This window comes from Bidens hawaiensis, unplaced genomic scaffold (assembly GCF_021521415.1).
Source record: "Bidens hawaiensis isolate Kalapana, Puna unplaced genomic scaffold, B.hawaiensis_p1.1 tig00006083_1, whole genome shotgun sequence".
Taxonomy (NCBI): Eukaryota; Viridiplantae; Streptophyta; class Magnoliopsida; order Asterales; family Asteraceae; genus Bidens; species Bidens hawaiensis.
In genome coordinates, this window is record NW_027491403.1 from 1,262,339 (window position 1) to 1,334,427 (window position 72,089).

The window sequence follows — 72,089 nt, forward strand, 5'->3', positions numbered from 1 at the left end:
GGAATCTGGTCGGCCAACAATTCCAAAACCCGAAACCTAACCCAAATCAACAAATACGACTTATCTACAATGTTTATTACACGATTCCTAACCCGATTACGTAAAACCTGAAACCTAAACAAATGAAAAAACCAAGTTATATAAAGTAGTGAAATGCACCTCGATGTGTTAATGTCGCGGGTGCCGGGTCGGATCTCGAGTGTTCGTTGAGTTTGGATCGGATATCCATTTAGATCTCAGGGTTTGTGTTTGGTTGTATTTTTAAATGTCCCCCATTTAGATCTGAACGGAGATTTTATGCAGGTATATACGTCATGTATAGGCCTACACGTGACGTATAGGTCTAAAATATCTCTATATGCCACGTTAGGTCAAAATTTGGCGTATATAACCCATATAAGCTGCCTATATCCGACGTATTTGGGCATCTATATGTCATGTTAAGGTCTAAATGTGGCGTATAGATCCTTTTTTTAATTTTTTTTTTATTTTGGTTAGAATATATAACAAAAATATAATATATACAATAAAAAAATTGATTTATATATATTTCTTATAACTTTTAATACAAACATAGTGTAACAATCCAAAATATATGATTGAGAATGTTAATTATGGGAAAGTATTATCCCAAATTGGTGAAATGGAATGATAAACTTGCGAACTCCTTATAAGGAGAAGGGCTCACAAGATGATATTCTTGAATAACAAGACACACTTGGTGTAACACCCCGGCTAAAGCGGAAACGCCTGAGGGTGACGTACAGATTGCTCAAAACACATGTGACACTATTAACTGACAATAATATCATTAATTGATTTAACAACAAGTACACAAGTTTGAAAGTAAGAGAAATACCAAGGAAAAATACAATAACAATTAACAAATTGTCCATTTATTAATATAACCTAAGTTTCTAGTGTCTTCTCCATTTCATCCTCTAATAATTGTACCTGTAACATATATATAAAATAAAGTCAATTAAATGAATAGTTGGTGAGTTCACACGAGTTTTTATATACGTACATAAAAATCATACAATTCCATGTACAAGTGTAAATGAGCAAGTAATGTCCTTTTCAACTGGGATTGTGCACCAGCTTACTCAGATAAGCGCAAGTAAGGTCTTTTCCAGTTGGGATTGTGCACCAACGTACTCGGATAATGAGGCCCTTTTCCACTCATAACAACAAATGTATTGAGCGCAAAGGGGGCGTATGATCATACTATATTGAAGTAATCCATGTAGAAGTAATTTTGAGCAAGTAACAAGTAGACACACAAGTCCATGTAGCGAATTGTAGTTTGTGAATAATGAATAAACGAAATTGAATTGTTGATAGGATATATATGCTACCCCAAAAATAGTTAAAAATGGTAAAAAGGGGGGTGTGAGAAACTCACCTTGAAGTTAGAGACAAACTTGCAATAAACCGAAAGTGCGTAAATGAAACCGAAGCAATTGAACTTCACAAACTAGAATTAAAAGTACAAAATCAATATTAACTAATGACTTATAAAAAGTAGATAAATCGGGCTTTCGGGTTTTAGAAGTGTTGAATATACATTTTATTATGGAGTTGGATATTATTATTTTATACATTAACGAATGTTAAAGTTTAACGAATGGAAGTATGTATACACATATATAAGTTAAGCTAGTTTTAAACGAACCTGACGGGTTTGAGATTTATAATGTTTATGAATTATGGATCTTAACGGAATTTTAGTTTTGAAAATAATTATGCTAACGTATTATAAAGTTTAACGAAATATTAGTTATTAATATAATATTACTTACGAGATTAATATTAACTTTGAATATATTAATGTTTACGGCCTTTACCGGTATATTTTAGTTTAGTATAAACGTTGTCGTTTGGAATTTGTAAAGTTTACGACGATATTGTATGTATATTTATATATTTATATCACAAGTTTTAACAAACGTTTCGGGTTGAAAAAAGCTTGGTTTCCGGATGAAAAGGTTATAAAATAAACTAACACAATTTTTATTTAAGTATAAATGATTTTATTTGATTTATAATAAATTTTATTTGGTTAATAAATATTAAAAGAAAGGTTCTAAAAAAATAAAAGAAAAGAAAACAAACAAACAATAAAAACTGCTATGACCCGGGTTCGAATCCGGGTCCCCAGGTTGACAGGTTCAAGGACTAACTGGTGGACCAGATTGTTTGTTTGTTAAACTATCAGAAACAAATGTATATAAAACATGTTCCTGGTTCATCTTCATTATAACCCTAGAAATTCAAATCTGTTAATCTGTTCCATGTTTCCTTAATTAAGTTTAGGGGTTTTGTTAATTGGCTAAAAACGAATCAAAACCGTATAATCATTACCTCTAATAGTGACGGAAAGGCTGTGAACGGTGAAGTGGCCGAAGACGAATTTTGACGAGAGATTATGAGATTTAGAGTGCGTGTTAAGTTAAAATGATGATTTTCGCAGCTTTAGGTGTTAGGTTAGGTTCTAGCTATAGTTCTAATTGGATTGATTAGTGTTTAAATTGAATTAATATGATTTTTATTAAATCCGACGGTTCGATGATTAATACGAGTTATTGGGTTATTAAATGATGATATAAATCGCACTATAAAGTTTATTATTAGCGGAGGAGTCGATTAAGGTTGTTAACGGATCAAAACGAGTTATATATTGACGTTTCAAGGGTCGCCGGCGCCGGAATCCGGTCGCCAAACCTTCTAGCTGAAAAAACGAACAGGACAAGAGGCTGGGCTGCATTCTTTTCATTATTATTATTATTATATTATATGATATTTTTTATAATATACATATTTAACCCCTAGACTTTTATATTGTATTTAAAACATAATAAAACCTTAATTACCATTTGAACCTTATACTTTTAGATATCATATAAATGTAATAAAATGTTTTGGATTATTTTTTTTATATTATCCCGGTTAGTTTGTGACTCGTTTAAATATTGACGTTAAATATCAGAGATTCGTTATTTGAACAAAAAGACTAGTAATGAACGGATAATAACTTAAACCATCGGAAATGTTATATTTATGGTAAGCAATGACAATAATACGTTGAAGCCATAAACATGTCGATTTAACGAATACAAATGTATGAAAAAAAACGACGAATGTCAAATAAGATAAATGAAATGAAAATTAATATATATATATATATATGAACGAAAGGCAAAAATTTAAAATGGATCGGATTTTCGGGTTTGAAAGGTAACGAATGTTACACTTGGTGGAATTAGCAAGGGTGCAAAGCACCTGACGATCATACGCACGGGCTCGGGCTCGGGCGAAGTGTGATGGGCACAATGTGGTACTTTGATGGCGCACTTTGCACTTCGCATAAACGTGAGCCGCCTTAGTATATTTATGGAGTTGAATAGGTCTTGAAAAGTGTCAAGCTGAGTGGTGCATCATTTATGTCGAACTACGCTATGGATAATTACAAACGCCGCAATACACATCCGGATATTTGGCGGTCTTCGCGCTCCGCGAAGGGTACTCATTTGACCTATCGCGCTACACAATGTGCTGAAAAAGTAATCGTGACATGTTGTATGCTACGTGGCATAGCTAGGGTAAACAAGGCAAGCTTATAAGGCCATTGCCTTACGCGATGATCTTCCTTTAAAGTCGTCGCGATATGCGACCGGCCCCAACTTAACTATAAAAGTGAGGTGACCCGGACATTGTTTCTTTGCTCATTCCTCTCACTCCTTCTCGTTTTCTTATTCAATATTGTTGGTATAATACCACTAGTAGCTGCAACAATACCCTATCAGATTGGTCGAGATTTTTATACACGAATTAACATCTCTCCCTGAACAAGGTGAGACTTTGTGCCATCGTGTAAATTTCTTAATCTCGTGAATGTCGTTAAAGCTTTTCGGTTATACTAATGAGTACTACATTGTATTAAATTAGGTTCTTAACACCAGGAAACTCGTAATTTATAAACTTCCAAGGTGAGACTTTGAGTTTTTGTACAACTAACATTTTTGTAAGACAACTAGTTTTCCAACACCGCCATTAAGATTTTTAAACATGTATAACTCATGACAGAGTATAACAGTCAAAATGTTTTCCAATGGTTCTAATTACATTATAGTGATTAAGTCTTTGTAGACTTATAGGATGGTTAACACTGGTATTACTATCGAGTGACAAATAGATTTCGGTAATTTGTAAGCAGGAAAATATAAAAACATCTTAATGTTGTACTAAAAATATTAGTCTTTTTCAAATAAATGTACTCACCAGTATTTCCTGTTGATCAAATGTTTTTAAAAATGACTTGTGAAGAAATGGAAACATTGCTAAAAGGCACTCCATCTTAAATTAGTGGCTTGTCACTGGAATAAAGAAATATATATATATATATATATATATATATATATATATATATATATATATATATATATATTGAAAATTAGGGTTTATCCCTATAAAACTATGGTTTGTATAAATATAGGTTTTTACCCTATTTATGAAATAAGGATCACGGTGTTTTGAATTTTGATAAATTTTCCTAATTACTGTCATGATGAAAATTTCCTGCTGCAACATATTTTAACAAACATTGATATCACTGCCCGTTCGCGGCCACCTCCCAAGGTAAGGGTTCGGGGGCTGTGAAACCTAGTTTATACGATCATCCAGTCAAATCAATATGAGGAGCGGGGACCTCTAACCTTACCTAATTCTCATATACTCGCTTATATGATCTTCGTACACTATCCTCCATTCTTGTTCCACTTGATTTCCGTATCTTGCCCAATTAAATGTTGGCACCAACACTGGGTAATTCCCTTCCAATTTTATACTGATCCAATGAATCTCATTAACATTAGCAATAGCTATAATTTCATACTTAAACAGTGGTTCTGAACTCTCTCTCATCAGGAAGAAAGTCTAGATGTTACTTGGCTATATAAGTATTAGAACACATTGAAATGTCTGAGTAACCACGAGTCCAAGGTCAGGTAAATAAAACCACCTACTTCTCGGTGCCGCTTGAACCGTATAAACCAAACCTAAATGGTTACGAACCGCATCAAAAATTTATGGCATCTCTGTATTTAATCTTGACTTCCACCAACCTCGGTTTGTGTCCATCGCATTTATCATTCCTCGCCTAACATCCTTCCAATTTTTTTAAATCATGCCTAAACCCATAACAATTTCTCATCGCAGTTACCATTTGGCTTTATATCTGTGATTCTTGAGATGTATAGGTAAGACCATGTGGGAATGACCTCCTTATACCTTTGTATTGTCCAAACATTATTTGGATCACAAATTAAAGGAAAAGCGGTGACATATCCCATCTCTTGTTTCTTAGATGATTGTTTTAATGGTTTCAGAGGGGGCATCTTAAACTGCGACTGGGACAGGGAAAGCGACAAGAATGAGGGGGTTTTATTTCTGTTCAGTGCGAGGAAGAGGTATACGAGGAAGGGATATACGAGTTGTGTCTCGCGGGCTCCTTTTTTTGCTTGTTGGCGTTGACTTGGATGCCCCCGACGGTCTTCTCATTTCTCGAGCTTTTTCTTCTTTGATTTACTTGGAATAACATACCTCATATTCGATGAAAAAAACTTCCTTTTTGTTTCCAATAGAGTTATCATAAAACCTCTTTATTTAATATCTTATAGTTCTACTCCAAAATTTGGTGCTTCATCTTGAGTTAAGCTTCCTCCAGATGGGGTCTAGCGTTTCTAACATAATATGTGTCACTCTAAATATGTGTTGCTCCAGTTAACAAGCACACGGAAACCCCATAAATATAACCAATTGGTTTTCGCACGAAGCTCCGGTCTCAAGCATATTTTCATGTTTAGTCATCTAATTTTCAAGTAACTTAAGAGCATCAAGCGACACCTTATATTGAAACACGTTACGAGCCAATATCTAGCCACTGACATGATACATCAATACAAGACAAATACGTTTAATATTGTTCATTACGTTAATGGTTAAATAAATTATGATGAATAACTTAAGCTAGAGAGAATCTGGCATGGTAACGACACATGATAAATTAAGCACGGATCTCTACTATACAATGAACAGGAGCAGCTTATATATAGGCCATCAGCATCCATTCGTTAAGTTAACCTTATTCGATATACTATAGTAATGAATGAGGCACCATTCATTATGCTTCCATAACGAATGGTAATACCTTAACGGATAAGTCATCATTCGTTATATTGCATAACGAATGGGCTTAAAATTTAACGAATAGCCTATTCTATTACGAATGGACCCATTCGCTATACAATCCATAGAGAATGACCATATTACATTAAAGAAAAATACTACTTTATCAATAACTTATTCGATCAGCTACGGACACCAAATCATGCACTAACAGACTCCCCCTTTTCCGTAGCGGTCGAATGCTTTAACCTTGAACACGTTATCTGCAAATCATCAGTCAAAACTCCCCCGTGGCCGATGATTCTCGGGCTTGTGCAAACAAACAAATCATTGAACCTTTTTAGCAAACCAATAACTTGTAGCCTCTCATATCATATCCCCCCCCCCCTTCAAAGTGAGCAACTCTTTGAGATCATCCCGATCATCCACTGGTATAGATATGGTTCAATCTTCAACAATCAGTAGCAAGTCATTAGCTATCTATCATCACCGGTAAAACAAACATATCTTTACGTTTAACCTCTTCACACATCTTCATGAACAACCCGATCATTCAACATCTTTCACTTTGGTTTTCCCTTCTTGATAACGTGTATCCCTAATTAACTCTTTGAAGCTCTTTTACATCTCATTCACTAAGATGCACTAATGTTTTGGAAATATGATTCAGAATTCCAACCTCCATTAATAAACCCTGAATGATCAAATTCTTCAATATAATGACAAGACTCGCATGTCCTCAGTAAGATCAACTCGTTCGAGAATTGTCACCCTCAACAGAAATAACCTGCCGGATACTCGTAGCCAACATAGTCAGGATAAAAGTCCCTCAAGAAGAAGTAAATGGACAGAAACTCGTATCCCACATACTCAGGTTTCAATCCCGAACAAATCAATCATCAATAGAAGAACAATTGCAGTATTAAACTCAGTCAAACGTAGCTTTGCAATCATGAATTACCACCCGAATTTCAGTAATTTTACAGAGAAACTCTTGCAAACGTAGCAGATACAAGCCAAATAAACTCATATGAAAGTTTTATCTCCCCCTTTTCTTAACAAATACAACAAGGTCTTGAACAACCTTCTAAACCCAAAAACAAATTCCTCTTTAAATTAATCGTTGTCTCCACGTCGGCCAGTAGAAACGCGTAAGAATGTCGCCCAGAAAATATGTCATCAAAATTTGCAAGAAGAGTACCCAATACATAAGGAATATCCCAGAAAAATTTCCTTTAAGAATTTTTTTCTAAAATACCCTTGTTTTCTTTTTACCTTAACACATAACAAATGAGCTCTCATTCGTTATCTCTATGCGTTAACTTAATCACCATTCGTCAAAACAGTGTCTACATACGTTAACCTTGTCATCATCTGTTACACTTGAACGAATAGACCACATTCGTTATAAATTACCATTATCATTCGTTATAACCATCCTCATTCGTTAGAACAGTTGAACGAATGAGCACATAAATTAACCAGTTCACATTCGTTACACATTTAACGAATGTAAACCACATTCATTATAATTTAACACCTTCATTCGTTATAACGGTTGAACGAATGAGGTCACATACGTTAAAGATCACATTCGTCTGATCCAATAACGAGTAAACCCACATTCGTTATAAATAACCATTCTCATTCGTTATAACCATCCACATTTGTTAGAACACTTACAAGAATGGCCTCATACGTTAACAAACCACATTCGTTATACCCGTTAACGAATGGCCTTCAAATAATAACGAATGGTCTCATTCGTTAAGAAATCCTTAACGAATGGCTGCAATAACATAACGAATGGGTTTTTGGAGCAGAAACTGTTCACCGGAAAAACGCATTTCACCGAAAAAGTTATTTAGATCGCCGGAGACCACTGTTACATCACCAGAAACTGCAACTCAAGCTTCGACAATGGAAGATTCATAAAATCTTCATGATAATTTACCAAATTGATCCACGAAGGTTCGGATTTTCATCACGAACCTAAATCAATCATCAATTTAACTTAATAACCACTGATTCAACACCAACTGAATCAAATAGTAACTTGTTCATCAATGGTGAAACCTTCATATGACCATAATTAAACACCAAAATCAAAAGAAAGCCTCGTATTACCTCAACGAACACGAATCTACCATCAATTCAATCAATAATACCATAATTTGATCAAAATGTGACCAAATTATGACAAAACCCGATGAACACCATTTCTGACCAGATTTATACCATAAATTGATGCATCGAGAGCAGCCGTCTGCTTTGAAACCACTTATTGAAACACGTTATGTGACATACATAAAATTATACATCTTTATAGTATCAAATAATCTCTAAAAACTGCAATTTCTATAAATTAAATAGCACAGAAGGCTACTTATCATAATAAAATATAATTTCAGGTGAAACCAAGTCCCAAACGAAGAAACAAGCGAAAAAACAAAGAAAAACAGAAGAAAACACAAGAAAATCAAGAAACACGCCCCCATGCCTCAAGAAACACGCCCCCATGCTTCTGAACACTAGAAAAGACAAAAATCTACAAGAAAACACAAAATCTGGGAACAAAAGCACGAGGCAGTGCCACTTTCCCATGGGCCGTGGTCATCTACAAGAAAAGACAAAACGAATTTGGAACATGTCATAATAAAGCACGGGGGCGTGCCCACCAAGACACGGGGCCGTGCTTCTCACTCCAGATTGCCTGTAAATAGTGGCTCGTGTTGCACTCATTTGGTGTGCCTTGAAGAGAGTTCTATCCGGTTTTCACTTATAAAAACACCCACTATCACTCATATTGAAGATCTAGTGAAGAGTTTGAAGGCTTGGAGGTCATCATCATCAATCATCATCATCATCCATCATCTTCATCATCAAGAAGGAAGATTCATCCACATTTGGTTAGATTGTTCTAGTTTAATCATGTGTTTGTTATCTTCATCCATTCTAATGTTCATAACCATGCTCATTATGAGCTAAACTCCATTTACCATCTAATATTGTCACACCCTCAAAATCCACTAACGGAGTTTTACCATCAGAGGGTGTGAACTAACAGGATCGGAATCATTAGTTATAATCAAACCATAAAAACGTTTAAATGAAAATAAGTGCGGAAGCGTAAAAACCAAAAGATAAAAGTTGCGTCACGCAGGACGACTTAAAAACCCAAGTAATAATAGTTAAAAACATGTTTGCATATCAGAATGTTCAAAAACCATGCATGATCCTATACCGCGCGCCCGCCTCGGCTACCTGAGAATAACATACTAAAAGTGTCAACACAAGGTTGGTGAGTTCACAAGTTTATATAAAATAAAGCGTTTAGCGTTTTGCGTTCAGCGTTTTGCGTTCAGCGTTTTGCGTTCAGCGTTTTGCATTACCAGATAGTGTTAAATCAATTATATATCGATAGGTAGCTAGCCTATACAACAAGTATTACTAAGTGTTCGACACCGAAGCTGACTGTTTATCAAGTGCCTTGCCACCAGGTCATCCAGACCATGGTATGTGTTAGCCAAAATTACACCCGCTCGACCTCCAGTCGAGTTTAGCGTTGGGTGGGGTTTGTTAAACCCAGTAGTACTACTCAACAGTGACTCGCTATTATCCAAATATTAACCGGTTCGATGTGTAGGACTTCAATTGTTTCGTTTGCCACTTAGCCTTTACAAGTGATATATAATTTACTAACAAAATCTTAAATGCGTTTTTCGGAGTATGTTATTTCCCCCAAGTGAAAAGCGTTTAAAACAGTTTAAAGGGGTAAGTGAAACTCACTGTTTGCGAAGAATTCCCAAAATAAATCACCAAGTGATGCGCGTCACAGAAAACTCTCTCTAGCGTTCTAAAACAACAAGGAGATTTTCTAAGTATCGGAACTAATATCGAGTCTCTAGACCCAGCACATAATTCCTAAGCACAAGATACGTTTCGTGTTTGTTTGTGAATCGTGTGTGACTTAACAAGTACATTTGTGATACAATACATGTGTGAACAATTATTTACGTGTCATGTATTAATAATGTACATCACTAGCAATTATTCCCCGCAGGGGCAATTTGGTCAAATTATAACAATTAACTAGCAATTATTCCCCGCAAGGGCAATTTGGTCAAAACACGACAATCAATTAGCAATTACCATGTTTCATGCAACTTTTACAAAATTCAGCAACTAATTTTCTTATTGACAGAATTCTACTTGAAAAACTAGTCTATTCCACCGATCATAGCATTTCAATTAATTTACCAAAAATCATCACAAAAGCATGTATGTCTTAGGTTTCCAGAACATATTTTATTATATTTTTATTCCACATAGGTTTCTCACAATAATCAAATCATTACAGCAAACTCATAACAGTCAAATTCATGCGCAACAGAATGTTATTTGAAATTCCCGTTAAATGAAAAATCCAATAAATGCAAGACCACTTGGGTTAGGTTCCTAACTCAACAAGTCGACTCCCAGAAGTGGAACCAACCCAATTGGTCTCGTAGTTCATGAGATATAACATTTACAAAACAACCTAACAGCAGGTCTAACAACTCAGCTTTGCACAACGTTTTTGTAAAATCCTAAAGGTTAACTTTTACACGTCCAAAAATTGCAAATTTATATTCTTTAGAAACTAGACTCAACCTAGTTTACTGTAGTATCAATAATCTCAACCAATTTTCACATTTACACCCAGATACAGTCAATTGAACATCAACAACACAATCTGTCCAGAAACTGTTTGCAACAAAATTCAACATATTAATCATCTATAGACCATAATCCATTCATATGACACTCTAGACACCATAACCACTATCCATGCACATCAATTACACCATACATACATGGTTAGGGTTTTATTTGATCTCAAAATCAAAGACACAACAATTAACATGTAACAATATCAATTCTAGTTATCAAATCATCATCAATACATCATCAAATCAAACAAAAATCATATGAACACAATATATGAAATTTTCGGAATCTAGGGTTTGTAATTAACCCATTAAAAATCGAAATTAAGTATAAAGGATGCATAGGATAGTCGTTTATACCTTCCTAGCACCTTAATCTTCAATCAAACTTGAACAATCTTGATTGTATGTGTGTGTATGAGGGCCGATCGCAAGGAGGGGGGAGCAAGGGGGCTGCCGATCGGGTTTTGGGAATGGGGTAGAGGCTAGGGTTTGGTGATTATTATTAATAATAATAATATAATACACTTTGGTCCCTTAAATTTCAAATGTTACTTTTCTAGCTTAATTAACTAGTTCTAGCACATTAAGTTAATGTTTATAAGAATGTTATCACATAACACATAAGTCTAACACATAATTATCACATAATTATTGTTTTGACGTTTTTCGTTTATTCACCAATTGTTTGCGTCAACTCGTTTGCGTTTCGGTGCAATTCCCGAAAGACTACACATGTAGTAAGTGTTAAGCGTCATTTAAACCCTAGTTTAAATGTAATGAGGTGTGCGTTATAGATTCAATGATCTTAAGTTTGAATTGACGGAGTTGAGTTAACGGAGTTAACCTGAAATTGACGATTGTCACAAATATCTATGAAGAAGCTTTGTTTTACTTGATAATTATATAACACATGTGGTTTAGTCTAGTAAAGTACATGGTTATCTTGCAATTATCTTTTGATGAGAAATGTTTCACCATCTTAATTAAACAATTCAAAGTTGGTGATTGTCAATTATATTAGCGATCACGAAAATTATATTGGCAATCATTCATGATCGATTCATGTTCTTGAAAGATAGAAATACTTTGATAACTTATCGAAACATGGATCCTTATGTTGTACTTAGAAATGATGAGATATAAGTTATGATCTATTTCTCTGAGTTTTAATAATCCGAAAATGGCATCGCTAACGCAATTGCTTAGGATATCATGCTAGTTAAAGAAATCATATGTTAACGGAATGTGCAATTATAGCCAACTTAAATCAACCAAGGGGAGGTTATGTGATGAACTATAACCACCCGAAGTTGTTAGAATTGGTATTTGAGAAATCGAAGTCAATCCTAATCTTTCTACTTTACGAAACTACTTGCCAACTTAAATTGACATTCTCGAGGTAGCATGACATTAGGAAAGGGTCGAATTTAAAATGCGCATGCTACTCCTTTTTTGTCATAGATGCTCGCTTAGAAATGAGGATCTATCTATCATATATTATTACGGCAAGTTTATCACATGTTTACATGTTAATTATCAATGATAAAATGGAATGGATTCTTGATCTTAGATGGTAACCTTCATATAATTGAACTACTTGTTTAGAATCTCTCGTCTTGGTCACCTATATATTATATATAAATATTTACATTTTATAAAAAGTTCAAAAATCAATCCTAAATATGATTAAAACCTCTGATTAAAGTAAAACGACGATTCTTTATTAGAAACATTTGTGTCCATGGATCGATACTTGGTTCTTACCAATACTATTCTACATATACGATAGGTACACTTGCCTATTTTGTGTGATTTTAGTCTTTGTAGAGATCACTTTTATAAATTTAAAACACGATCTTGTGCAAAAGCTAAATATCCAATCCACTATATTTTAACCACACTCGCAGCACACTATCAAGTTTTTGGCGCCGTTGCCGGGGACACGGTACGTTTGTAAGAACGATTTAAGTTTTAAGTTAATCATTGTCTATAATTGTACAAATTTTTAAATTTCATTTTATTTTTTTATTAAACTATATAATTTTACGGCTAGCCTAATTTTAACCTTTACTTTAGCTTAATTAATTTAGATCTTAGTTTAGTTTAAATTAGCTTAGTCTAACCCGTAGTTTATCTTCAACTAACCTTTAGTTTAACTTTAACTTAAATTTTACTTTAGTTTTATTTAGTCCCATGTATGTCCTCTACTTTTGAGCCTGAGCTTGTTTCCCCAATTTCTGAATCGGAACGACTCTTTCGTCGACGAGCACGTAAACGGACTGCAGAAACCGCCGAAGCAATCAAAGACGAATCTGTAGATGCCACCACATCAGGAGAAAATCAAACAGAGGAAATGATGGCAGCCTAGAACAATGAGCCGAACATGATCTAGTATGCCAAGCCAACTCTCGAAGGCTACGGCAATGGAGTGGCTCTACCCAAAATCACCGAAAATTTTGAAATCAAATCAAGCACCATTCATATGGTGGAAAATTCCGTTCAATTCATGGTATCCTCGACGAAGATCCTCTTTCTCATATATCTCGATTCTTACGAATCTGCGGAACCTTTAAAGATCAAAAAGTTTATTTTTTGCATATGGACCCTCCACGTTTCCCAGTTCTTGCCAATTACATCCAAATCACTAATTCCGTTAAATTTAATCGTTAAGTTAGGGGTAGACATGTATTTTCACTATTTCTTTATTACAATACTTATTTTAGTGAACTGCGGTTTTCGTCCTTGTGGTTTATCCAACTCTGCGGTTTTAGTCCAATAGTTTCAAGTTTGCAATATTCGTACTTGTAGTTTCATTTCACTTTCAATAAAACCCGAATTTATTAACCTCGTTAATTTTGGTCGTTAATCTATTTGCATGCCCCTCACGTGACGACCAGATTTTTCTTTTCTCTCCCTAAATAAACTTCAGTCCTAATTCGCAAGCCTCTCACGTGAAGGGCTGGGTGTATTTGAGGAAAAGGGAAAAAAACAAGGGACAAAACTGCCCCTCACGTGAGGGGAACACATATGGGTTTAACGGCCAGACTTAACGATATTAGGGAATTCGGGTTTAATTGCAAGTGAAATGAAACCATATGGAAGAAAATTGCAAATTTGAAACTGCTGGACTAAAACTGCATATTTGGACAAACTAGAGGGACGAAAACCATAATTCACTAAAATAAGTATTATAATAAAGAAAGGGTGAAAAGATATGTCTACCCCTGACTTAACGATTAAATTTAACGGGGTTAGTAATTTGGATGTAATTGGCAAGAACTGGGAAACGTCGAGGGTCCATATGCAAAAAATAAACTTTTTAGACTAAACTCGCATTATTTGTCAAACCAAAAGGACGAAAATGGCACTTTACTCTAATAATAATAATAATAATAATAATAATAATAATAATAATAATAATAATAATAATAAGAGGAAGAAGGCTGAGATTGAAGCAGAGTATGAGGAAAGAAAATATAGATTTTTTAAGAAGAGAACGGCGTTCCGGTAGTGGAATGTTAGGGTTACGGTTGGTTTCAGACAGTGTTTAAAAACTGGTTCAAACCGGCCGGTTGAACTGGTTAAACCGAATTTCGCACAGCAGGCCGATATTTTAAGTCCGGTATTTTTGGCTGGTTTGCTAGAATATCGTACCTGCGGTTCTTGTCTAAAATACGGGTTTTTACCGGGAAACCGGTTTTATGTCCGAGAAATTTTTTTATATTTGCGGCCCATATTTTCTCAAATTACTTTTAATCCAAAAACTAACATTCAAACGTGTAAACTTTAAGACTATTGTTTATAAAGATTGAGTGCTTGTGCATTATTTTTTTAATATGGATTAACTTTTTAGATTATTTTTTGTTATGGAATCATTTACTTTTGTGTTATTTTTGAATTGAAGTTACATTTATAGGAAATTATAAGGTAAACTATTCAACCGGTTGAACCTTCCGGTATAACCCGGTTCAACCGGTTGTACCATTTTTTAGCCCAATTTAGCCCAATCCTATACAAGTAAAATACCGGTTTTTAAAATATTGGTTTCCGGTTACTCTCCACCAGATTTGGTGGATGGTGGTGTTTCCGACGACAGTTGCAGGCGAGGCGGTGGCGGTGGTTTCAGGCCGACGAATAACGGGGGTGGTGGTTGTTTCCAGATTTCGAACCACCATTGATATTGATTGAATCACCCTTGATTTTCTGGCGAGCTCCGGGCAGACTACCGAACATGGTGGTGTTCTACCAAATCCATCTCCTGCCATCAAATATGGTTGTTGTGGTTTCGGCTAGACAACGACGGGAAAGGGGGTTGGTTTGGTGGTGGTCACGGCTGAAAGAGAGAAAGGGGGTTGGTGGTGGTGGTGTAGATAGAGAAGAAGGCGAGAAAAGAAAGAAGACGAGGAGAGAGAGAGAGAATCTATTTAATATTTAATATTTATTTTTATAATAATATATTTGAACCACTCTGTAAAAAAGACCAAAAAGCCCTCACATGCTTCACGTGAGGGTATTCTACTGAATTTTTCTAACCCAGTTAGCGTATATGACATAACGTGTAGAAAAAAAAAATTAAAGGACACCGCCTGCAAAGAAACTAAATAAAGGACACGAGCCGTAAACTGGTTTGGTTTAAAGGACAAATTTGTAATTCTGTCTAAATTTTATGAATAATATATAGTATTCATGCATCATATCTAACTATCTATATAATTGTCTACCCTAAAATCCTACGTGTCGCTCTCAGGTTGTCCCCCCAATTCTCTAGAGGCATCAGATTGCTTGATTTCTAGATGGAGGTTTCTCATGAATTTGACCCGAAATCGCGGGTATGAGTCTTACCAAACCCAGATAGTCTTTAAATGGTTTATAACATCTCATTTATTTATGAAACTCTTTCATAATCAAACAATAATTTTCGCGGGTCATGGGTCTCACCAAACCCGGATAACCCTTAAACGGGTTATAACATCTCATTTATTTGTGAAATAACCCCTTAATCATCAAAAAAATAATTTTCACGGGTTATGGATCTTACCAAACCCTAATAGTTCTCAAATGGGTTATAAGATCTTATTTATTGGTAAATAGTTTTATCCTCAAACGCTAATTTAATTTATCTTCTTTACATGTTCTTCATTGTTGGTTTATCATCTCCATCGCCGGTTAACTTTTGATACTAATCACCATCGTCAACTACATCAACGTCCCCTTTTTCATTAAACAAATATTTGTGTTCATGTTTGTTCACTTAAAAAATCAACATGTTCGTGTATTTTTGTTCGTTAAAAATCTAAAAAACCTACACATCTCAATTGAAAATACCCAAACGACAAAAAATATATAATAACAAGCTAATATATATGTATTAAATTAAAACAAACTACGTTAAAAAATAAAATAAATCATCATAAAATAACAAAACGATTAAAAACAAAAACTTAAATAAACTTACGTAACACGGGAAGATCAAACTAGTACAATTATAAATTATCATATACACATTCTTATACTTTCTTTTTAATAAGTAGACAACAGCTAAAAAAAGTGACGAGAGAGAATTAAGGTATAATTCTTTTTTCAATTATTTAATGACTATTTTTCTTTGGCAATTTTAACATTTAAAGTATAAGTGTCATTTACATATAATTATACATTTCTCACAGTTATAATATTTTTAAACGAACATTCTCATGAAACATGTTTATTTCAGAACCAACATATTTTGTTAAGAACTGAAAGAACATCACAATGTATATGTACGTATTGAATAAAATAAAATAAAATAAAATATTTAAACAAAAGATTACATAATCAATCATCTTGTTCATCACATTCAAAAGACTGCACACAAATAATTAATTGGGTTCTTAACTAATAACAGATCAAAAAACACTAGGGACGTGTTCGTTTCATAGAATTCGTGGAAATTCAAATAAATTGGAATTAAAATCTCATGACATGGTGTGTTCGTTTCGTTGGAACTGGAATTTTAAATCCATTTTGGTTTGTTCGGTTCAAAGAATTAAAATTGAAAATTGAATTCAATTCCTTCAAATTCCTTAAAATATAGAAATTCCAAATCCTTCCAATATGTAAATTTAGAGCGCGTTCGTTTCACGGAATGAAATGAAATTGGAATTGGAATTTGATAAGATTTGGAATTTGAATGAATTAGATTTGGAATTTGAACATTCCAATAGGAATTGGAATTGGGGGGAATTGAAATCCAAATACATTCTTAATGTGTTCGTTTGACAAGTTACTATGAATCAAGGAGGTTTTTTTTAAACAATGATAACGGCGAAAACATTTTAGATTTTTTAGATTTTTGTTTTTTATTTATATTTTGTGTTATGATTTTTTATTATTTTTTATGGGTTTTATATTAAGATAAAAAACCCCTCAAAAATTTTTTTCGAAAATAATAAAAAAATTCCTAAATCAAAATATAAATTAAAAACAAAAAAAGTAAAAAAAAAACTAAAATGTTATATTCATTGTTCTCATTAAAAAAAATCGAGATAAGATTTCAATGAATTTTTCTTAAATTCATTCATATTTTGGAAGGATTTGAAATCCATGTATTTGAAGGAATTTGAAGGAATTAAATTCCAATTCCAATTCTAATTCTTTGAATCGAACACACCAAAATGAAAATAATATTCCAATTCCAGCGAAACGAATACGCCATGTGATGGGATTTTAATTTCAATTCCTTTGAATTCCCACGAATTCTGTGAAACGAACACGTTAAAGAAATTCTTTGGAATCTTTTCCTGAATTTTTTTTAACGAGGACAACGAATAAAACATTTTAGTTTTTTTACTACTTTTTTTAATTTATAATTTGAGTTATGCACTTTTTTTATTAATTTTGAATATTTTTTGAATGGTTTTTTATTTTAATAAAAAAACTCATAAAAAATTCAAAAAATAAGAAAAAAAACATAACAAAAAATATAAATAAATAAAAATCTTAAAAAAAACTAAATGTTTTCGCCGTTATCCTCGCTAAAAACGATTTTTATTCATTTGTGGTGATAGATTACAATTCATTTGTCAAACGAACACATTAAAAATTTAATTGGATTTCAATTCTCTCCAATTCCAATTTCTATTCAAATGCTCAGATTTCAAATTCAATTCTTTCAAAATTCCAATTCCATTTCATTATACGAAACGAACGCGCATTCCATTCCTTTATTATTGTTATTTTTTAATAGTTGAGAAAGCGCAAAGCACTACATGCCACGTAGATAATTGAGGAAACTACGGCCGGCAAATCTCTACCCTTAAAAGGCAACAGAAATAACTAATTATGTGCGGAAGCTCCATCCTTGTAGTTGTAATTGTAAAACAATTACCACACAGAGAATAACAATAACAGAAACTCCCCCTTTTGTCTCCCCCTCCATCCTCTTCCCAAACTTGTTTCCCACTAAAACAAGGAAAATGGGTTGTGGGAAATCCAAACACGCCGTTGAAACAGCCACCACCGTCATTAAATCCACAAACTCCGATGGCACCAAACACACCACCACCGCCACCAAAACCGTCGAGGAGACCACCACCGGCTCATCCTTGATACAAAAAGAGACTTTGCATGTTGAAGACATCAACACATCCGACCCAAGCGCCGTTTCCAAAACCGACAATATTGTGGCCCCCGAAACCCTTCAACCCGCACGTGTTTTGGAAGACGATGTGAAGGTTAATGATTCAAACCCAACGGATAATGTGGCGGCAGAGGTTGTGAGAGGGGATGAGAAGGTTAATGATCCCAGCCTACCTGGCTGTAGTGTTCTGGTCCCCATGTCAGGCAAGAACGACGTGGGCACCCTGGAAGTCGTTAAAGAAGATGAAGGGAAGAGAGAATCCGCGGATACCAACGTCAAAACTGACAATGTGATCCCCGCCGAACAGGACAAAACGAAGGAATCCAACCTTACAACGGATAACAAAACAAAAAATGAATTCTTGACTCCCACGCTGAGCGAAGAGGTTGTGGGGCCCTTTGATGTCGCAAAGGGCAATGAAGAGGTTAAGGATTCAAAGCCCGTGAATACCGGTGATGGTCCTAAGGACGACAATTTCAAAGTAAAGGAAAAAGCGCTTGTTGTGCAAGCCTCAGAATCAACAAAAGTGGAAGTAAAGAAAGGTATGAGATCCAGTAATAAAACATGTTAACAAACAAACGAAACACACAAACCAGACATGTTAACATGATTAAATCAATTCAGATATAGATTGTTAATAAGCAAAAATGTATAAGTTTCTTGATATTTGATATATCTTGCAGACGAAGAAGCTGTTGAGGTGACCGAAACAGACATAGTTAAGGCAAAGATCTCAGTTCCAACAGAAACAGAAAAGGCTACCACTACCAGTGAGGTACATATATATATCCTCTTATAATTTTTCACAAATCGAACCGATCATATTAACACATAAAGAAGATTTTAGCAACAAAAGTAACATAACGAACCGGCCGGGCATATTAGTTATGGGATCACAATATATATTTAAGCCAAAATGAGTTGGGTCGGATTGGGTTTAACTTGCAAACAGCGGCGGATGTCAAAAAAAATTTCATCGGGGGCGGAAACTTTTAAGGGTCATTTGTCTGTTACTATATTATCATTTTTTTCGAGCTTTTTCGGGTCAGGTCTGTAAAGTACGGTTCAGGGTAGATTGGATCGTGTTATACAAATAATGTTCTAAATCTAAAATTGATAACTAGTAATTTGTAAAGTTATAATTTCCATACCCTTGCGTATTTCCTAATTTATTAAATGAAAACAATAAAATTAAGTACCTAACGAAAGAAACCTTACCTAACGAAGGAATCTGGCCGGAATTTGGCTGATCGGCCAGCGGCCAATGAAGGGATGATCGGGGACGGCATGACAGTGGCGACTAGAATGGAAGCTGCTTCTTTTGCAGCTATGTTCTTTTTTTGTTTTGTTTTGATAAGGTTTAAACCTTAAAATCATGGGTTGGGCTAAGCTAAGCTAAGCTAAGCTTGTTTATAGTCATTCGGCCTCAGTCTCAATAATTTTAGACAATGTCGTAATGGTCACTGGGCCGTCAGAGTGTTCACATTTGGATATTAATAATGATAATATAAGTTATACTAAGAATCGGTGTTTATATTAACTTTATATTTATAAATTTCTAATTTGGTTTTCTTTAGGGGGGCAGTATAAATTTCATGTGGATTGGTTTCAAAATTTAAAAGTAGAAACTCAACACTTTGTTTTTTGTTAACTTTCAGCCAAATGTTGCAGAAACACAAGAGAAAAAACCATAGACAATATCAAGGATAATGTGAAATCCTAAGAAGACAAGGCATGAATATAACTCAGCCATTGATATGGTTGTGGTTTAATCTTTTGGTAACTTGCTATGTTTTTTGATTGTATACTTTGTGAACATACCTAGAAGATTACAATGTATGTCGTTTTGAAGTTTCCTAGAATACGGTCACTTCTTTTGTTTTTATTGCATCACTTATTTGGATAAGAAACAATGTCAGTTATTGTGAACATTCCTAGAAGATTACAATGTATGTCGTTTTTTGATTTTTATTATTATTTTTTCTTGTCTCATAAAACTTATGGATTAATCAATGGATGAGCTCGGTCCGGAATTTTCTGATCCGGACTTTTAAAAACGCTTGGTAATGGTAGCGTAGGCAAAAATTCTGTAAATACGTGTACCGGGACCAATCCAGAATTTCTGGACAAGGATTTTCTTAAACACCGGGTAACGGTACGCTAGTTTTGATATCGGTACCAAAAGTCTTTTGCTCATCCCTAAGAAACACGAAAATTAATGTTGTCATGCGGACACCATCTATGTAGCTCTGTGAATGCACTTGTGGAACTAGAAAACGAAACGAAATGGGGTGCTGAAGAAACACCAGTCGAACCCCGACAGATTACGAGTAACCTGAGGGTTAGATAGACGTTTCCCACGAGGGGTTAATTCCGGCAAGATGGTTCTTCCGATAACCTGCAAAACAGACAACGTGAGCTCGTCACTAAGAAAGGGGGGGGGGGGGGGTTCCTCCTTGTGACCACCCTCCGGCGTGAGAATCAGTCTATATTACTCTTTGAATATAAAAGTATATTAAGAATACTAGAGCAGTTATCAGGTAAATTATACAAGATATTAGATGATGAAATGATAATACCATTTGGTGTCTTTTATAGCCGAAGGTGGGTTTCCAAGGAGGTTCAGCCGGCCTATTACTCTGCCAACTGTGGCCTACACGCGTGCTCTGCTGGTAATTGGTGGATAGGTAGCGGCTGATAGTGACCAGGCGTGCTGTTCACTTTTCCTTTTCCACCAACTACAGGCTAGGCACGTGGTATGGCAGGAGTTGGTGAGTAGGCGGCGGCTATTGGTCACAGTGCTGTGGCGTGCTGTCTGCCATGCTGCTGTCAGTGAGCTGTCGTATCCTTGGTCAGATCTTTTGTCCATACCTCGTCAGGTATCACACAAAAGATCCTCCATTATTATACGGACTGGCTCATTTAGGCGGGAGTTTTCCCCCTCCCGCCTTTATGTGGGAATGTTCCCGACTTTGCTCATTCCTTCTTCAGGTGACTACTGAATTATTACGAGTGTTAAGCCTTATGCGTGTAGCCATGCTGCGCGGGTGGCCAGTCCCTGATGGCGGGTCTCCGCACCTGCGGGAACAGGCGGGTACTTGGAAACCATAGGGAGGCATTTCCTGCGGGACCAGCTTGCGTACCGCATGTGAGGTCGTCACAACTCTGAGCGTGGTGGGTCCTGCGGGTTTGGTAGGTCGCGGCGCAGACGTCCTTATGGTGAAGTCTGCGGGTTCAACTGCGCAGACGTCCGTTTAAGGAGTCTTGCGTGTTCAACTGCGCAGACGTCTCCTTTTAAGGTGAGTCTTGCGGGTCCTAACCACCTCTGCTGGGACCTACCTCTTCAAGTCCCCCCAGTCCAATGTTCTTCTCATGAATGTTTAATAAAGTGAGGTGAACTTTTGGACTTAAGCAAGGGGTTTTTGAAAAGGGTTTAGTTTTATGGGTTTTCCGCGAGAAGTCTTACCCACGGGTTTCCCAATGTCACGCAGAATTTCCCAATGTTCTGCTTGATCTTTGGGATGATGCGGATAGGTCTGTAACCTCCCCGCAAGTCAGGAGCGTTTAGAACCCTTTGTGTAGATTCTTCATGAGGTTTTGGTGGTTTTGAACATAGTGATCAATCATGTTATAACCACCAACTCCATCCTGAAGTTTCAAACCTTCTAGTTCTTGACGTTCCCGCTATGCGGGGATGTTATTCCCGTTTCTGCAAGCATGGCCCATAAGATCCTTCTTGGTTTCAATTCCTGTGGAGTGCTCGGTATGCGAAGGGTTTTGCCTTGACGCTGTACCCGCACTTCGTCTTAATAGTTACTTTACTCCCAAGGTATCCCTGGCATCAAATCCCTGCAGGTGCTAGGTACGTGAAGGGTTTTGCCTTGACACTGTATATGCGCCTGTCTTATGGTTGCCAAGGTGTTCCTGGCTTTTAATCCCCTACGGGCGCTAGGTATGTGAAGGGTTTTGCCTTAACACTGTACCCGCGCCCGACTTACAATTGGGTGCCGAGGTATGACTTTTTACGGGGGTTAGGTATGTGAAGGGTTTTGCCTTAACACTGTACCTGTGCCCGTTTGGGTGGATTGCCAAGATATTCTCGGCTTCACTTCCCTGTGGGTGTTAGGTATGTGAAGGGTTTTGCCTTAACACTGTACCCGCACCCAACCTTATAGTCGGGTTTTTTCGGTTTCCGTTCCCTGCGGGTGCTAGGTATGTGAAGGGTTTTGCCTTAACACTATACCCGCACCCAACCTTATAGTCGGGTTTTTTCGGTTTCCGTTCCCTACGGGTGCTAGGTATGTGAAGGGTTTTGCCTTAATACTGTACCCGCAGCCGACTTACGGTCAACTGGATAGCCGGGGTAAGGGGTTTTTCCCGCTTACTTTTCGAATCTTTTTGAATTTTTGAAATTTGAAGAGTTGGTGAAAGGATAAGAACAGTCGTCGTGCGACGGTTTCTTCTGACTGTGTCAGGACGTGCTGGAAGTTATGGCGACGTGACATTATATGGTCATTCCAGACGCTTTTTACGGCGCGTGGGCGCGATTTTTCGGGCGCGTGGCCGCAAAATTAATGGCACTCGTCCTTTCAACAGCTGTTGCCAGCTTGCCTGGTGCCACATGTCACGGTTTCATTGCACCTTCAATTTCTCTCTCCTACGCATTAAATTCATCGCATTAATTGCGATCACTATATAAAGGGGAAGAGGGTCCTTTGTAATTCACATCTTCACTTCTTCTCTTCATCTCTAAGGCGATTTCTGGTGAATACTCCCTTATTCAGTTGAGCATTCTTCCGAAATCGTTTCTTCTTCCTCTGCAAAATGTCTTCCCATGATGCTGAAGCTGTAGTCGACGATAAGAGTGCTGCTGGCGAGTGCCAGTGTGCTCTACCTGTCGATCTGTACCAGTACGTCGTCAGGAAATTCATGCTTGAGTCTCTTGAGCCTGAGTTTCCTGAACCCCAGCAGACTGTGTACGATGCCCCAGCGGCAAGATCGGGGTATATGCTGCATTCTTCGTTTATGGGAACCTTAGGTTCCCATTGACAAAGTTTGTGTACCGTGTCTTGGAGAGGCACGGTGTGCACCTGACCGAGGTGCATCCGATGGCGATTGCCAAGATTCGGCACTTCGAGTGGGTGTGCCGGATTCTGGGCATTGAGCCCTATGTGGACCGCCTGATGACCTTCTATACTTGGAGGTGCATCCAGGGGTGGTACACCCTGACAACCCGGATCAAGGGTTTGAAGATTTGCGCAACCGAGCGCAGTCTCCGTTCGTGGAAGCGGGAGTTCTTCTACATTTCTGCCCGCGCCATCCCCATTGCCATGAAGTTTAAAAATGGCCAAGCAATTCCGAGCCTTCACGCCACCAACTACCAGGAGGCGGAATGGTTTTCGAAGATATCCCGGGTCCAATCTCCGGTTTACCGGTTTGCGGAGTCCGGGATGGTGACGCTGGGGATGAGCCGGGTGTGGAAGGAGGCGTCTCGGGTTCCCATCCTTCTCGAATATGGTTTGAACTCTATTCCTTATGGTATGTCTTGTCTTTCTTGCTGATACGAGTTTGTCTTCTAACTGTTTCTTTTTTTTTTTTTTTTTTTTTTTTTTTTTTTTTTTTCCCAGAGGGGAACGATTTGGAGTCGCTCCTGTACCCGCGGGAAGCTGACGGTCCCGCGCGGATGGGTACTCGTGCTCTAGATGAGAACGAGTTGCCCATCCTGGAACAAACGGCGGATCGGTTTGTGGAGGTCTATCCGCTGGGCCACGAGATCCTGAGCCACCGGCGGCCAGGTAAGGCGTTATTCTATCCTCAACCCCTCAATGCTGTACCTGCTGCTGGAATTCCTGACATCCCGTCTTCTTCTGAGGAATCCGCAGATGGTCCTCCGTTGGTGCGGAAGAAGAAAGCTGCCGGCGGAAAAGGGAAAGAGAAGGCGGCCTCCGCAGCCGATCCAGTGCTCCTATCTGACACTGAGTCAGATAGTGAAGAGGTGGCGGGGAACCCCGGTGGTAAGAAGACCACTGCTCCGGAGGCTACGACTGTTACCTCCGGAGAACCAATGACGACGACGGTGACCGGCATCAAGAGACCGGCTCCATCGGGTTCGTCCCCGCCCGTCCGTACGTTCAGGCTCAACATCCTTATCTTTGTAGATTTATCATACTTCATGAATTTATTGAAACACTTATCTTCTTGTGCAGGCGTGGATGTTGACGCATTCCAGGGTGGAGCGCAGAGGAGTACCTCTCCGCCAATGACGGTAGGCTCGGTCAGCCTACCCGAGGCGTCGACCCAGGCGCCTGCGCCTGCTTCCGCTGGATCAGTTGCTCACTCCTTTGAGCCGACTGTTTCAGCTGAGATGACGTCACCGCCGGCGGTGAGTGCGATTTTTACAGCATCTTTCACCGAGCCGGCGATTACAATTGCTGCGGATTCCGCGGCGGCGACCACAGCGGCGACCACGGCGGCCGCTACTATGCCTCCGCCACCGGCAACGACGGCCGGCCCATCAGGTACGCGCGTGGCTTCTCGCCAATCTTTGTCACCTTCCCATCTGCCCGACCTTTTGGATGGATTTCCCTTAGGTTCAGGCGATGGGTTTGGTGGCTATCGGCCTGTGATCGACCCTACAGGTGCGTAGGGTTCTTTTGGCCTGTCATATATTTCTTCATCTTTTCCTAACTGCTTTGTTTCTTTTGCAATGTCGGATTCCAATGAAGTGTATGTTCCGCGATGGAACATCCGCCGAGGAACAACCCTTCGTACCCCTGTGGAGTGCGTGGAATGGGCTCGCCACGCTGCTCCCCATGGTGCGTTGGGGGAAGCCATGGCTAGCTACCAGGAGGGTAGGCTAACCAATGAGCTTCGGGTTCTCCAGGCCCGGATGCAGCCGCGCGTCGAGCTGCTTTGTCGTGAAAACGACAAGTTGAAAGCAGCTCGCGCCAAGGAAGTATCTCAAGCGCGGGCTCTTCGGGAGGAGAACCAACAGCTGTCCGCAGCTGCTGCGGAGAAGGAGAAGGCCTTCAAGGCCCTCGAGGTTGAGGTTCAAGCGCGAATCGAGGCCCGCTCCAAGGCTGCCCAAGCTGTTAACGAACAACTTCGGCTGGCTAAGGAGACTGCGAGGAACGCAACCGAGAGGGCCACCAAGGCTGAAGCCGTTGCTGAGCCTTTACGCGTGGAGAATGAGGAGCTCAAGGCCAAATTAGAGGCTCTCCAACGTGCTCATGATGCCTTGGCGATGGAAGATGCCAAGAAGCTCCAGGAGATCTTGGACCAGAGGGGCGTGCTTGACCATACCGAGCGGAAGCTTAAGGGCGTCGAAGAGGCTGCCGCAAAGGAAGTGCTACTTGCCAACCTTAACACAAGCGAAGCCGAACGCGCCTGCACCCAAGCTCAATCCGCCCTTCAAGAAGCTCTGGTTGCCAAGGAATGGCTTCTTCGAGAAACGTTGTCTCAGGTATGTTTAGCTTTACGTCTTCACGCTTTCCTTTGTACATAAAAAAGGTTTTGACACTTAAATATTTCTTTGTAGGTTGTGCATCGGGTCTTCTCAGAGACTACTTACGATGATGCCATGAGCGCAGCCCTCAACGCTTCTCATGAGGATGGGGAAAAGGCCGGCTTCCTGCTTGGTCTAGGGTTCGTTGAGAAAGGCATCCCGCCTTCCAACTTCCCTATGTTCGATGTGGACACCGAAGCTGCATATGACCAAGCGGTGAACCAATATGCCGCCTTCCCGCATCCGGTGGTGGAGAAGGTGAACGAAGCCGCTGCCGCTGATGATGGACTTGCTATCCTCCGAGCTTTTCTTGAACCGCCAAGCTCTACTGATGGGGCGGGTCCAAGTGGAAGTGGTCCTGAAGCTTGATTCTGAAGATCCCTTCCCGCTGCTAGGATAGACTAGATTTTGTTTTCTTGTAGGCGGGTAGTTACCCGGCCAACCTTGTAATATATCTTTTGAGAAATACAAATCTTTTTTGCGGATAAGACTGTTATTTCCTTCTTTGGGTTCATTGCTTTATAAACCTTATATGACGTGCATACTTAGTTTAAGTTAGCAATTTTCCAAGTGTTTAGAATAGGTTAACCTTGAACGTGGTTGACAATAGGTTGAAGTTTTGCTTCCCCCTTTGTGATTGTGCGGATAGGACCGTCACTTGCACTTGGCAGGATGGCTAAACTTTACCTATGTCTGACCTGCGCATAGGTTTTTCCTTATCTTTTCAGAATGACTTTTAACCGTTCGACGCGCGTTTGTTAATGGGTTAGTGTTCAGCTTCCGCTACCAGGATTCATGCGGGTAGACCGGCACTTTCACATAGTGGGATGGCTCACCTTTTCCCCTTTAACTGACCTGCGTGAAGGTTTGATGCCTTTGGGTTTATGCGGGTTTTGCCGCCTTCCCCACGCAACGATTCTTCACTTGATGCGGTGACTACCGGCATTAGTGTTTGAATCGACCGTTCAACGCGCGGTTGTTAATAGGTTAGTGTTCAACTTCCTCTACCAGGATTCATGCGGATATACCGGCACTTTCACATAGTGGGATGGCTGAACTTTCCCCTTTAACTGACCTGCGTGAAGGTTTGATGCTTTTGGGTTTATGCGGGTTTTGCCGCCTTCCCCACGCAACGATTCTTCACTTGATGCGGCGGATACCGGCATTTCCATGTGCAAAGTTCATAAAATATAAATGTAAAATCATCAGCTTCAATTTGAAGGAGAATCGTTTCCATTAGAAGTGGCTCTAGGCCTTTTTTCTTTACAAATTTGGAATTGATCTACATACAAACTGTGTAATTGAGCTCCCATTAGATGTGGCTTGGATGGGAGCACCATCGAGCCGACATGTATCTTGTTCGGGATCTCGTTGTTTACGCAGTATGTAGTCTCCATTGAAGCTGCGATTTTATTCATGCGTTTCCCCAGCTGGGGTTCACGCATCAGCCTGCTCGACGCTCACTTCGCCACAAGGTGCGCGAGTTTCCCGTCCTTGACAAATGCTTCGACCAAGTCCTTTACGTCTAAGCATTCTTCAGTGTTGTGACCTTTGGTTTTGTGGAAATCACAATACTTTCTCCGATCGGCATTGTGGCGATGTCGGATATATGGAGCCTTTGGCCACGGGAGCTCCTCCGTGGCGAATATCTCGGTCACACTCTTTGTGAGTGGCGTCCACCTGGAGTTCTTCTCCGGTTTCACGTTATCCCTTCCGCCCAACCGATGTTGCAAGCTGGACGGGGTGTCAAAGTTTACCCTTGACTGCCAAATGCCCAGCTTCCGTTTTTTGTTTAATCAGGCGGTAAGGACGTTGTTTTCCCTCGTTTTCTGGGTGTAGAGGTTCGTACTCTGCGGAAGATCTCTACCCAGTTGCCTCTCAGTTTCCGCAAAGCGTTTAGCTGCGGTCATGATGGCATCCCATGTGGATGGCATGCCATCTTTGCCCGTTAGAGTGCGGATGAGTTCCGGGTCGTTTGCGCCTTGGATGAAAGCGGCGCGAACGAGATCTTCGCTAACGTTGCCCAGGCTTAGCTTCTTCGAGTTGAAGCGAGTGATGAAGTCAGGCAAAGTTTCTTCCTCCTCTCGGACGCACTTGAGGATTGTCCACTGCTCCTCAGTGTACTTTCTTTGCTGACTAAAGTGTTGGCTGAACTTCTGTTGGAAGTCCGCCCAATCGTAGATGTGTGGACCGGTAGACGGTCGAACCACGCTCTGGCTGCTCCGACCAGCGTCATTTGGAACATATAACACCACGTGGGTTCCGTCCAGTTACTGACGGTCGCCCCCGCTATGAATCTGTTCAAGTGATCGTCAGGGTCGGAAATACCATCATACGTGCCTATGTTGGACATTTGTTTGGCACTTCTTGGGGCGATTGCTTCCGCAATGTCCCTCGCGAATTTGGACGTTCCCGCCCTTGCCGCAGTTGGCGTAAATGTTTTGGAGAAGTCCCGTGGGCTGTTACCTACGTTTATTGGACTGAATGCTTCTCCAAAACGCCTTCTCGGTTGGGAATCCGTTTCTTTACGCTTCCCTTTCGCCTTATGACGAGGGTTCGCGTCTTCCTCGGATTCCTCCGAATCATCGTCGTATTCGAATTCTTCCACTTGTTGGAGTGAACGTAAACGTTCATCCAACTCAGCTTGAAACTCTCTTTGACGTGCTTCGGCCCATGCTTTAACCTCATCGAGTGTTTGGCAGGGGAGCCTCGTCTGTTGATTTTCTAACTGGGTATCGGTGAATCCCAGTGTCTGATTATTTACTCCACTTGCCCCGGCTTGGGTAGCAGGGGTAGTGTTCGTAAAGTTTGTGTACTCGGTATTCCCCCTTATAGCTGGGGTTGTAGTTACCGGAGTCTCTTGGTTACTTGGTTTCGGGACCGGAGTATCCTTAACCATCTTTCCAGAAGTTTTGAAAAAACTGGAGAAAAATAAAGTTCTAGCTTTATGCACGGATGGCACCAATGAAGAAACACCAGTCGAATCCCGACAGATTACGAGTAACCTGAGGGTTAGATAGACGTTTCCCACGAGGGGTTAATTCCGGCAAGATGGTTCTTCCGATAACCTGCAAAACAGACACCGTGAGCTCGTCACTAAGAAAGGGGGGGGGGGGGTTCCTCCTTGTGACCACCCTCCGGCGTGAGAATCAGTCTATATTACTCTTTGAATATAAAAGTATATTAAAAATACTAGAGCAGTTATCAGGTAAATTATACAAGATATTAGATGATGAAATGATAATACCATTTGGTGTCTTTTATAGCCGAAGGTGGGTTTCCAAGGAGGTTCAGCCGGCCTATTACTCTGCCAACTGTGGCCTACACGCGTGCTCTGCTGGTAATTGGTGGATAGGTAGCGGCTGATAGTGACCAGGCGTGCTGTTCACTTTTCCTTTTCCACCAACTACAGGCTAGGCACGTGGTATGGCAGGAGTTGGTGAGTAGGCGGCGGCTATTGGTCACAGTGCTGTGGCGTGCTGTCTGCCATGCTGCTGTCAGTGAGCTGTCGTATCCTTGGTCAGATCTTTTGTCCATACCTCGTCAGGTATCACACAAAAGATCCTCCATTATTATACGGACTGGCTCATTTAGGCGGAAGTTTTCCCCCTCCCGCCTTTATGTGGGAATGTTCCCGACTTTGCTCATTCCTTCTTCAGGTGACTACTGAATTATTACGAGTGTTAAGCCTTATGCGTGTAGCCATGCTGCGCGGGTGGCCAGTCCCTGATGGCGGGTCTCCGCACCTGCGGGAACAGGCGGGTACTTGGAAACCATAGGGAGGCATTTCCTGCGGGACCAGCTTGCGTACCGCATGTGAGGTCGTCACAACTCTGAGCGTGGTGGGTCCTGCGGGTTTGGTAGGTCGCGGCGCAGACGTCCTTATGGTGAAGTCTGCGGGTTCAACTGCACAGACGTCCGTTTAAGGAGTCTTGCGTGTTCAACTGCGCAGACGTCTCCTTTTAAGGTGAGTCTTGCGGGTCCTAACCACCTCTGCTGGGACCTACCTCTTCAGGTGCTTACAATTTCAAAATTATGGTAAACAGAATACATTGAGCTTGCAAAATCACCATTTGTTTATTAATATACAGAGCTATCATAAGTCCAACAAGACATGCAACCAATTTATTCAAATCAAACGCAAGATTATTATTATTATTATTTCAAAGAGCAGAGCCACAAAATGGGCAAAACCTGAAATCAGAATCCACCTCTCGATCACAGAACTGACACCGGCGGCTTTCCGACGGCGTCAGGAAGTTAGAATCAAGCAACGGCGGATAAAAGAGGCCGCAATTGCTGCAATGCATGAGTTGGTCTTTTCCTGGCCAACGCCAGACCTGTACGAAGAACAGTTTGAGGACTTTGTTGGTGTCGACGAGGTCCGCCGGAGACCGGCAGTTGATGCACCGGCCGGCTTCTTGTTTCAGGACGTTACGAACCTCTTGAGTGACTCCTCCAACGAAGAAGAAGAACATGGTTGGGTTGGGTTGGGTTGGGTTGGGTTGATTAGATCTTGTCTGTCGGGTTAGGGTTTATAGTAATCGGAGGTTTCTGGAGGGTTCTACATACAGAGAGGAAATCCTTCCGGTTGTTGTTAGACCGGTCACTATGGTGAGGGCTTTTAGTGTCACGTCAGCGTTACATGTGCACTGGGGCTTCAAAGCCCCACCTCAAAGATGCCCCTCAATGATGAGGGGGTTTCGAAGCCCCTTAATTTTTTTTTTTACTTTAATAAACTAACAAATTTATTAAATACAATAATTATCAAATACAAATTTAAATTAAAAACATATACAAAAAATCAACTAATTTTAGTCGTCGTCGTCGGCGTCGCCGTTTTGGTGTTTGTTTCTCCAAATATGTTCAACCAAATCCGCTCAAAGACTGAAATTCGTTTCTTTTTTTCGTGTTCTTAATAAAATAGCAAATCTCTCATCTTCGTTTAGTGTTGTCGTCGGATCCGGCGCATCGTCGTACTCGCCTTGACATATTGCTCTACCCGAGTCCTCCAGTATCATATTATGCAAGATAATACAAGTGTACATTACATTTCTTAACTTATCCATGTGCAGAATATGAGCCGGATGTCTAATTATAGACCAACGTTTCTTTAATACCCCGAATGCCCTTTCGATGTCCTTTCTGGCCGACTCGTGTTTTTTCTTGTAATATTTTCGTTTATCATCAGTCGGGCACGTAAAGCTATGAACCAACGTTGCCCAATCCGGATAAATGCCATCGACTAAATAATATCCGTATTCGTAGTTGACACCATTAGTGGAAAATGAGGTGTCAGGTCCAACCCTGTTTACGAGACGGTCGAAAAGAGGAGGCACATTTATCACAACTATATCATTGTTTGCACCGGGCATCCCAAAGAAAGCATGCCATATCCAAAGATCAAATGATGCAGAAACCTCAAGGATAACCGTTGGTCCATCATGATCACCCCGATGATATTGACCTTGCCAAGCAACTGGGCAAGCTTCCTAAGCCCAATGTGTGCAATCAAGATTACCAAGCATCCCAGGAAAACCGTGCCTCTGTTCATGCACCTCGAATATTTTTTGTATGTCGGATTGAGTCGGTTTCCTCAAATATTTTTTATGATATAGTTGAGGAATACCTAATATTAAATTTTTAATGTTAGTTTATTAACTTTGCATTTAAAATGAGAGGATTTATAAATACATATTAAAAAATGATAATACTCACATTCGCAGAACGTATGAAGGGATTCACGAGCCATTGTCTCCGACATTTGTAAATACTCTTCCATGGTGTCGCTCGTGGTCCCGTACGCGAGTTGACGAATTCCGCCATGCATTTTTGCAATGGAGAATAACCGGGCTTACCTCTCGCGTCATCCTGTTGTTGGAAAAAATCATAATCGCGTTCTAAATCACCAACAATTCATAAAAAAAAGTTGGTGAGTCATCCGAAAGCGCCGCCGGAATTGTTCCGCATCAAAAGTCACGTCTGGCAAAAAATAATCTTGCATCAACCTTTCATGAGCACCGACACGATCCCGTTGTCGATGAGGACGTCTTGTTAGCGGTTGTGAGCTTTCGCAATGCTCGACTAAGACTCTGGCAGCATCTAAAATAGCACTAAATATTACCTCATCACCTGAATCGGAGTCTGAAATAACGTCGGGATCAGGGTAGTAGTCGGGTGTCGAAGACGAATCGGAAGACATTTTTGGGAGAAAATTATAAAAATTGAGATTGTATGGTTTAGTTTGAGATATATATATATATATATATATATATATATACACATATATCTCAAACGGTCCAAAAATTAGCCGTTGGAGAGGGGGAGGGTCCCACACAATTCACCTTCCGCGCCGGCCGTTTGAACGATCTCTCCATCAGCGCCCCTGGGCCAACGACGCCCCACAATGGTGTTTAGAGCCCACCGCGCCCAAAAATGGGGGCCAATGGCGCCCCATAGCGCATAGTCTTAGAGCATTCCCATTTCATTCTCTAAAAAATACGAGAGGAGTCTCCATTTTTTAGAGATGGTTAAAAGTTGTGCGAGAGGAGGAGAGAAAAAAATGTTACTGTTCATGGTTAAATTTGGAGAAACACATTGTTCACCTCTATAATATTATAATGTTTTTGAAAGTGGTTGTGAGTGAATGAGAGATAAAATGTAGTGAAAAAAGTATAAAAGAATATTATTTAATTGAAAATGGAAGAAAAAAAATGATGTTTTTAGTGTAATTATAGAAATGAAGATATAGAATGGAACGGGAATGCTCTTACTACCAGATGTGCACAAACCGGTTCTTGGATCTGCAAGGAATTGGGTATGCTGCCGTCAGGTTTTATCATAAACTGTGCCATAATGTATGTGATGTTCACTTCTGGCTTCACATTGTTCAAAATTTTGAACTACATATTGGAGGTCATGTTTAGTTTAGAGATAATCACAAAGTAAACATGATAGGTGGACATAATGTATTTAATTTTTTATTTAAATTTTGTAAATAATTTCAACCCAACACTTTAGTTATCTTTTTTCTAAATTTAAAAAGAATTTCTTTTTGTTTGTTTTTTACTTTCAATGGTAAATTTTTTAATAAAAAAATATTATTGTTTATGTATTTTTAAATAAATTTATTATTTGTGTGTGATTGGTTTATTTATTGTTTATGTAATTTAAATTTTTATTTATATGACTTTTATTTTTTTAATCTATTTACTATAACTTATTTTACTTTTAAATAATATGAAATAAAAAATAAGATACCTATAAAAGTATTTTAATATATAAAAGTATTTGATTCTATAGAATTAAAATATAGAATTAGGTGATTATGTGGAATATACATGTGTTTAAAAGTGGATATAGTATTGAAGAAAAAATAAGATTTTTTGGTGTTTGAAAGTGGATGAGTGGAAATTTGATGTGACAGCTGATGTGACACGTTTAGTTGTTTTTTACGTATCCGCCATTGTGGGTGCTCTCAACAAATGGTATTGGTAATGTATGGTCTGGACTGGGTTCATTTTTATATATTTTTAAAAATAAAATGAATTCGATTGTTGGACATGGCTACCAACAAGGTCGTCTTTAAAGATAGCAAAATGAAGCTAAGGCGTTAAACACTTAAACATTCACTTTCTAATTAATATAATTTTCAAAACAAAATTAATAATTGTACATTTGTATTTGGGATTTGGATTAATGAGCCTGATTTAAGTAACATTTAAACTGAGTTAGGTCTTGAAAGATATAAGGAATTGCATTATATATGTTTCTGCAAATAATAACATATTGACTTCTTTTTGAGTGAAGATAAATTTGTACAACAAGGTTTCATTTTTAAACATCGTTTTAGACGACCAATATGGTTAAGCCCGACCTTAACAACAACATCGACCATTGTGGATCTAAAACAAAAAAACTAACCAAATAAATACACAATGAATACAACTCAAGATAATCCATTTGTTACACCAAAAAATTTCTTTCTACTCCAAAAATCAAAACGATTTATAGTAAAAGATAAAAACAAAATTAAACATTTGAACCGAAGACGATGAGTCCGTCATGGCCCTTGCTTTTGTATAAGTGTTCAATAACCGGATCCTGATTTTTGGGATAACATTAAGGACAGATTTTATGAGAAAATGGAAAATTGTTTTTTTCAACCGAGCATACAAGGAGTCAGATATTGTCAAAGTGGAGTCTTATATCGTTAGTTATTGAAAGGTTTCAAACAATCTACCAAAGGCGGATGAACAATTTGGAGATAATAAAAATGTTGAGAATGTTGTTAAAATTTACGTGTATTATGCACGAGTTCATGGAAGTAGGGGTGTTCTTCGGGTTATTTATTCGGTTTTCGGGTTGTTCGGCTTTGAGATCAAAGCAAATTTACCCAAGAACCGACCCGAATAAGGTTGGTGAAGAAACACGGATCCGTTCCCCGGTATGGGTCCTGGATCCGTGAGTCTACGAGGTAAAGTACGATAATTACAACTAAGATATGAGTATAGCTTCCCAAAGTCCAAAGACCGGAACCTATAAAACAAACACCGTGAGTCTCGTTACAAGAAGGACAAGAGGGGGGGGGGGGGGTCTTCCTGTAACCACCCTCCGGCGTGAGAATCAGTATCGTTCGTAAGGGAGAAAGTACTGAAGTAAATAGATTAAGTGTAGTCAATGTAGATGAGTGAAAATGAATACCTCATACCGTTTGATAAGGTATTTATAGCCGAAGGGTGTAGGAAGATGATTGGGCCAACTGTCTTCTTCAAGAAGATCTTTGATAACTGCCTGGACACGTGTCTTCTTGCGATAGGTTAAGCTATACGTCCCATGTGCATGGGTATAACAACCTGGACACGCGTCGTCTAATGATAGGATGGATTGCACCCTGGCCATGTGCACGGTTATAACAAACTGGCCAGGTGTCATTTATTTATTGGCTGTTCAGTCACGTATTCCCCAAGTAAGAATCATGAACCTTCTTCTAGAGAGTATTTGAGTGATGACAGCTGTCCCGCTGGCATTGTCTTTCGGATGTTTAGGCGGACAGACATCCCGTCCTGCGGACGACTTTTGAGGATGCCAAGATGTTTCCGCGCATGTTGTGAGGACGTTCCTCCTCATTCAAGATATGCGGGTGGTCCATGTGCCCCGCGGGTGGTTTATAAGAGGATTCTCTGTGGCCCGCGGGTGGTACTTAAGGGTATTTGGGTCATTTTGGTACCCTACCTCTACAAGTCCCCCAGTCCAGTGTTTTATTCCGTGTGAAATCTTTATGCGGGTGAAATTCTGGACTTAATGCGTTTTGGGGATTTTTATTGTTAAGAAATTAGGTAGAAAATATCTTCTGATGGTATGGATAATCATGAAAAAGGACAAGTTGACCACACGCAGGTGCGTGAACAGGTGATGGGACGTTTTTTACAGCTGTCACTGTACCCGACTGTACAATTTTTTCTCTTTTTCGAATTTCCCGCGTGACGTGGCAGTCACTGGTTGGGTGATGTTTTTCTCTCTCTACTGTTCATATCCCATCGCATTAATTGCGATGGGTATAAATAAGGAGAGACTCCTTTCCTTAGAAGTTTTATCGTTCTTTTTCTCTGATTATCTTCTTATTTTCTCTCTGATAAAGCATCGAATTCTTTCTTATATGTCTTCCTTAAATCTTCCTAAAATGTCGAATGTTCAGACTGAAGTTGATGAGATAGAGATTGCGTGGGACTACTCAGAATATGAAAAGTTACTGGAGACGTATGGTATTCCACCCGAGTGGGAACCAGAGTTTCCTTCTATCGGTTCTATAGCCAGTTTCCCACCGCCTGGGAAAATGGCTTTGTATGCCGATTATTTTGTTCATGGGAACTTCCATTTACCCATAACGAGATTTCTTCAGAAGGTGTTAACTGCCTATGGAATCCATTTATCTCAATTGCATCCTCGTGCTATGATGCGAATTCGTCATTATGAATTCGTATGCATAGCACGTGACTTGGTGCCACATATTGATCGATTTCTAGTTTTTTACCATCTTGGCATTCGTGATGGTTGGTATACGTGTCAGGGGTTTTCTGACCGAAGCATCGGATATGAGGTTGAAAAGGTATCTAAATATTGGCGGAATAAGTTCTTTTGGATTTCTGAGGACGTGGTGCCATTAAACATGGTTCGCCGTCCGGTGAATTCTGCCCTTCCAGACCTTGTTACTGCTAATCATGAAGGTCAAGAATGGTATCGTGTACTTACGATGGAACCATCACCAATGCGAGCATTGCCAGAAGAAGCCCTGGTGTGGGCAGGCATGAGTCGCTTATGGGCCTCAGAATTTATGGAGCCCATTTTTGTTGACTTATATGAACGTAAGTTATTCTTACTGTTTTTTCTTCTTTTTGCGATGTATTCTATAATTAAAATTTTTTTATCTCCTCAGGTCGGGGTTCAATGTTCAATGCTGTCACACCCGGCCCTGAACGGCGGAAACAGCCGGGCGCGCGCGAGTGGGGATTGATAATTAAGCACGGGCCATTGCAAACATTCAAAGTAAGATTTTCATTGCTCAAGAAATGTTTAATACAAATACATTACATTGTTTAAAAATTACATAAAAACATCCAAGTATAGAAACTGTTGAAGATTTCCATGCCATATCCCCTTTGCGCGGCGGGAACAACTACGCGCATCGAAGGGATAGAACTAAAATATTCCAAAAAGCTAGTTTTAGATGTTCAGCGTGAGGTGCTCTAAGTGTGACTCCATGCGCTACCTAGTTATCTCCTGAAAGACACGTAAAACATTTGAATCAGTATAAACTGAGTGAGTTCACAAGTTTTAGTAACTTGATAAATCGTATTGCATCATAGTCTTGATAAAAATCATTCTGAAACATAATTCTGATAGCATCATTACAACACGTGTTTAGTAAAACATAGTTCTGATAACATATTCTGATAAAATCGTTCCGCGGGCTACGCGCGAACATTTCTGGGAACCGTGCTCGTCTGTGTAAGTGGCGCTGCCACTACGAGTGAAATAAGTAATACCGTCCCGCGGGTTACGCGTGGACACTTCTGAAAAACCGTGCTCGTCTGTGTAAGTGGCGCTGCCACTACGAGCGAATAATACCGTCCAGCGGGTTACGCGCGGACGTTGTGCCGGAAAACAAGGCGCTCGTCTGCGTAAGAGGAGCGACCTCTACAAGCGGGCTCAATCCCATAGTACTGCCCCGTGACATGCTAGGCACTCGTCTGTGTAAGAGGTGCGACCCCTACGAGTGGGCGGATCAAACCAGCAGTCCCTACCCTTAGAGTTCCAATGGTAAAGTGATCACTTACTCGAATTCTGGCGCACATACATAGTAAACCATAGATAACCGTTTGCATTGCTCGTGAAACATAATTTAAACACAATCGTTTGCATAACTTGTAAGTATACCATGATAAATCGTAATTTAAGTACGTGTCCCTCGCCCCGAAAACAGTTTAAAAACAGTGAAGATAGTGAAAATAGGGGCTGTGAGACTCACCTGTGGTTCTTGTTAAAGGATTAATCGAGATTCGGGTTTTCTTGGTGTTGGCCTCGGAATTGAAGGTCTAGAATATGATAAAATAACAAGAAGTATATATATTAAGATCAAGAAATAGGAGAACATAAGGGTTGGAAAGTAGATCTCAAGGTTATAATCTCGGCTTACCTAGTAACAGGATCGGAAATGAAAACAACGGATGCTTGGGAGATGATTAGTGCAAGTTTGCAGTTCTTAAGAGAGAAGTTTGAAGTGTGTTTGGGTGATAATTTGGGTTACATATTTATAGGCAAAATTTAGGGAACACAATCCCTTGCTTTAGGGGATTGTAATCTTTTCATATCTAGGTGTAATGATGATAAAGTATGGAAATTATTATTATTTATTTAAAAGTGGAGGAGTGGGTAAAAGATTCTGATTTGATTTGGACAGGACATGCAGGTCTGTGGTTGGTGGGAGTAGGGTGGCTGACAGTTGACTTTTCATTTTACAGTATGCTTTTTCAGATGCTTTTGTCAGTGTACAGTAAAAAGTAGAAATCTCTGAAACACGCAACTTTCCCTTTTTGGGCCGGAATAATCCCCTTATATCTGAAGATTAGGCTAAGTGTTCTGCGCGTATAGCTTTGTGCGTATAGCTTTCTGCGTATAGCTTTCTGCGTGAAGGACATTTCTTTGCTGCGGGTAGGTACGTAACCTTCTCGCAGTTAGGGACTTTGAGTTTCATTTGTAGATTCTCCAGGTGGTCTTGGTATTTCAACATAGTGATCAGTCATGTTGAAGTCAATTCCATCTTGGAGCTTCAGACAACTAGCTCTCAATGTTCCCGCCATGCGGGGAGGTTAGTTCCCTTTCCGCATGCGCATAAACGATTTGGGTTGCACCCGCCTTAGCATCATGCGGGACGGTCGACCCATTAGATAACATAAAGTTAAGTTACATGAAAACATAAAGCCAAAACATTCGCGCACGGCGCATATAACATGTGCCCACGCTGGTTCTCACATCACGCGCTTGCGCAGGGCGTACATAACAATTGCCCGCGCTGATTCTAACATAGCGCGCTCGCGCAGGGCGCACATAACGTGCCCGCGCTGATTCTAATTTAGCGCGCATAATATTCACAATTACCTAATTATTAGGTTGATTACTTAGTTTATAGGGTTGCGAAATTACCGGGTGTCACATTTTCCCCCTGTTAAGAGAATTTCGTCCCGAAATTTAGGAGACGTTGCTGGCAGAAGCCATGCCCTGAAAGAGGTGTGGGTATTTCTTGCGTATTTGATCTTCTCTTTCCCAAGTGAATTCAGGCCCACGCCTTGAGTTCCATTGAACCTTTACTAACTTGATTCTGCTTCTGCGTAACTTTTGTTCTTTCCAATCGGTTACTGCTATAGGTTCTTCTACGAAGTGCAGTTGTTTGTCGATGTGAATCTCGTCCAACGGCAAAATCAACGTTTCGTCAGATAAGCACTTTTTGAGGTTGGACACATGAAACGTATCATGAACTCCACTGAGTTCGGCGGGTAGACGGAGTTTATAAGCAACCGGACCGATCCTTTCCAGGATCTCAAATGGTCCAATGTAGCGCGGATTCAACTTTCCTCGCTTGCCGAAACGGGGGACTCCTTTCCATGGAGAGACTTTCAAAAGTACTCTATCCCCTACTTGAAACTCCAACGGTTTCCTTCGCACATCTGCGTAGCTCTTCTGTCTGTCGCGTGCTGTCTTAAGGCGATCCCGTATCTGAAAAATCTTGTCTGTTGTTTCTTGGATCAATTCCGGACCAGTCATTTGCTTGTCACCCACTTCAGCCCAGCACAGTGGGGATCTACACTTGCGCCCATACAAAGCTTCAAACGGCGCAGCCTTGAGGCTTGCGTGATAACTGTTGTTGTAAGAAAATTCAACCAATGGGAGGTGAGTATCCCAGCTACCTCCGAAATCGATTGCGCACGCGCGCAGCATATCTTCCAATGTCTGGATTGTTCGCTCGCTTTGTCCATCCGTTTGGGGATGATATGCCGTACTCATGTCAAGACGAGTACCTAAAGCCCCTTGTAACGATCTCCAAAACCTTGAGGTGAACCGACTATCTCTATCAGAAATGATGGACACTGGGACTCCATGTTTTGAAACTACTTCTCGAATATACAATCGGGCTAACTTTTCCATCTTATCGGTTTCCTTGATCGGTAGGAAGTGCGCTGACTTAGTTAGCCGATCTACAATAACCCAGATCGTGTCGTAACCCCCAGGTGTCCTTGGCAGTTTGGTGATGAAGTCCATAGAGATTTGTTCCCACTTCCACATGGGAATTTCTGGCTGTTGAAGTAACCCCGACGGCTTCTGGTATTCAGCCTTCACTTTCGAACACGTCAGGCACTTACTGACATACGTCGCGATGGCGCCTTTGAGATTGGGCCACCAATACAGCACTTTAACATCTTGGTACATCTTGTCTGCGCCAGGATGTACGGAATACCGCGTCTTGTGAGCTTCGTTTAATACTTGCTCGCGCAATCCTCCCTTGAGAGGGACCCATATGCGGTTAGTAAAATATCGAGTGTCGTTTTCCTTGATCTCCAAATTCTTAATCATACCCCCAAGGGATTCGTTTTTAACAAACTCTGGTTTCAAGGCTTCTTGCTGAGCGTCCCGGATGCGGGTAGAGAGATCTGCGCGAATGGTCAACCTTAGAGCCTTGACTCGTAGCGTTTTTATTCGCTCCTTCCTACTTAGCGCGTCTGCTACCACATTCGCCTTTCCAGGGTGGTACTTAATTTCACAATCATAATCATTCAACAACTCCACCCATCTTCGTTGCCTCATGTTTAAATCCTTTTGATCAAATATATGTTGAAGGCTCTTGTGATCCGTAAAGATTATACACTTTGTACCATAGAGGTAATGGCGCCAAATCTTTAGCGCGAAGACAACCGCTCCAAGTTCCAGATCATGCGTTGTGTAGTTCTTTTCATTGTTCTTGAGTTGGCGCGAGGCATACGCTATTACTTTGTCTCGCTGCATAAGGACACATCCGAGTCCCTGATGTGAAGCGTCGCTGTAAACGACGATGTCATCCGTCCCCTCGGGCAGAGACAAAATTGGCGCACTACATAACTTCTGTTTCAATATTTGAAATGCCGCTTCCTGATTTTCGCCCCAGACAAACTTCTTGTCTTTTTGAGTTAGCGCGGTCAGAGGTAGAGCTATCTTGGAGAAGTTCTCAATGAAGCGTCGATAGTAGCCAGCTAGTCCTAGGAATTGCCTCACCTCAGTTGGGGTTTTTGGCGCTTCCCAGTTTTCGATGGCCTTGACTTTGGAAGGATCAACGTGTATTCCTTTCTCGTTTACAACGTGACCGAGAAAGTGAACTTCTCTAAGCCAAAACTCACACTTGGAAAACTTCGCATACAACTTTTCTTTCCTCAACAATTCCAAAATCAATCCCAGGTGTTGCTCATGCTCGGCCTTGGTTCGAGAGTAAATCAGAATATCATCTATAAATACAATCACAAACTTATCCAAGTATGGTTTGCACACGCGGTTCATTAGATCCATGAATACAGCCGGCACATTAGTTAGCCCGAAAGGCATCACTAAGAACTCATAATGGCCGTATCTAGTTCGGAAGGCTGTTTTCGGCACATCTTCCTCATGGACCCTAAGTTGGTGGTATCCTGACCGTAGTCTATCTTCGAATAATAACTGGATCCCTGCAACTGGTCAAATAAGTCGTCAATCCTCGGTAAGGGGTACCGATTCTTGACTGTCAGCTTGTTCAGCTCCCTGTAGTCAATACACATCCGGAAGGAACCATCCTTCTTCTTTACAAACAGTACTGGAGCTCCCCAAGGTGAGAAGCTTGGGCGTATGAAACCCTTATCCAATAGTTCCTGTAACTGATTGGATAGCTCTTGCATCTCAGATGGAGCTAATCGATAAGGCGCTCGAGCTACTGGCGCAGCTCCTGGGACTAAATCAATACGAAATTCGACTTGTCGTGGCGGCGGTAATCCGGGCAAATCTTCAGGAAAAACTTCTGGAAATTCGCGCACTACTGGTAAGTCTTTAATTCTTCGCTCATCTCCTTTCTTCTCTACTACATGCGCCAGGAAGGCGTAGCACCCTTTCCTTAGGCACTTGCGCGCCTTTAGGCACGAAATCAGTTTCGTCGCAACTCCCCTTCTTTCCCCTTGAATCACCAAGATTTCTCCGTTCAACAGTGGGACCCGAACCTGCTTCTCATGGCAAATAACTTCCGCGTGGTTCTCGACTAACCAATCCATACCTATTACAATGTCAAAACTTCCCAAGTCTATTGGCAACAAGTTAATATTGAACCCGTGACCTCCCATGACTATTACACATTGTTCAGTTCTTTCGTTCGCGCATAACTGCCTACCATTGGCTAGTTCTATAGTATAAGGTATGTCTAGCCTACTGGTTGCTAGGCCTAGGGAGTCTTTAAACTCAGCGGATAGAAAACTTAGGTCAGCGCCAGTATCAAATAAGACAGATGCAAAATGGCCGTTAAGCAAAAACGTACCGGTTACCACATTCGGCTCTTCTTTAGCTTCGCCCGCGCCGATCACAAAAGCTCTCCCGCGAGTTTGGGTTCCCTTTTGTGGGCAATCCCGACTGAAATGCCCTGGTTTTCCGCATGCGTAGCAGTTGTCACTGGCTCCAGCTTCCTTAGCACGGCAATTCACCGTCTTGTGCCCTGACCTGTTACACTTGGCGCACATGACACTCGCGCATTCACCTTCGTGGTGAAACTTGCATTTGTTGCACCATGGGTAAGGCCCGCTGTATCCTTTCCTTGATGGCTCCGCGGCTTGGATCGCGTAAACCCTTGCGCTTTCCTGCTTCTTGAACGGTGGCTGCTTGGAGTCCGACCCTCGGTGGTGAGAGTTCCATTTCCTCTTGGAGTCAGAGGTTCGCTGCTCGTTTCCGCGCGTAGTCAACATACCCGCACGGACCGTATCCCTTGTAAGGGTGATGGCCCGCGCTACCGCCTCATCAAAGGTTGGAGGCGCTGCGGCGTTGAGCGGAACCCTAACAACAGGAGGTAACCCAAAGATATACCTCTCGATCTTCTTTTCCTCCGTGTTTGCCATGTCTGGCACCAACTGGCAAAGCTCGTTGAACCGGTTGTTGTAGGCGTCGATATCCGTTCCTACCATGGTGTGGTTCCAGAATTCCTGTTGTAGACTCTGAATTTCTGCGCGAGAGCAGAACTTTCTCATCATCATTTCCTTCAGTTCCTCCCAAGTTTTGTGAAGAGCAACTTCTCGCCCCAAAGTCTTCACTTGAAGCTTCCACCAAGACGAAGCTGCTTCTTGGAACATGCAGGTCGCGTAAAGGACCTTCTGGTTCTCACTACATCTGCTAATGGAGAGAACTGTCTCCATCTTGTCAATCCAGTTGTAGAGCCCAATGGCCCCTTCGGTACCCTTGAATGGCCAAGGCCTACAGGCCATAAATGTCTTATAGGAGCATCCTTTGTCCAAGGCTCCTGATTCGGGTTCTGGGGTCTCGTTCTGACGACCCTGACTAGATTCGGCCTTGCTGGCCTCATGTGTCGCGATTGCCTGCACGATTATTTCCGCGAGTTCCTCGGGTGTCATGGTAATTCCCTTGGCTCTAGCTGGAGGCATTTTCGCTTTAAAAGAGTGAAAATATATCAAACTTAGCGCATGTACTCTGAGCACATAATGTTCTTATCTTTATTCACTAGACACTGTGTGACCCGTGTTCCTAAGTGTGTGTAGTTTTTCTTTTGAAAATATTTTCTTTGAAAAATATTTCATGCGATTCCCCAACGGTTATAGTCTAGGTTAAAACTTCTTTTCCTAGTTCGCTATAACCAGTGCTCGGATACCAATCTGTCACACCCGGCCCTGAACGGCGGAAACAGCCGGGCGCGCGCGAGAGGGGATTGATAATTAAGCACGGGCCATTGCAAACATTCAAAGTAAGATTTTCATTGCGCAAGAAATGTTTAATACAAATACATTACATTGTTTAAAAATTACATAAAAACATCCAAGTATAGAAACTGTTGAAGATTTCCATGCCATATCCCCTTTGCGCGGCGGGAACAACTACGCGCATCGAAGGGATAGAACTAAAATCTTCCAAAAAGCTAGTTTTAGATGTTCAGCGTGAGGTGCTCTAAGTGTGACTCCATGCGCTACCTAGTTATCTCCTGAAAGACACGTAAAACATTTGAATCAGTATAAACTGAGTGAGTTCACAAGTTTTAGTAACTTGATAAATCGTATTGCATCATAGTCTTGATAAAAATCATTCTGAAACATAATTCTGATAGCATCATTACAACACGTGTTTAGTAAAACATAGTTCTGATAACATATTCTGATAAAATCGTTCCGCGGGCTACGCGCGAACATTTCTGGGAACCGTGCTCGTCTGTGTAAGTGGCGCTGCCACTACGAGTGAAATAAGTAATACCGTCCCGCGGGTTACGCGTGGACACTTCTGAAAAACCGTGCTCGTCTGTGTAAGTGGCGCTGCCACTACGAGCGAATAATACCGTCCAGCGGGTTACGCGCGGACGTTGTGCCGGAAAACAAGGCGCTCGTCTGCGTAAGAGGAGCGACCTCTACAAGCGGGCTCAATCCCATAGTACTGCCCCGTGACATGCTAGGCACTCGTCTGTGTAAGAGGTGCGACCCCTACGAGTGGGCGGATCAAACCAGCAGTCCCTACCCTTAGAGTTCCAATGGTAAAGTGATCACTTACTCGAATTCTGGCGCACATACATAGTAAACCATAGATAACCGTTTGCATTGCTCGTGAAACATAATTTAAACACAATCGTTTGCATAACTTGTAAGTATACCATGATAAATCGTAATTTAAGTACGTGTCCCTCGCCCCGAAAACAGTTTAAAAACAGTGAAGATAGTGAAAATAGGGGCTGTGAGACTCACCTGTGGTTCTTGTTAAAGGATTAATCGAGATTCGGGTTTTCTTGGTGTTGGCCTCGGAATTGAAGGTCTAGAATATGATAAAATAACAAGAAGTATATATATTAAGATCAAGAAATAGGAGAACATAAGGGTTGGAAAGTAGATCTCAAGGTTATAATCTCGGCTTACCTAGTAACAGGATCGGAAATGAAAACAACGGATGCTTGGGAGATGATTAGTGCAAGTTTGCAGTTCTTAAGAGAGAAGTTTGAAGTGTGTTTGGGTGATAATTTGGGTTACATATTTATAGGCAAAATTTAGGGAATACAATCCCTTGCTTTAGGGGATTGTAATCTTTTCATATCTAGGTGTAATGATGATAAAGTATGGAAATTATTATTATTTATTTAAAAGTGGAGGAGTGGGTAAAAGATTCTGATTTGATTTGGACAGGACATGCAGGTCTGTGGTTGGTGGGAGTAGGGTGGCTGACAGTTGACTTTTCATTTTACAGTATGCTTTTTCAGATGCTTTTGTCAGTGTACAGTAAAAAGTAGAAATCTCTGAAACACGCAACTTTCCCTTTTTGGGCCGGAATAATCCCCTTATATCTGAAGATTAGGCTAAGTGTTCTGCGCGTATAGCTTTGTGCGTATAGCTTTCTGCGTATAGCTTTCTGCGTGAAGGACATTTCTTTGCTGCGGGTAGGTACGTAACCTTCTCGCAGTTAGGGACTTTGAGTTTCATTTGTAGATTCTCCAGGTGGTCTTGGTATTTCAACATAGTGATCAGTCATGTTGAAGTCAATTCCATCTTGGAGCTTCAGACAACTAGCTCTCAATGTTCCCGCCATGCGGGGAGGTTAGTTCCCTTTCCGCATGCGCATAAACGATTTGGGTTGCACCCGCCTTAGCATCATGCGGGACGGTCGACCCATTAGATAACATAAAGTTAAGTTACATGAAAACATAAAGCCAAAACATTCGCGCACGGCGCATATAACATGTGCCCACGCTGGTTCTTACATCACGCGCTCGCGCAGGGCGTACATAACAATTGCCCGCGCTGATTCTAACATAGCGCGCTCGCGCAGGGCGCACATAACGTGCCCGCGCTGATTCTAATTTAGCGCGCATAATATTCACAATCACCTAATTATTAGGTTGATTACTTAGTTTATAGGGTTGGGAAATTACCGGGTGTCACAAATGCCCTTTTTGAGGACAGGGGCTGTGTCCGACATGGCATCCGGGATGCCAGTGGCATGCCTATTCTCGAGAAAACCAAGTCCCGCTTCCTTTTTCCAAAGAAGGTGCGGGTTGAGCCGACTGTCTCGAATGCCACCTTTGAAACAGGTGCGTATGTTTTGAACCCTCATCCGCTTTTTGCTATTACTTCTGACGGGACGGTCGCCACTTTATTGTCGAGTGATGATGACGGCGATAGTTCTGATTTCTCGATCTCCCAAAGAGAGAGGGAATCTGATGACGATACATCTGAAACTTCATCTGTCTCCCATTTGTTGGCAGAATTGGAGAAAAAGAGAGCTTTTATGACTTTCCAAGCAGGACAAGCGGGTGGCAAAACTGCGGATGCTGAGGCGGGATCTTCAAAGAAGAAACGAAAAACCCATCGTCCTAAGAAGCCACAGTACAATCTTGCCGATTGTATTGACACGGTGGAAGGTATATATTAATCCTTTTAAGTGTTATACTTCATAAAATGTGTATCTAAAAATAGCTTTTGGTTTTGTAGATCCGCTGATCTTTGGAGAAGATGTCTCTTAGAAGTTGCTTACACCTACCCCTCAAACTGAACAGTGACCATCCCCTTCTCCATGGAAGAATGTGGAGGATAAGCCTTCGACTCCTCCTAGAAATATTAACACAGAGGATCAACCATCCTCACCTTTGGTAGTGGAGAGAGTGCCAACCCCTCCGATTGATAATGCCACTATAGAGGGGGCTAACGTCCAGTCTGAGACTGATGATCGTTTCAACTATCTTTTTGAGGCTGGGGGTGGTACTGGTGGTCGGTAGGACAATCTTGCTGTTAATGAGGAGGGTTACAGGACTGAGGAGTCTCCTCTTCGGCCTCCTCCTCAACAACTTTTTTCAACCCCAACTTGCCTTAAACCTTCGGGTGCTCGTTACTATGGGGATACAGGCCTGGGTGATACACAGAATTGTTTGTCCCTCCATGGGGAATTACTAACGGGTCACGGTTCTCCCATCCTAGAACTTGTATGGATTTCGTTGAACATTGCACGCCAACCTCTGAGATGGCAGTTTAACGAGACCTTTCCCACCATGACCTGCATACCAACGTGGCTTACCACCTGGCTAATGCTTTAGCCGGTAGCCAAGAAGTCCTAAGTGAATGGCGTACTTTAGGCGGGAAAGTGGGAGAAGCCCGGCGGCCCACTGAGGCTGCCAAGAAAGAAGCTGAGGAGCATCGCATTGCTGCCCAAACTGCTAAGTGGAAGCAGATCGATGCGGAGAATGCCCTTAAAAGTGAACAAGATCGTAATGCTGCCGCTACTCGCCGATGGAAGGAAGCTTGTGAGAAACAAAATTCCCTTCTTGAAGCTGCTCGGGCGAAGACCCAAAAGGAAAAAGATGACCTAGCCCGCGCTCAAGAAGTTAATTCTTCCTTGGAAGATCAAGTGGCTCTTCAAGGTGCACGTATCCATGATCTCGAGGCGGAGCTAAATTTGCAGAAGGAACGAGCCGAACATAAAGACCAGAGCGCTGTTGAAATTCAGGCTGCTTATGACTCCCTCCACAAAGCTCATGAGGAAGCTATCGTGGAATCGGAGGAATTCCGGGCGCGGGCAGAGCGTGCAGAGCAGGACCGTCAGTGGTTCCTTACTCGGGGAGTTGATGCTGTAAGTTAATCTTTATCGTTTATTATATCACTCTTATTCTTTGATATTGGGAACTTATGTTTTTGTCACAACAGGTCATCCGCCATATTAAAGGAAGTAAGGAGCTGAATGATAGCTTTGCTAATGTGATGGCTGCCTCTTCTTCACTTGGGCGTGTGGCGGGCTTCCATGAAGGAGTGAGTTATACTCGAAGAAACCGCACATTTCAGGACCATCCGCTGTACGGTGTAAACGTCAAACAAAATCGTGCGGACCGGGTCAAGGAGCATGACACTTTAGTGTTTCCTCTACAAGATGCGCTTCCAGAGTTTGCTTCCGTATATGACTGCGTACAACTTTTGAAGAGTTACCTTGGGGAGTAATCTGAGGATGATTTCTCTCAGATCTTTTCCTCTTTCTAAGATTTCTTCATCTTTCTGCTGTGAAAATGGTGAAAGAAAAGAAAAACACCCCCACAATTAGTGAGGTCGTCGTCTGTCTTAAAGGAGAAGATTATAACGACGTTGTTAACGTATATGGATTGACGACGGAGTGGGAGCCAGAATGTCCTGCTAGTGGTTCTATTGCCACTACCCCTCCTCCGAATAAAATGGCTGTCTACGTGGACCATTTTACGACAGGGAATTTCCGGATTCCGGTGACCAAGTTTGTCGAATCGATCCTGACGACTTATGGGATTCATCTGTCCCATATCCATCCCTTTGGGATGTTGAGAATTCGACATTTCGAATTTTGTTGCCAAACTCGTAACCTAGAACCGACTGTTGGCATGTTTGTCGTTTTTTATAAGATGACCTTTCGCGATGGATGGTACAGTTTTGCCTCCATCGAGAAGAGGATTATAGGCACGGAATGGCTCCGTAGCCTTCATGGCTGGAAGCCAAAATTTTTCTGGATTCATGAGGACATCATTCCGTTCAAGATGACGAAACGTAAGGCGGACGCTCCCATGCCCGTAGTTCTTGCTAGCGCTCACGAGGATCAGGCGCGGTATAAAACGCTGATCTCCACGCCAACTCCTCTACGCCCAATTCATGAAGGGACGATGATGTGTGCAAAGATGTGGCCGTTTCCAAGTCTGGAACTGTACTACGAGGAGACTAACAAGAGTAAGTTTGTTGTTATCTCTGTTTTGTCATTGAGTATTTTCTAACTTTGTTTTCTTGCTTTGTGTAGGTGAAGGCTCCGCCTTTAGCACTTTTTTGGATCGCGAGGGGGGAATGATGGTGCGCCGCCCAATCGATAAGAGGGATGCGCCTTTTCTTGAGCGCACCCGTCATAATTTTGTACTCCCCACAGCTTTCCGCCCGGAACCTAAAGATTCCGAGGAGATGTATGCCAAAGGTGAGGCATATGTTAACGATTGCATCCAGAAAGGTGAGGGCATTTTGAAACCCAAACCTATGACTGCTATTACTTCCAGCGGAGTGATTGTGCTCTTCTCGTCTAGTGAGGAGTCATCACTTTGTGAAGAAGCTTGTCCAACTGATGTTAATAGAGCCGTGGGCTCATCTGCAGGTCTCACTCGCCAGAGGGCTGCGTCTAGCCAAACGGCGGATCAAGATGACGCTACAACTGAAGCAGAAGGCAAGAGGCCTGCGTCTGATGACGTCACTGCTGAGGGATCGTAAAGCGAGTGAGGCGGGCGTCTTCAAAGCGGCTGGAAAACGTAAGGTTAATCCAGTCAAGATTGTCTTAAAGAAGAAGAAATCTAAAAAGACAAATCCTGCTGCTTTGGAAGCTCGTTTGGATCAACTCGACGCTAACAATCCTTCGTTGGGTAAGCTAAATCTTTTCACTTGTTAATTGTTGTGGATTGGAATGTTTCTAACTCATTTGCTGATGTTTTTCAGTGAACCTGGATAACCTCTCTGAAGGTATTTCCGGTTTGAAGGATTCTTCTGTTCGTCCGCCACCACCACGCCCTAACACTGCTCAAGATCCAGTTATTGTGGCGGACGACTCCCCACTGAAGAAGGATGAGGCCGACACCACTGTTCACGCTAAGGTGTCGTCTTCTCAAAATGTACACCACTTTAGAGATCAAGGGGGTGTGAGCACGTTTCCATATGCTTCCCCCACTTTTCCTCCTCCTGGGGGGAAGACCCCAGCCCACATCTACCTAACTGGTCCTTACGTCGGGATTCAACATTCCGTGACGTGGACACATGTTTTGATTTCCTGGAGGAATGTCTTCCGCCTGGTGAGAGGGAGAGGCATCGCCTTAGTGTTCGCCAAGAGTTGCTAAACTCCCATTCTTATTATTTGGCAAACTCTCTTTCCACTACCCATGAAATAACCAGGGATTGGTTGGCAATGAATGAACAATTGGACGGGCTGCTGCCTCTGCTTCTGATGCTAAAGAAGAAGCCCTTAGTGCTATAAACGAAGCTAGAGAAACCGGCCAAGCCCTGGAGGCGGAGAAGGTTGCTCGCTCCGCATCCGAGGAAGCTAAGGTTGTCCTCCAGGGGCAACTGGAAGAACATGCCAAAGCAATGGCTGAACATGCCAAGTTGATTGAGGCTCTGCAAGCTGAATCAGCGGCCAAAGACAAGCGTCTTTCTGATCTTAATGCCAAAAATCGTGACCAAGCTTTGGAGTGCGCTGGTCATAAGACGGAGCTTGTCCTGGCCAAGGCGGATCAAAAGTGGCTATTAGCAGAAGCTATTCCCAAGGTATGTCTTTTGTTTTTCACCATAAATATTCTAAGTATTGAAGATCAATTAAACATAGTTGTTTTAATAGGTCATCTCCGATGTTCGGGCTAGCGATGAGCTTGGGAATTGTGTCGCTATCCTTCTAAATGCTTCTAAACAAGCTGGTCGCCAACTGGGTTTCCAATAAGGTTACCAATTCGGCTCAACTTCTAAGCTTCCTGAAGAATACATCCTAGCTGGTCTGGATACTGTTGGCATCCTTAAGAAGAAGTCAAAGGATTTCGATTCGTTGAAGTTTTCTTTGACGGATCAGATATCCGATCTTGCTGATAAGGAGGATAGCATCTAGCAATTAAGGACTCTTCTTGAACTAGATGAAGAGTAAGAAGATGACGATCATGCTGATGATGCGGGAGGCGAGGGTGTGTAACATAATGATGTTGCACCATGAATAAATTTTTCTGTTCTTTTTTTTAGATAAGCTCCTCCATCTCTTTTGTAATCCTTTTTTTGTATGAATAAAAAAGGCTTTTTATTTCATCCGTCACACTTTGTTTATGTATAAATCTTTTTTTTTATATAATATAAGTGTTTTCGGCGGATCTTCTTTGTGTACGAATAAAGGATTATGTAATAATACAAGTCTCAAGTGACTGAAATGAAAACTTTCATAACTAAGGCATAAGCCGAATTACAAGAAATGAAACTACAAATGTTCTTAACATCTAGTTAGGCACGCAGGCCAAAAGAAAAACCAACGAAATGTAACATTTTCTTAGTTGGGCCCCATTCCAGGTTCTAGGGATCTCTGTCCCGTCCAACCTTTCAAGTTTGTAGGCACATTTGGATAAAATTTTCTGGAATTTATAAGGTCCTTCCTAGGTAGGAGCCAACTTGCCCGAAGGCTCTTGCCCGGAGGCTTCATTATTGCGGCAGGCAAAGTCTCCCGCATCGAATTCACATCTTTGGATCCGAGAGTTATAATATTTTTGCAACTGGAATTTATAATTATGCACTCGGATTGATGCCAATTCCCTCCTTTCCTCAAGGAGGTTGAGGGTCATCCGGAGTTCATGATCATTATCTTTGATCATGAGAACTCTGGCGGATGGGATTCCGATTTCGGCCGGAATCATGGCCTCTGTGCCATAGGTTAAACTAAAGGGTGTTTCGGAGTTGCTGGAATTTTTCTGAGTGCGGAAAGCGCATAGTACATGGGGTAATTTGTCCACCCAACCCGTCCTGTTAGTTCCTAGTCTGACCTTGATTCCTTCTTTGATGGTCCGATTAGTTCGTTCAACTTGACCATTCGCTTGCGGGTGAGCTACAGAGGTGAAGGTTTGAGAAATGTGTAATTCTTTTAGCCATTCTTGTAACCCACTGTCCGCGAATTGTGTTCCGTTGTCACTAACGAGCTCTAGGGGGAGGCCGAAACGACATATGATGAATTCCCACAAGAATTTTTTAACACTCGCTGCTGTTATAGAAGCAAGTGGTTTGGCCTCCACCCATTTTGTAAAGTAGCCAATGGCTACTATTAAGAATTTGACCCGTCCAGGGGCTTCAGGGAAAGGTCCCATGATATCAATAGCCCATTTTTGGAACGGCCAGGCTGAAGTGACTGGAACTAACTCGTTCTTTGATCGTAGCGTGTTAGGGGCATGCCTTTGGCAAGAATCACACTTTCTGATTTCAATTACAGCATCCAAGTGCATCCCCGGCCAATAGTATCCGACGTTCATTAACTTCACCACGACCATTCGCAGGCCAGCGTGAAGACCACAAATGCCTTCATGAACTTCCTTGATTAGGTAATTCGTGTCCTCAGCATCCACACATCGTAGTAGTGGTCCGAGGAAGGAACGTCGATACAAGAGACCGTCAAGTATTTGATAGTTCAAGGCTTTGTGCTTTATCTTCCGGTCCGTTGTTTTTCCTTCCGGAAGTGCTCCGGACGACAGGTATGCTGTAATCGATGTCATCCAGGATTCTACTCCCGTTTGGATCACTAAGACCTGATGTTGCGGGACAGACGGGCGGTCTAATATTTCGATGCGGATGTCTTTGGCAAAGTGTTCGAAGTTTGTTGAGGCCAATTTACTGAGGGCATCCGCTGATCTGTTCTCACTTCTCTTTATATGAATGACTTTGCAAGAAGAGAATTGGAGCATCAGATCTTTCGCCTGTGACACATATGAAGCCACGATATCATTCTTCGCTTCGTATGTGCCGTTGATCTGTCCCGCAATCAACATGGAATCCACTCGAGCTTCCAAATGCTTAACCCCAAGCTTTTTAACTATCCTCAAGCCTTCCAAAAAAGCTTCATATTTTGCCTCGTTGTTGGTACTTTTGAAGTCCAACTTTATGGCATATGTAAACTCATGGCCTTCGGGATTGACTAGCCTGAGGCCTGCGCCACATCACTAACTGCTTGAAGCTCCATCCGTAAATAAGGACCAAATTTGTCCTGATTCCGGGGGTGCTTGGGGTTGTTGCTCAATCAAACATTCTTTTTCTTTGTGATGCGGGACCTCTGTCACGAAGTCCGCCAATACCTGCCCTTTGATTGCTGGCCTAGGTTTGTACTCTATTGCGTGTTCACCTAGCTCGATGGCCCACTTGGCCAGTCGTCTAGACAATTCAGGCTTGCTAAGAACGTTTTTGAGCTTGTATCCAGTCAAGACATTGATGGGGTGTCCCTAAAAGTATACGAGGAGGCGTCGAGCAGCATAAACTAGTGCCAAAACAAGTTTTTCTAGCATGGAATATCTTGTTTCTGGGTCCGATAGTGTTCTGCTGACGTAGTAGATCGGTGTTTGAACATTCTTGCGATCGGGCAGAAGGACGGTCCCAATGGCAATGTCTGAAGCAGACATGTATAACGTTAAAGGTTCTCCCGCGTGGGGTGCTGTTAACGTGGGAAGTTCCATCAAACATTTTTTAACCTCCAAAAAAGCTTTTTCGGCCTCTGCGGTCCAGTTAAATTGTGCTTTCTTGAGACAATTTCTTAAAGTTGAAATGAAAGGATGGGACTTAGCTGCATGATTTGCCAAAACGATTCAAAGCAACCAGTCGACCATTTAATGTCTGAACTTCTTTGAGGGAAGACGGAGAAGGCATGCGGGCTACAGCTTGAACTTAATCTGGATTAGCTTTGAAGCCCGCATCCGTGACAATTACTCCCAGAAACTTTCCCTCTTCCATTCCAAATGAACACTTGGCCGGATTCAACTTCATATTGATGCTCCTCAACACTTTTTATTACAAGATCATACATATACACTTCTAAATTTCGACCAATTTGATTTTTGAACGCTATGTCCATTAATCGTTGATATGTGGCTCCCGCATTCTTTAGTCCGAAAGGCATCATTTTGTGGCAAAAGGTGTCATGATCAGTGCAAAATGCTGTTTTTTCTTCATCGCCCGCTGCCATGCGGATATGATGGTAGCCCTTGTAGGCGTCCAGGAAAAATTTGAATTTGAATGGTGCCACCGCATCAACCTTGAGATCTATTTCGGGTAAGGGATAACAATCTATGGGACATGCTTTATTTAGATCTTTGAAATCGATACACATCCGCCATGACCCATTGCTTTTGGGGACAATAACTGGATTGGCAACCCAGGTCTGATAACGAATTGGGCGGATGATTCCAGCTTGTAAGAGGTCCTGGACTTGCTCATTCATTGCTTTTGTTTGTTCCGGACCAATCTTACGTTGTTTCTGAACAACTGGCGTAAACAACGGGTTTACTCTTAACTTGTGTTCCGCAATATTCATCGGGACACCGGTCATATCCGCAGGTTTCCATGCTAAAACATCAACATTCTTTGACAATAACTGTTTCAAGAAAGTCCGTACTATCTCGGAAATAGCAGGTCCTATTGTTACAGTTTGATTAGGAAATTTTTTGTTCAAAACCCATTTCTCTGGTTCAGTCCTCATAGTTTGTTTTGGAATCTTGCTAGGTTTTGAGCTCTCTGTCGCAGAGCAGGGTCGATTAACAAAAATTATTGCTATACCGGTGTGAGTTGGGACTCCTACTGCACCGTGTGCTGTGGACGGGTGAGCATTGAAGTCACCAATCGCTTCTCGTCCAAGAATAATTTCATGCTTTGATGTTGCTGGTAAAACCAGAAATTTAACCACTTCTGTCCTAGAATGAATTCCATCACTTAAGGTGACTGGGAATGAGATTACCCCTCGCGGATGCATTATTTCCCCTCCGAATCCCGATACTGGAGAGTGGATAGGTTTTAATCTTTCCTTATCATCCTCGTCAAGCCGTTCAAAACATTTTTCACACATAATGTCCGAAGTATTACCGGTGTCGAAGAAGACGTATTGGGAACGATAATGTCCGAATTGAGCAGTGATGATCAAGGGGTTTTTGTTATTCGGGACCCCTTTGATTCGTGGAAAAATCACTGGCTCATTCTTCCATTCCTCATCATCAGACTCCTTCCTCTTTTTTCTTATATCATACCCGCCTTGTATCATATGGACGTTTAAATCTCTGACTTGCTTTTTACTCGGACCCTGGATATCCCGTGCGGGAGCTTTACCACTGTCAGGTTTTCCACCTTTTACCAAGTGTCCAAGTTTTCCAGACTTTACAGCTGCTTCAATTTCATTTTTTAATGTTTTGCATTCATTCGTATTATGACCAATGTCATCATGATACGAACAACGTTTTTTCGGGTCCACGAATGATCTTCTCGTCAGTGGCTGCGGTTTTTTTAAAATTCACATTCTCCATGGTGAAAATTTCGGCGGGAGTCTTTGAAAGAGGAGTCCAATTATTGGGGCCTCGGTTGGAGGGTCCCGTTTTGTTTTTATTGCCTATGAGGGATCGTGCATCAAATGGTTTTGGTGCTTCCGTACTTGGCTGAAGTCTTGACCAGATAGGGCCTTTTGCCTGTTTATTTGGTCTCGGGGTTTGAAACTTGACTTTAAATTTTTTCTTTGAGTTACCACTTCTTAACGTTTTCTCGGTGTTCGCATACACTTTTGCTGCAGTCATGATATCGTCCCACTCTTTTGGCATTCCATCTCTGCCCGTATGTGTGCGGACTAAATCATCACATACGACGTTTTTGCGGAAGGCACCCTGAAGCATGTCTTTGCTTATACCACCGATGTTCAGGCTATCATCATTGAACCTGGTGATAAAATTTTCTCAAGACTCGTTATCGCGACGAACGACGTCTAAAATTTCTGATTGGTCTCGAGTATGTTTCTTCTGTTGATTGAACTGTTGAGAAAATTTCTTCACCAAATCGTCCCAGCTAGAAATTTCACCGTCAGGTAACTTTTCGAACCATTCTCTTGCTGCCCCTGTTTGTGTCAACGCGAACATGTGACACCAATAGGGAAGCGTCCAACCACTAACACCGCCTACCGCCACAAAGTTCTGGAGATGATCACTTGGATCAGTCATACCATTGTACTTACCTACCGATGTAGGTATCTTATCATTAACAGGAAAGGGTGCTGTGGCAATGCTTGCTATGAATTTTGATTTTTCAGCGAAAGCCGCGGGGCGGTATGGTTTAGTGAAGTCTCTATCAACATTGCTGTGGTATTCGGTGTGGCGGACTACGTCATGCGGACGACTACTCCTTGCTCTGGAGCTCATCCCACTATGTCCGGTATACCACTGTATTCACCCGGTTGAATAGTTGAATCATAGCTATCAAATTCCTCCAAGTAGGATGGCATCCGCATGTTTATGCGAGGACGAGGGCGTAACCCCGGTATTTCACCAAACTCTGGCTCCGCTTGCTGACTGTAACGGATCTGACTTCCTCTCACTGTTGGTGGAGGAGAAAGAGATCTCCAGGGAGATTCCTCATAATCCAGAGTACGAATGTGAAACCTTTCATTACGTTTTCTGCGTTCATACTCAGCCACCAAACTTTGTTGTTGCGCGTGGAGCCACTCTTCAGGAGTTAACGTTCCTCCAGATCTAGAGTTACGTTGTTGAGATCTCGCCCTATCGGAGTCGCCCGAGTTGTTTTCCGGATCAAATATCGACCTGTTTCGGTGGGTCTCTTCTGCAATTTGTTTGAGATTACCCAAATTAAACCTTCTGGTGCCGAGGCACGTCCCATGTCTGTGGGAGTGAGGCCGGTCGGTGCTGTAACATTTTCTAGAGTAAATTCCCCAGGTGTTACATTGGTGATTCGTGACCCCGGTGCTGTGACACGTTCAAGAGTACGGCCACTTGGAGTTGTAATCCGTGCAAAAACAATGAGACCCGGAGGTGCTTCTATGTTAGTTACACGTGAATCTGGTGCAGGGGTTCCCGTCGGCCCTTCAGGAAGGTTACTCATATCTAATGAACCAAAAAACCAACTGAAATTGTTGTTGTTCTAACACCAAAAACGGATGGTGCCAATGAAGAAACACGGATCCGTTCCCCGGGTATGGGTCCTGGATCCGTGAGTCTACGGGGTAAAGTACGATAATTACAACTAAGATATGAGTATAGCTGCCCAAAGTCCAATGACCGGAACCTGCAAAACAAACACCGTGAGTCTCGTTACAGGAAGGACAAGGGGGGGGGGGTCTTCCTGTAACCACCCTCCGGCGTGAGAATCAGTATCGTTCGTAAGGGAGAAAGTACTAAAGTAAATAGATTAAGTGTAGTCAGAATGTAGATGAGTGAAAATGAATATCTCATACCGTTTGACAAGGTATTTATAACCGAAGGGTGTAGGAAGATGATTGGGCCAGCTGTCTTCTTCTAGAAGATCTTTGATAACTGCCTGGAGACGTGTCTTCTTGCGATAGGTTGAGCTATACGTCCCATGTGCATGGGTATAACAACCTGGACACGCGTCGTCTAATGATAGGATGGATTGCACCCTGGCCATGTGCACGATTATAACAAACTGGCCATGTGTCCTTTATTTATTGGCTGTTCAGTCACGTATTCCCCAAGTAAGAATCATGAACCTTCTTCTAGAGAGTATTTGAGTGATGACAGTTGTCTCGCTGGCATTGTCTTCCAGATGTTTAGGCGGATAGACGTCCCATCCTACGGACGACTTTTGAGGATGCCAGGATGTTTCCGCGCATGTTGTGAGGACGTTCCTCCTCATTCGTGATATGCGGGTGGTCCATGTGCCCCGCGGGTGGTTTATAAGAGGATTCTCTGTGGCCCGCGGGTGGTACTTAAGGGTATTTGGGTCTTTTTGGTACCCTACCTCTACAGTTGGGTTGTTCGGGGTAACGATTGAACGAGTCAAGTATATGTCGGGTTTGGGGTTTAACATGTTGAAAAAAAGTATTCATATTTAACATGATCTATATACATAAAACCATAATTCAAACCTTCATAAACAATAATCAAATAAGATTTTTCATAAGTTGCTTTTGACAATATTTAAACCAATAATTGTTTCAGTATAATTGTATATATATATGTAGAAAATGGTTCAAATAAAAAGAAGTAGTTTCCTAATAATGGTAAGAACCAATCTAATTTTGACATTTGACATTAAAACCTATGGTGAAAGAACAATTCCAGGAATTTATGTCGGTTATAATGATGAAAAAGTAATTCTAGGAAACTATGACGGTTTTTGGTAATTTTAAATCTCAACCATTGATTGATATGATCCAATGACTATGATTTATTCTTAGTCTTTCTAGAAAATTACTTGGTTTTAAGATAACTATATATATATATATAGACACACACACACACACACACACTTAGATTTAGGTCCCGTGTAACACACGAGATGATCTATATAATAAAGTTACAAATAAAGCAACACATAATACATATGAAAAAAATGTATTGCATCTATGCTTGTACCATTATATATAAATTAATTTTATTTATATCATAAAATGATTTTTTCCAAAAAAAAATGAGCTTAATAAAAAAATGCAAATGCAAAAACATACTCGAGAACAGTCCATCTATTGTAAATTTCATTATCAGTGTCATATTTATATGAATGAAAGAATTTTGGTTATAATCAATTTCGGAGAATACTTCTCATATAATAATAATAATTTTGATCTACACCATAAAAAAGATTTTGATAAGTATAAGGGGTTTCTCGACCTTGCCATAATGACAATAAAAAAAGATCTATATACATAAAACCATTATTCAAACCTTCATAAACAATAATCAAATAAGAGTTTTCATAAGTTGCTTTTGACAATATTTAAACCAACAAAAATTTCACAATAAATTTGTGTGTGTGTGTGTGTGTGTATACACACTTAGATTTAGAGTCCGTATAACACATAGGATGATCTAAATAAAAAAGTTACAAATAAAGCAATACATAATGTATATGGAAAAATGTATTGCATCTATGCTTGTACCATTATACATCAATTGATTTTATTTATATAATAAAATAATTTTTTCCAAAAAAATGAACTTAATAAAAAAGATGCACATGCAAAAAAAAAATTTACTTGAGAACACTCAACTTATTGTAAATTTCATTCCTCAGTGACATATTCGTATAAATGAAAGAATTGTGGTTATGAATCTATTTCGGAGAATACTTATAATATAATAATAGTTTTAAGCTACACAATGAAAAAGATTTTGATAAGTTTAAGGGGTTTCTTGAACTTGCCATATTGACAATAAAAAAAATTATATACATAAAACTACAATTCAAACCTTCATAAACAGTAATCAAATAAGAGTTTTCAAACTTGCTTTTGACAATATTTAAACCAATAAAAATTTCAGTATAAATATATGTGTATATATATATACGCACTTAGATTTAGAGCTCGTGTCACACGTATTGATGAGATTGATCCTCGTACGGGTTTTCTCCAACCCGTACGAGGATCAATCTCATCAATACGTTTACGGGTTAGGACTTGTGGCTTAAAGAATTTAAAACCACGGTTTACCTCGAAGAGAAAATGTTGATGAAACCATTCTGCTCGACGATCTCCACCGCGATTAATAAAAGGTCGACTCGTGAGGGTACGAACATCCCAAAACGGTAGTGAGAGAACATCAGTGATATGTTGATAATACTGTACGCCGTTTTCCCACTTGCTAATATAGACCTTTAAATCAGAATCATATAGCCAAGATACAATGTCACCTTTCACTGTCGACACGGCTTTGAAAATTGTCTTATGATTAGCTTTGGCTCGTGCGATAGCGTCGCCGTTTTCCCACTTACTCGAACCAACCTGGAATGTCAGCCTCAGTCGGATCAGCATCGCGCTCAGACATCTTGGCTTTTTTCTTCAAAACCTTATCCAAATGATCTTCAGCATCTTTGACGTTTTCTTCAGTAAAGGTAGGAATACCCTGATCAACATTGGATCATTGATAAAGATCGGGGTATTCCTCTGCTGTCACATCTTCAATCTCTATCTCCCCATCTTTGTAAATAAACGACGTATTCCCATGTGGAATAGTCGTATCCAGTAAGACTTCCTCATCGTTCACTACCCCCACATATCGGCTTCCAAAACATCGAGTTCTTCATCGTTCAGTCCCTGTAATAATGCAATCTATTCACGCGTTCGAGATTGATCAACAAACTGACCTTCTTCAATCTCGTCAAGGTTCACAGTGCTCATCACTACGCCTTTCTTGAAGTCCATGAATAAGATGGTGTTTGCCTTGACCGACTCGATTGGTTAAGCTTTAGTCGAGTCATGATAGACCACCATTTGTCTATCATTGCCTTCACCTCCGCTCGTACCAGCACTTGAGGATGAGCCGTGAGCTTGTTTCAGCTCACTACCTCCAACACCTGGAGTGTCAGGATCATCATCGTCATTCTTCAGCTTTTCAGTGCATCGTCTTTACAAGTAATTTAAAGTATGAGATCCTCATGTTCCTTGATCTTCACCCCCTGAGCCGTGACAATCTCACAAAGCTCCTTTGTCTCCTTTTGCTAATAGGAGAAGAACCCCATCATACGCCGTTGATTAATCATCATTTGCTCTTGAGCTTGATGATCGGCCGCCATTTGATTCTCATATAGATGAATCAAACTCAAGATCATGTTCATTTGATTCTCTGGGGTCAATGAATGAAACGTCAGAGGTACCGGCTGCACGAGACCTTGAAGACGACTTATTCTCATTAATGAGACGTCCATAAAATGAGTCGGCATCATATTCGGTTTTGGAGAAACCACCGAAGCAATAGCAGCAGGCCTTGGCATCGTAGATAAGATCGATTGAGGAATCATGCCAAGCCTTGGATCAGAAGTAAGCGTAGTCGTCAATGTTAATTCCGGGGTGCTAGTAGTAAGCGGCACTGCCGAACTCTGAGGTTCAGACGACCTTTGCACACGTGGACCTATTTCCACCCGAGATCCATGAACCACACGACGCTTGGGCGGTTGATCAGTCACTAATGCTTTGCCCTTACGTTTTCGTTGTGCAGCCTGAGAACTTGCTACCGCAAAGTCAACACATCGTTGGTCACCTCCCCGTCCACCATCACCACCTTCATCTCCATTATCACCACCTTCGTTCCCACCTAGATCATCTTCACGTTCGGAATCTAAGTCATCGCGTATCCAACGATCATTAGAAGGACATACATACGCCGGATTAGATAAATTACCAATCAAACGCTTGGTCCTCGGCGTCTGTTGCCTCTTTAATGTATCAGCAATCATATGCTCCAATTTCAGCACGTCATCTCTGAGTGTCAAATCAATCTTGACATCTTTAATAATATCTTTAATAATATCTTTAATAATATCAAGGTTTACTTATCCTAGCAAGGTATTTTGTCCTTCGGGCAAGGCTATCTTCAAGAAGTCTTCTTTAGTGTCTATCCCGATCAGGGTTCACTATGTGTAGCAAGATTGTTCTTCATAGCCAAGTAAGGTTTGCTTCTGAGTAAGCTTTTGGCTAACCAAGCTTTTGAATCCAAGTAGTTGGAAGATCTAGCAAGGTATTCATTAATAAAATAGTGGTCTGAGCATGCTTGATGAAAGTTGATAAAGAATTATCCTAAGGACTTCGTCGGGCAAGGTTCAACTCCGAGCAAACTACAGTATTACCAACACAGTTTGCTTTGCTAATAAGTTATTCACTAACAAAGAGTTGAAAAGATTTCTAAAGAACAAGTTTGCTCGTTTGATTATATCGGGCAAAGTTTGATATGATCAAGAAGATTGAAGTCTGCTAGGTGAGTATTTTCTTTGGAATATATCTAAGTAAATTCTACTCGGAGAACTGTTCTCCAGCAGACTTCGAGGTTACCAGGTCTACTCGTAAAAGACAAAAGGCACAATGCCAACTCGGTGAACACATATGATACCTAGTCTACCCGGAAGAACTGTTTTTACACTTAGTACATTTGAATAGGTAATTTTGATTATGTACCTATCATTAGGGTTTCTAGAAGATGGGGCAGTTGTAAGATGGTAGCAAGCCTATAAATATAATAATTTAGGGCACACCTACCACAGACAAAAAACACGGATTTTAGCCTTTACACTTTTCAGACTTAAAAGAATATTCCTGATTAAGTGTGACGGCTGTCCTAGGATAGTACGGATAAACTTTCCAAACAAGAAACCCTATTTGATTTTACATTTGTATGAATCATTTATATAAATGGAAATATCTTTGAGTGATTGTTTGTGTTTGTTACATTTATTAATCCTTAAGCAACAACCCTGTTTGTTTCTGATTACGCCGTTTACAAACAGTTTTCTTACCCAAAATAGCAACCGTCATTAACCCTCTTGTCGACACATTTATTGTGTGGGTTATGACTTTATTGTGAGTGTGATAGATCAATCCGAGACTGATAAGTGGTATCAGAGCTTGTTCGTTGCTGTTTGGGTGAAGAAATTGTTGCTATTTGAAGATCTGAAAAAGAAAGATGACGTAAGCAGAACACTGTTTTATTGAAGTATGATGTCAACTGCTCTGTTCTTCATTCTCTTATTTTACTTATTTTAATTAAAGTTTGCATCTTTATTACTTAATCTTGCTCCAATCGAACCAGATACATCAGATCTAAAGATTTGATTATCACATCGGATTATTTTCAAAACACTATTTTTACTCTGATTTGGTTATTCTCTGTTTCTGTTTCTCAAAATACCAAAATGTCTGGTTTTGAAGAGCAAGAAATTTCCACTAATAAAATTCCAAGACTGTATGGGCAGGAGAATTTTATCAAATGGAAGGTTTTATTTGAGGTAGTTGTGTGTTACAATGACATGGATATGTGGAACTCAATTAAAACTGGTCCATATGTTGCTGATGGTGCAAATCCTAATCAAGCCGTGGCTGAAAGAATGAGAAAGATTGATGACAGGGCTCTAGCTATGATCAAGCTGGGACTGTCATGGGATATCTTAACCAAGGTTGCACATCACACAACAGCTAAGGCTATGTATGATGCAATCCTTGAGATGTTTGAAGGTAACACTGAACTCAAAAATATCAAGAAAACAACTTGAGAGATTCAAGTACAAGGATGGAGAAATATCGAAATCAATTCTTGAGAGATTTCTAGCAATTGTGAATGACTTAAGAACCATAGATTATGTGATGACAGACCTTGATTTGACCACAAAGCTGCTGAACTCAATGCCCAAGGAGTGGTACACAACCATCAAATTCATCCTTCAAAAGCCCAACTATAAAACACTTAAGTTGGATGATGTGATCTGTTTCCTCCAAGCTGCTGAGATTGAGATGATCAAAAACGAAATGATCAAGGAGGAGAAGCCATGCTTCCATGTGTCAAATTCCCTAATTGTACCCATGGGAAACCTATCCACTAGGAATCAACAACAGATTCCCATCATTGAGGAACCAAATGAACATGGTGGTGAAACACATAAATCTTTAATTGGTGTGAGTACAAGTCACCAAGGCAGCCAGTCAAGATTCAATGTCTAACTTATTGATGACAATGAATCTGCCTCTGTGACAAGTGGACATTGCCCTATGGTGGTGGAAGCAGTGCACAAGGGAATGAAACTCAAGCTCTATTCTCCATGTTTACAGAGTCATACAATGCATTTGTTTCTAAGAACTTGATTCACACAAGTGTCATCCAAGATGACTTGGAACAAATAGATGCAGATGACCTTGATGACATGGATCTCAAGTGGCAGGCTGCCATGTTGGCTCTTAAAGCAAAATGCTATACAATAGGATTAGTAGATCACTTCTATTAGGGCCTAATGTAACACCCCGCAACCGCAGCGGAAACGTAAACGGGATGCGACAGACATCTCTGATATTAACCACATTGTTTATAAAGAAAACTGAATGCATTAATATACTTCAAAATTACATTATCTCATCTTTCATTACCGTCTAGGTGATACACACATCATACAATACGATTCATATTTCTATCTGTTATAATGTATCCTAACATCCCGCACACAAATCTTACACACATCAAGCACTTAGCACGTAAGCAATAACTTCATCTAAATTGTACCTGAAAAGCATGTGGGAAAACGGGTCAACTACGAATAGTTGGTGAGTTTCACAATTTTAGTAAACCATGATAAATCCATATCATAATATAACATTATCTGGGGACACTGTTAACCCAGTACTGTACTCGCTCCGGGGACAATGTTAACCCAGAAACACATCCAATAACCTCTGGGGACACTGTTAACCCAGAAACACATTTAATAACCTCTGGGGACACTGTTAACCCAGAAACACATTTAATACCCTCTAGGGACACTGTTAACCCAGAAACCCATTTAATAACCTCTGGGAACACTGTTAACCCAGAAACACATTTAATAACCTCTGGGGACACTGTTAACCCAGAAACACATTTAATACCCTCTGGGGACACTGTTAACCCAGAAACCCATTTAATAACCTCTGGGGACACTGTTAACCCAGAACACTGTTTCGGGCCTTACAATATTAGCATCTCAGACAATTACCATCTTAATACATTACCGTACGATTCCCGTACAACAAACATTATATAAATACATTCATTTCCATGAGATCGGCATGTACTTAAACACTTTGATAAAAACATGCTTTCCGCCCCGGGAAAATATTTAAAACAATTCAATAAAAAGGGGCTCGTGAAACTCACCTTAGCACATGCAAGCAGGTAACAACAATCATTATCAGTTAACACGTCCAATCTGTAATATGATCCCTACGATCGTTACTATACACTTATTATTAATATAACTTTAACCAAGTTAACCGGTACATCTGGGGGCACTGTTAACCCAGCACTGTACTCGTTCTGGGGGCAAGGTTAACCCAGAAACACTTATCCGGACTCAGATTGTGATGTCGTTTAGAGTTCCATGGTCACAACTACTATTAGTCGTTTTTTCTCGTTTTGCGTGTATAGCACGGTTATCCGTTTTTATGTTTCAAAAATGAGTTTGGTCACACACGACCCGAAATTAGTGGTTGTCTGATAATTTAATTAAAGATGTGAAATTATAGCTCGGTTTAGACGTCCCGATTGGCCGCGGGACCCGTTTCCGTCTTTGGCGTACCGGAAACTGTTAAAATAGGTTAAAATTACTCAAATCATCCGAATTATTTTCGGAAGATTTATTTTTACTTGTTTAACTCATTTATATGAAAATAGTTCATTTTTAGGGTTTTTATACACCAGTCAGCTCGCTTAAGCAAACTTCACCGGTTTACGTGTTTTAACTTTAAAAGTTTGATAATTAGCACGATTAATCATCCGTTTACTCTCGGATCTTGAAATTTTGCAAAAATCACTTTTTAACAGTGGGGAATTTTATAAAAATATTTCCAGAATTTATTCTTATATTTAAAATTTATTTATCTATTTTTTTTAAACACCATTTAAACACTAAATATGTCGTAAATACCAAACAATCTTAGAAAAATCCCAAATTTTTCCTGGATGTCCCCTGCCATCCACATAGTCCCCTGTAATTTTTCCAGAACCAAAATCTTCTTTTACATGCCCTTTTTACTAAAACCGAGCTAGAAATCCCTATAACTCGTTTAACCGAAAAGCCTACTTAGACTTTTCCAACGGACCTCAAATTTTGTGTGTGACTTATACATGATATGAAAAGCTCATCTGAAATTTTCCAGAATTTTTATGATATTTAACTATTTTTCACCATTTTTGGCCAAAACCGAGCATTAAATTCACCAAATATTCATCCTTTATCCAAAAATTACCAAAAATTCACAGAACTCATATTTTCATGTTTTTAATACCTCTGTAAAATTTCATGACCCAACTCTAAAGCATCAAGAATCTGTCCAAATTTCCCAAAACCGAACATAACCGAATATAACTTTCGTTTTCTGCCACTACGAGCTACAAACTCGTCTTTCCGCCTTATCTACCACTAAATACAGAGCCTACAATCAACATACCATAATACCAAGCAAGTTACACTCACGATCAAGCCATTTCTTTCATGGTTACGGTTATGATACTAAAACAAAGATTTAACCGTAAAAATTCGTTTTTGATTCGTTTAACTCCTTTCTTGGACCAAGATCCCTTGTATAACCCGTATACATCACTTGATCATGCAAGAATCGGTTTTCATCTTTGAAACCTCATTTTCTTGCAACAAACTCAAGAAACGAAGATGGAAACGTATATAATTCGATCTTTACCTTGTTTTTCTTGCTCCAAATCTCGGTTTTTTAGTTCATGGAATTGAGAGGAATTGATGAAGCTTGTGGATTGTTGACTGAAAAAAAGAAAAAAAAAAGAAAATGAAGCCAAGGGAGGCCGATCGGAATTATCAAGGGGTGGGGTGGGGCCCACTCCTTCATTCTTGGCCACACATTCGGATTACGCAATCTGGATAATGTTGTGGATAATCTGGTTCAGTTCGTTTTTCGGTTAAACGTTTAATTCCCCTCAAAACGAGGCCTAAACGGTCGTTTTTCGGCTTAAAAATAAAATTTATATAAAACCGATTTAAAAACTTAAACCATGACATTTATTAACTTAAAACGTCATATTATTAGTTATTACGCATCTTTTTCGGCTTGATCGATCGTCTCTTGCTCGGTTTGGTATTAAAGGTTTCGTTTAACGTACCGACGTACTATTAAATCGAAATCCTTTTTCTGTGCTTTAATCCACTTATCCCGAAGCTTTAATACTTCGTAACATCACTAAATATCATATATCTCGTCTATAATTGAACCCTCGATTCATTCGGGTTTCAATAACTATCGATCGTTTGATCGCATATTCAATACGGTGAATTATATATTCACGTACAATCAATACAATAAACCATGTATTCTCGTATAATTACCATGGTAACTCATGTACCCGACATTGCATATGACGTAACTAACGTCTACCGGTTAGGGTATACCTGGTTTCGTCTGAATCGTTACATTCTCCCCCCGTTAAGAAATTTGGTCCTCGAAATTTTACACGCCCACTATCTCCTTTCGAGAGAAAGGTGGGGGGCTTTTCCTTCAGAATCCACCCTCGCGTTACCAAGTACAATCTGGTCCTCGCTGTGAATTCCACTTAATCTTAATTAATAAAGCTTGGTATGTCCAAACTGTTTAGTTTTCCCGTCTACTATCTCTACGGAATTAGTTATGATATCAAACATGTCTTCTATGAGTACCTCTATTACTAGTACTTTCGTTGCCTCATCGCTTAGGCACTTTTCAATCCGTATACATGGCAAAATATCATGTATAGTACTTAGCCCATGGAGTACTTTAATCGATAAACTAAATGATCAACCATGGAGATAGTTCTCATGGGGTCCAATATATTAAGAAGCTATTTTCGGTTTTGCCAAACCTCATATCACCTCTCTCTAAGGTGTTGCCTTAAAATGCCTTGTCACCTCTATTCAGTGACAATGGTTTCCTTTGAACGTTGGCATAAATCCTTTGCCAACCTCGCGCTACTTTCAACTTCTCTTAAACATTATAAATCCGATTGGTTGTTTCTCGAATCAATTCAAATCTTATGGCTCGATCGACGCCCATTTTCAATTTAACAAATTGGTGATAACTACTTCACCCATAGAAAGCTTCAAGCTCTCGATGCTTCCTTCCCCTCCTTCCAATAATGGAAGTAGGATGACTATTTCGATCTGAGATCATTGAAAATGGTACTCCACGACGAGTTACCATTTCAACATCATGAACTTGGGCGAGAATTCATTGTGGTAATCGTCATAGATTGGGATGAAATGCGAGGACTGGTTAATCGATCCGCGATTACCTAATTTACCTCATGCCTTTGATATATCATGGGAATTTGCGTCCCGAAATCCATTGTAATTTATTCCCACTATCATTGGCGAATTTTTCTGTCGTTGTGGCGTTCCCTAGGGTTTTCGGTGTGCAGCCTTATCTCTTGCATAACTCAATATTCACCAACACACGTAACCATATATTTCTCCAAACTCGACCATTAATAAAAAATCCTTTCAGATATCCGTATCATCAATAGTCAAATCCGATCCCGGATGTATGGATTATTTCGATCTATGCGCTTCGTCTATGATTAATTCACGAAGGTCATGGAGGGTCGGGATCAAAACCCGATTTTTGAGGTAGAGAATTTCGTCCACGCGCTGTTCGAAATTCTTCTCATTGCCGTAAGGTTCCTTCTTTTCCAATTGTTCCTCTTTCAACGCCTCACGTTGAGCGACTCGAATCAGGTTCGAAGGTTCGACTGGACTATCATCCCCAGCACTCGCACTCGCAATGGCTTAACCCGATCTTTCTTACTCAAGGTATCGGCTACGACGCTAGCCTTGCCAGGGTGATAACGGATGTCACAGTCATAATCGCTTAACAACTCAGCCCATCTTCGTTGCCTCATATTCAGTTCCTTCTGATCAAATATGCGCTGCAAACTTTTATCATCGGTGAAGATGGTGCACTTCGTATCGTAGGGACAATGTCTCCACATTTTAAGTGCGTAGATAACCGCTCCCAGTTCTAAGTCATGAGTAGTGTAATTTTACTCGTGTACTTTTAACTGTCGGGAAGCATAGGCTATAACCTTAATATACTGCGTCAACACGCATCCTAACCCTTTACGCGATGCGTCACAATACGCGACAAAACCATCGTCTCCATCGGGGAGACTTAAAATCGGCGCTTGGCACAATTTTAATGGTTTCTATCTTATTTGGATCTTTGTGAAATCTTTGTTGCTTTACACATGACCAAGGGATTATGCCTTCTTTATTCAAAATCACATTTTGAAAACTTCGCGTATAGCTCTTCTTGTTTTAACACTTCCACAATTTTCCTTAATCGTCGTTCGTGCTCTTCTTTACGTTGCGAATATATCAAAATATCATCAATGAATGCTATGACAAATTTGTCAAAGTAAGGTTTACAGACTCGATTCATGAGTTCCATGAATACTGCCTGCGCATTTTTTAACCCGAACGGCATGAATAAGAATTCATAATGGCCGTAGCGAGTCCGCAACGCTGTTGCTGCAACGTCCTCCTCTTGGATTTTTCATTTGGTGATAACTATATATAAGATAAATTTTCTAAAGATAAGTCGCCCTTTGCAGTTGGTTAAACAGATCATTTACTTCGAAGAAGTGAATACCTATTCTTGATCGTCACTTTATTCGATTTTCCCTAATCCATACATATCCTAACACTTCCGTCCTTCATTTCACAAATAACACTGGTGCACCCCATGGTGACTAACTAGGTCGTATAAAACCTTATCCAATAATTCTTGCATTTCGGTTGATGCAAGTCGGTAAGATGCTTTAGCAACAGGGCCAGCTTGAGACATTAAATCGATTCTGAATTCGACCTTTTGGGTTGGCGGTAATCCAGGGATTTCTTCTGGGAAAACTTGTGGAAATTTGCGTACCACCGGGATATCTTCTATATGTTTTCTTTTAAATACTTTGGCAATCACGTTTGTTAAATAGACCACGTCTTCTTTTCGTAAATATTATAACATCTCAAGATGAGATTTGAGTGGCAACATAATACCGTACACTTTTCTCTGTATTTAATCGCTTCATCGTCCGAAAGAGAGCTTCTAATCATCTTCTTTTCATATTTGATTTCTGCTTCATGTTGAGTTAGCCAATCCATGCTAACTATTACGTCAAAACTTCTTTGCTTTACTTTGAATCATGACGTGCTTTATTCGAATTCTCGGCTCCTTGCTTGATCAAAGGTTGATGCTTGTCCTGAGGTTCGTCTTCCAATGACACCTTGGTTCACTTTGGGCAATTTCTATTGAAACGTTCTGTACTGCCACATTCATAACAAGTACAACTGTTTGGCATAATTTGATTTCTTTTGATGGATTGTTGTTGAGGCTGTTGGGTTCGGAGTGGTTGTACACGAATGGGTTGGGGTTGCCGGTTCATATGGCTTCGATTGGTTCTACAATTGGGGCATTACGTCCATCTTTACCACACCTGTGGCCTACTATCACTCGACATTCTTCTTCCTACTTATTCAAAGTCTATCTTGCACCATGCCTTTATCACTTCTCTTCTTTAACACTCGACGTCTCACCCAACGTCTTTCCAGTCCGCTTCCCATAGAGTCAAATACATCAATGCTGGCTTGTGACACCACCCTTCCAAAGGTTGTATATTTTACAGGATTGACTATACTCCTTATCGCTGGAGTTAGTCCCCAATATAGCGCTCGCTTCGCTTAGTTTCAGGAGTAATTAACCATGTTACCAGACATGACAATTCCTTCAAACAATTAGCGTGTTCTAAGTGATCAGCACACAACATTTCTATCTTCCATAACTTAGTTCCCAATCTTTGAACTTAATTACTCGAATAAAAGTGCTCTAGCACAAGAATTTCAAATTCTGACCATATCACCTGAGTAAAATTTTCTAACTATAATTTTGTACCATCGTGTTCCATCACGATACAACATAATCTACCAACATATCTGTAGCATATTTCACTACACAATGTTCTAGACTCATACCAATATCCTTAACCATTTCGATCTTTTCTATCCACTCGCTAATCTATTCCTACCTTTACCATCAGTAAACTATTAATAATTTCCTTAACACAACCGATAAACATATCCTTCATACCGGATCTAATTCATTACGACTACTATTCATGTTTAGTTTATAACTACTACTTGTAGTCATAATAGCATTCGGTGGGACATTATCACTCTTAGTAATACCACTAAGAATTGAAATATTCATAATCATGTGATTGCTCGATCTATAATTTTGCGATCACATTTGCATCAACACTAGCAGTGATCTGTGATACTACATTCGGTATCATCATCTGCTATCTTTGAGCAATCAACCGAATCATATCAATCTCTATCATTGGAGTTACTCTTTTTATGTCATTCTGCCGTACTCATCCCGTACTTAGTAATCAATACTAATCTCACCGTATAACTCGTTACCAGTTCAATCATAACAGCAGGTACACGTACACACCAAATATTATCATACATATTACACATACCAGTATCTAGTATATATGTCCCACAAGTATAATAACATATGGACTTAACCTGACGTCGGTTAACTTTTAAATACGTTTCATAACCCTTGTCACCAACTGACATGGAGATCTTCTCAACAAAGATCAATGTTTAATATGCTTGATTTCAATATCCTTCTGCATGTCAGCATAACCGATACATGCTCACCGTGAGCACCAAACGCTTACATACCACGGAGTTATAATATCCGTGTTTATTCGTATATCCGGCATACACAATATACCTCCTACGAACGAACAACCAACTATGCTATAATGTTTCCAACACTTCCTTGTGTATAGGTAATCATTCTATTCGAGCATACATGGGTGTAAACATCTAACGGGTGTAAGGATAATATAGGGAGTTGCCAGGTTCAAGGTAATTGCGCAACATGGGTTGCCTTCAAATATTATTAACTACCATTATGGGAAACTCTATCACTTGCTCAGTCAATGTTCTCAGGCGTTCTAGGTTGGCTAAAATCAGTAATTCTCGATCTGGAGGTGGTATGACTCATATGTTTGAGAGTGAGAAATACATATATATATTTCTATATATTATTTTTTATCTGCTCAATTATTATCAAATTTATTATTATTATTATTTATTTTATTTATTTATTTATTTTCCTTAATGGAATAAGAATGGGGTTCAGGTACGGATCCGTCCGTACGTGAGGGTCGACGGTTCGGGTGAACATCCGGGGTTATTAGGATATACGGTACCGGTGTTGGTAAGGTAAGGGATTCGTCAATTTTGGTTGGGAGTGACGGTTACTAGATATTTCTGGTTAATGTCAAACGGAAGGTCTAACTTGGTGCTATCATAGCTGTGACCTGATAAGTCAGGCTTATCATCAACCGATGCTCTAGAAATTTCAGCATCCTCGGTACTTTTATTATTTCATCCCCCGGTTCCTTATCCGGGTCCTATTTCTCAATACTTGTACCCACAATATACGCACATATATATATATACACCTTAGCACATATCAATAATATTATATACTTTACACATATGTTGCCATTTTTACCTATTAATGTACCCAGTGATTTCCTCTGAATTCCCTCGTGCAGACAAGTCTGTTATTATGTTCCGAACCATAATAACTCACTTGTTCGACCTAGTTCATCCCGATACTCGTCACTATCTATTATTAGTTGATATTCAGATCGTATAATACTTGAGCTACTGGTTATATTTTAGGTATCTTTTAAAGACATCCTAATTCTTTATAACCAATGGCTCTGATACCAAGTTCTGTAACACCCCGCAACCGCAGCGGAAACGTAAACGGGATGCGACAGACACCTCTGATATTAACCACATTGTTTATAAAGAAAACTGAATGCATTAATATACTTCAAAATTACATTATCTCATCTTTCATTACCGTCTAGGTGATACACACATCATACAATACGATTCATATTTCTATCTGTTATAATGTATCCTAACATCCCGCACACAAATCTTACACACATCAAGCACTTAGCACGTAAGCAATCACTTCATCTAAATTGTACCTGAAAAGCATGTGGGAAAACGGGTCAACTACGAATAGTTGGTGAGTT

The 72,089-nt window shown here is 40.6% G+C and overlaps 2 protein-coding genes and 1 long non-coding RNA gene across 3 annotated transcripts; 1 reads left to right on the top strand and 2 right to left on the bottom strand.

The window, feature by feature from the left end:
• The first annotated feature begins 18,784 nt into the window (after nt 1-18,784).
• LOC143631468 (uncharacterized) lies at nt 18,785-20,413 on the top strand. Its single transcript, XR_013153363.1, has 4 exons — nt 18,785-18,919; nt 18,956-19,058; nt 19,200-19,291; nt 20,175-20,413. It is a non-coding gene; the product is annotated as an uncharacterized LOC143631468 (long non-coding RNA).
• A 9,758-nt stretch (nt 20,414-30,171) lies between these two features.
• Nucleotides 30,172-30,582, bottom strand: LOC143631470 (uncharacterized). The gene has a single exon (XM_077100234.1). The coding sequence runs from the start codon at nt 30,496-30,498 to the stop codon at nt 30,184-30,186; it is 315 nt and encodes a 104-aa protein (XP_076956349.1). The 5' UTR covers nt 30,499-30,582; the 3' UTR covers nt 30,172-30,183.
• Nucleotides 30,583-30,900: 318 nt separating this feature from the next.
• Nucleotides 30,901-32,222, bottom strand: LOC143631476 (uncharacterized). Its single transcript, XM_077100241.1, has 3 exons — nt 32,001-32,222; nt 31,739-31,891; nt 30,901-31,512 (listed from the first exon to the last, which is right to left on the bottom strand). The coding sequence occupies exons 1-3, from the start codon at nt 32,220-32,222 to the stop codon at nt 30,901-30,903; spliced, it is 987 nt and encodes a 328-aa protein (XP_076956356.1).
• Between the last annotated feature and the right edge of the window lie 39,867 nt (nt 32,223-72,089).

Excerpts from the sequence above, each read along its gene's own strand:
- LOC143631470 (XM_077100234.1), bottom strand. The coding sequence starts at position 30,498 with ATGTTCTTCTTCTTCGTTGGAGGAGTCACTCAAGAGGTTCGTAACGTC.
- LOC143631476 (XM_077100241.1), bottom strand. The coding sequence starts at position 32,222 with ATGTCTTCCGATTCGTCTTCGACACCCGACTACTACCCTGATCCCGAC. Across the intron at positions 31,892-32,000 it reads AAGATTATTTTTTGCCAGAC|GATGACGCGAGAGGTAAGCC; the intron begins GTGACTTTTGAT and ends TTCCAACAACAG. Across the intron at positions 31,513-31,738 it reads CCTTCATACGTTCTGCGAAT|GAAGCTTGCCCAGTTGCTTG; the intron begins GTGAGTATTATC and ends CATTGGGCTTAG.